This window comes from Bactrocera latifrons, unplaced genomic scaffold (genome assembly GCF_001853355.1).
Source record: "Bactrocera latifrons isolate USDA-ARS-PBARC rearing strain unplaced genomic scaffold, ASM185335v1 scaffold_331, whole genome shotgun sequence".
In the NCBI taxonomy this organism is placed as follows: Eukaryota; Metazoa; Arthropoda; class Insecta; order Diptera; family Tephritidae; genus Bactrocera; species Bactrocera latifrons.
Window position 1 is genome coordinate 199,355 of NW_017536970.1, and position 56,565 is coordinate 255,919.

The window sequence follows — 56,565 nt, forward strand, 5'->3', positions numbered from 1 at the left end:
AAGAAGGAAGTGTTGAGATGTTTTCAACTATGGACACCGATAGCGCTACCAGTTGGAGCTCCTACAGCTAAGGAAAGCCTAGCTCTACTGAGGACGAAGAACCCACTACACCTCTTCCGGTAAATTTTGGGCCAAAATGGTCTCGTGACAGCGCAACAAATAATGATAGCTAAACGCTGGTCAAGCTACCGTGAAACCATCATCCACTTACTAGAATGCACAAAGAGTGCAGAGCTAATGATAGGCACTATGATTTCTTTTCTGGACTTATAACAAAGTAACTCAATGTCTTTGATAAAGAAGTTATGCATTGGGATTGATGGTAAATTTTATTTTGGAAATCAGTGTACCTCAAATGATTGGCTCCTTTTATCAACGTCGGTAAGGGAATTTTGCATAATTGTGATATCTGAAGCTACCCAGAAGTTACTAAGTAATCTCTTAGTCATATGTTTGCTGTTTTTGTGACGATGACGTATGTACATATGTAAAAATCGGCTACAATCCGAAATATGCTCAAAGATTTTTCCTAGCCTTCATAGCTTTAAGGGAGTTTAAAGACGAATTCAACTGAATGGTCAAAATTAAGTATAGAGTTTCCGCTTAATTAAGAGTAGTATCTTTTTTAATGTTGTAAAAAATTATGTAGATATGTCCAATTAGTCTGTCTGTTGCATTTATTACCTAAATTTTGAGATAAGGGAACTCGTTGAATAATTAGGTACACATAGCATTGATCTTTTGACATAAACTACAGATCAATCTAGTACGAGTATTCACGAGAACAAAGGATAGCACTACATGTTTTTTCTACCAAAGCACTAGGGAGTACTATATGTTCAACAAAATTTCAACGAAGCATTTTAAAGGGTTCACGGGTTTACGGGTTYTAATTTTTTATTGCCTTATTAACCTCTGGACTATGACTCTAAATTTTCCAGTTGATTCAAGTAATAGTTTCTGAGATACAACCTTGAGAACTTGTGCGCTCGAGGCTAGCCAGGTTAAGTGCGTCGTCAACGTCAAACACACTGTTCTCGAAACCGTGTTTTTGAAGTCGGTTGGCAAGCTTTCTCGAKACTTTTTTCGATTATAGCTTTTTTGATTTTTAAAATATTTGTAAAAATGTTCAATTTTCAGTTTTTTTTTTATTTCGTCTAAGTATTAAGTTAAGGTTTTATCTAAAAYACGATTTTGTCACTTTAGAYAATCTTCTAAGGAGTTATCCTGCCAACGCGGGCCCTTTTTTTTCGGAGGGGTCACCGGAAATGGCGTCGCAATGGCCGAGTTTAAAATTTTGTTATCCAAAAATTTCAGAATTTCTTTGCTGATAATGTATAGCATGTTTGTAACAATAAAAAATTCTAATCAAATATTTCAAATTTTATAAGAGAACAAAAATTGTTTAAAAAAAAAATATTTTTTAAGCGAGGAATCCCATGTAACCCCGAAACTTACGTTTTTCATAGCTGTCAAACAGATTCTATATATTTTAGTTCACCATATCTATATCTGTTATAAGATATCCGATTGAGTATTAACCACATACTCTTCAATATACCAAATACTCAACGCAAGTGGGGAAATTTAGGCATTTTGTTTTATCTATAACACTTCATGAGCCACCACAGCTACTCAAGAGCACCTAACAATTAGTTACTGTAAATCCTCTAGAAATATACCCTATATATGCAGATAACTCTTGACGCTAAGACAAACCAAATGGAAGCTTTAATCGCATCTTTCCTCTAYCGATCCAATCCGGTAATATGTATGTATGCATATTTCTCTCCATCGACTGAGGTCATCCAAAATCTATATTTAGAACTTCCTTCTAAGCTCTTAACCATATAACTTCATATTTTAATTAGCTCTTGGGCTATATAATTTCGACACTTATAAAGAATTTTTTTACAGATGTCGGTAAGTACAGTGCGTTTGTGTTTGTACATGTAACTTAAAGAGAGAAAATGAGCTAGCACTTGAAGTGTTTTACCAACAACTTGAGGAACGCACGACAAACAATATAAACACTTTAGCGCTGAAATCTCAATTCTTCAAAGCCTCCCGCTGCTAAATCGAGATTTCAACCTGTGTTCGGGCACATCAATAGCTTACCAACCATACATGTATACACAAACATAAGCGTAAAGGCACAGGGTTACACTCGCCGGTGTTGATCATCCCATCAGCTCACGGCTAGAGAGCTACCGTGTTGCTGGATCGCCAAGTACAAAGTAAACATAGTCGACGGTATATATGCATAATATCTTTTATTGGAGTCATATGTTCGCTGCACGTTTCCAATAGTATGCTCTTATATTACTTATGCTGTACTATATGTTTGCCGACGATTTTCGATGCAACGTGTCGTTTGTAGTTGCGCATGATCGCCCGCCAGTCGGTAGCTGTTTGCCACCATTGACTGTGATTGTTGGTCACTAACAACAACAACATTTCGATATGTAAATACATACATACACACAACGGTACCGGTCAAGAGTAGTGTCTGGTGGTACCAATAGYGTTGTTGGTCTAGTTGTGAGGCAGACGTTCGATGGCTTACCGACCGTTGACTGACTTCCTAATTTAACTAATGATCGTTGTAATGTTTGATGTTTGTTTGACTTGCTGAATCGTAAATTTCTGTATATACATATGTATGTGTGTATGGTGCTAGTACTGTCATTGATTTTGGCTTGCTACTTTAGCTCTTCTCTTGGCTCTATCTTCGTTTGTTTACTCTAAAGACTGTTGCGCCGTCTCTTTGGTAGGTATATGTATGTATGTATGTATGTATGTATGTATGGCTACTAATTTGGTGGTCTAAAATTTACGGATTTATTTGACAACATTTTTTTTTGAATGTTTATTTACTTATTAATTTTCATTTAACAAATGTGTTCGATTTTGAGAGCGACTCACCGCCACGGACTTTACCCTGTACTTTKGTTTGTAGTAGTTATGTCTCTAAATGGGTAGAGAATTTTCAGTAAATGTGTACACGTATATAAATAAAATATGTATATTAGMTTTTAGGCTAATAAATTTGTAGTTTTCATGCTGTTTTGCTAATTTGGCACATGTCAAGAAACCGCAAAATAAGTYAACGGCTATTTTATGTATTCTGAAATTATGACTTAATAATTCAAATAAAGAATTTTAAGTTATAAAAAAGATGAAAATAAATAAAGTAAGTACGCCGACTATACTCTCAGCCTTTTATTCATATTTACAGAAATACCTATCATATAACGCCTTTGATACCTGGCTGTCATAGCTTCTACGACGTTTTGTGGCGTGTGCCTCGATGTTATCCGATAAGTAGACGTATACGTATATTTTTTAAGAAGCTTTTTTRGTGGCATATTTAAGTAAGCTCGATGTATACTATTGCCTACCGGAACGTAAGGGCTTTGGAAAAAATATTTGATGACGTTAGTTCCAGAAATTTAGTGATGTACTCTTTTTTCATCCATTCTCATAAATCGACGCGAATACTTGTCTTTAATGCTTGTTATCAGTGAGTGGTTGCCATAAGAATGTTTGCCTTTTTGATCGATGTTCAAAACCACTCAATCACACGTTAAGCCTTTTCATTCGTAAAAACTCGTGTTTGATATGGCCCTTTGAGTACTTGAACATTCTATGTATCGATGCAGATTTGTCGTAACGCTTATTAAGTCATACCTTTGTTTTAACGGATTTTTTTTTTCGTCAGAAAATAACACCTTTCGCGAAATACGAATTTCACATTTTTCCGTTGTAAACAAAAATAGCAGAGATTGCATCACATTGACACCAATAACTTGGGAACTTTGACACCAAATTAACTTGTTATTTAGTACTATAAAAAACGATAGATTTTTTTTATTTTTTTCCGAAAGCCTAACAGCATCCAACAACTCTCAGCATCATATATGTATTTAGAAAATGTCAAACTTTCCATAAAGATGGGATCCTTTTGTATTGTTATTGGAATTCTTCTTCTTCTTGATTGGCGTAGACACCGCTTACGCGATAATAGCCGAGTTAACAACAGCGCGCCAGTCGTTTCTCCTTTTCGCTACGTGGCGCCAATTAGATATTCCAACTGAAGCCAGGTCCTTCTCCACTTGGTCCTTCCAACGGAGTGGAGGTCTTCCTCTTCTTCTGCTTCCCCCGGCGGGTACTGCGTCGAATACTTTCAGAGCTGGAGCGTTTTCGTCCATCCGGACAACATGACCTAGCCAGCGTAGCCGCTGTCTTTTAATTCGCTGAACTATGTCAATGTCGTCGTATATCTCGTATATGCGATATTCGCCGTGGCCAACGCGCAAAGGACCATAAATCTTTCGCAGAACTTTTCTCTCGAAAACTCGCAACGTCGACTCATCAGTTGTTGTCATCGTCCAAGCCTCTGCACCATAAAGCAGGACGGGTATTATGAGTGACTTATAGAGTTTGGTTTTTGTTTGTCGGGAGAGGACTTTGCTTCTCAATTGCCTACTCAGTCCGAAGTAGCACCTGTTGGCAAGAGTTATCCTGCGTTGGATTTCTAGGCTGACATTGTTGGTGGTGTTTACGCTGGTTCCAAGATAGACGAAATTATCTACGACTTCAAAGTTATGACTGTCAACAGTGACGTGAGAGAATTATTTTAGTTATAACGGGTGATCGAAGTAGAGGTACTTCTTTCAATAGCCTCTTTTTGACAGGCTCAACGGGTATGGAAACAAGCAAAATTGCCACATTTGGGACAAAAAGCAAGAGATTAAAGAGCTGCTATTTCATCCAGAAAAAACAAACGGGTATGGTTTGCAGCTGGTGGAATCATTGGTCATATTTCTTCAAAAATGATGCTGGTTCGAATGTAACCGTCAATTTCGACCATTATAACGCCATGATAGCCGACCATTTAATGCCTGAAATTAAACTTGTGAGCTCGGCGATGTTTGATTTCAACAAGAYGGCGCCATTTCCCACACATCATACCAATCAATATATTTATTGAGCGAATATTTCGGGGAGCAGATTATTTCACTTTTTGGGCCGGTGGATTGGCCAAGATTGTGTGATATCACAGCGTTAAGACTTATAATAAATATTCGCCATTAAATGTGAAGTTTCAGTATTTTTTCTCCAAAAAGATAGGGGACTTCGCAATGGATCACCCTATATTAAAGCCCGAGAAATTAAGCGTTGTACTTAAATGTCATGTCAATAAGAAAACACGTTAACCTCGGCTGCTGCGAAGCTATAATATCCGTCCCATGGGTATTTCTTTCAACAACTTTGCCGAATTCCATTAAGATATGTACATACATATATTGCAAATAAAAAAGTTTCACATACAAAAAATTGATTTTCTTCGYTTTACAGACAGCTACTGTATATGCTTACTTTTTGTGTAAACTTTTTCGCCGTTAAGTGGGAAGTGGAAAAATTGTGTAAATATGAACACGGATATAAACAAAACCTTAACAAAAACAATCTAAAACCACTAAAAGCTCCACACCACTATAATTTATAAACTTGTTTCATTTTATATAAATTTAAGTCGTCTGGCGCTGAACATGGCAATATACTAATTGATGAGCTAATGAAAACATATAAAAAGTGTGTCTGTTCAAGAATATGAATAACATTGGTGTAAAACTTCTGTTGTAATCTTTTATAGAAAAATAGAAACATCGACGTAGTCACGCTTTAGTCACGTAGTCACGCTTTAAGCGAACTCAAAATGCCGACGGCTTATTCAAATAATAATTTTCCTTATAATAATAAAGTATTATCAGATAAAAGTTTATCAAATTCAGTATGTTGTTAAACAATGCTTAGCCGGGATTCACTTCTGAGCATATTGTGTCTAATGATGACTTAAACGCTAGCTCTTGCAGTCAAGTGATCGTGGAACCTTTCTTTTCAACCAATGAACCAACATATTATTTACAACTACAAGTATTCACAAAATCTCATATTTTCAATGTTAATAATGTGTTTGATGCTAAAAAAAACTTACTTTTGTGTATATCGTCTTATGCCTCCATATAAATTCAAATATACAATATRCATATGTATGTATGTTTAAAATTTATTTCACTGTATTTTGACATATGTCTATGGTCGTTTTCTGTAAATCTTACCTGGATCCATATGTAAGCCAATTAAKAGTTGTGCGCTTGTCTATGTCACTAAAAACTATGAAATTTTCTTTAAACCGCTTCGGGGAATTCCAAACACAAAATTTGAAGCGTTTAACGGTGTAAATTGTTCTTTCTGTTGTAGTTGCGTTCAATTTCTTAATATAAATGTGTATGCACTTACAAAGGTACATAAACAAATATGAGCTTAAAAAATCACTTTCTGCTTCTTCGTTGCGTTAGTTTCCAAGCCATTGGCTATTAATATATGCTGCTTGGCAGTAATCAATTTTATTAGCACTTTTCCGTAGTTTTTTTTTTTTGTTTAGAAGTTTAGCTTGCACTTCACTTTTTGTTTATTCAAATATTTTGCACTAATTTCGGGTTTTCGTTAGAGACAGAGGTACTAACAAGCTTGATAGCCAAACTCACGCTTATGGATTACTTGACTCTAAGGTCATACTATTGATCAGTTTAGGTTATGTATGACAATAAGCTAAGGAGCGCTTATCAAAGCAGCCAAAATAAAGATCACTTCTCCAAACGGCGTGGAGTCCACGTAAAGTATTTCCTTCAAATATGTATGTCTTATTAGCCGTGTTGTTGCCACCGTTGGCATTTAAGCGCGTTTGTCAAATACTTCACAGGCACACAACGTTCGAGCATAGCTCAAACAAAGCTTCTATGAAGTCAAATTCATAAAGAAGAACAAAAATATCCACACACATAAACAGACACCTAAAATGTTTGAAAATCGTGCGAAAAAGGTGGCGAAATGCTAAAACAACTTTTAACTCAGACTATTTTTTACTTTTTCCGCACTTTAGTGTTTATTTTCTTTTTGCAAGCACTCAATATTTGAAGTTCAACTTTGCATGAGTATATATGTATGTTTGTAAGTATGTTGTTAGTACGTACGACAATGTTGAGCTCTGATCTGTTTCGATTCGWTTCGATGCGTTGCTCTGCGATGCGATGTACCCACGTTACGATCAATATAATTGATGCGATCTGATGCGAAGCGACGCGACACGTTCTGCCACTTTTTGTTACTCGACTACGCATACGACGAATGTGTGCCCCAACGTGTTGTTCGTCAGCCGCCGCGCTCGTTTCAACTAATACCACATTTAGCGCAACGATCAACAGCATCCACCAAGAGTGATCGTTTCGGCCATGTCTGTCATCTCGTGTGTATGAAAGTGAGGCGAAACAAAAATACCATATTGTTATTGTTGGTTTTGCAGTTGTATTTTGTTGTTGCATTTGAATTGCCTGTGTATTTGTGTTGATTCTGTTTGGTTATTCATTTACGCCGATCTGTTCTTGAAGACAGCGACGGTATACACACTCGGATACGTACATATCTTGCGTCTATAGGGCGAGATTTGTGTTGGTGAGCGCTAATGGCGCTGCAATGCATTCGTGTGTGAGCAAATGCATAGAAAAAAGATGAAGTACATCATATAAGAAACACAGGGGCGGATTCAGAGGTGATAGGAGGTAGAAAAAAATATTTTTTTAATAAGTTTTTTGCTATCAATTTGCTTTAACAGAAAAACTAAAAAGTGTTTTAAACGATAGTGTTTTTAATTTCTGAATGTTTGTAAAATCTGTTGCGTCGGCTTATTCTTTCGGACAAAAACCGCCGCTGAATCTAACCCGGAATTTTTTTCATTTTTCATTCCATTGTTTTAACGGGTTTTCCACAGCATGGAAGGTATATTCCTTTTTCTTCTTCATTGACGTAGATACCACTTACGCGGTTATAGCCGAATTAACAACAACGGAATGATGAGTGACTTATAGAGTTAGATTTGGACTTAATTTCTCAATTGCCCACTGAGCCCAAACTAGCATCTGTTGGCAAAACTTATTCTGCGTTGAATTTCGAAGCTGACATTGTTGTTACTGCTTCCAAGTTAGACGAAATTATCTGCGACTTCGAAGTGGCATTGAAGTCAAGGCGTTTAGCTGGGAGTTATGTAAGAYTATCTTTTGTATGAGTGCTGTATTTATGGGGTCGCCTGGCCACCAGTACAGAGCTGTATGGAAGCTCAMYTGGTAGTAGTTTCGGCTACAAGGTAGACCTGGAGCCCTCAGGAAAAATCGTGGTGGTTGTGGTTAAAACCCACATGCGGGAATCACTGACTCCTTGTCAATTGAATGCGGAGTTGTATTGCAGCTGAGTGCCGAACCCAAAATACGGCAGAGGTTTAGGTGGGCCTCTAACCGTACCAAGGTGGTACATCATCTACGAATAGTGACTCCTCAGGTACACACTAGAGTCCAAGGACCCGTCGAAACAGTGGCTGTCTCTTATACACATCTAGATGTGTATAAGAGACAGTGATAACAGAGGATCTCAACACTTTTTATGAAACGATTCAACATATTTTGGTTAATATTTTGTGTGAAGATTATTAAAGCTAGATTCGTACCAAAAGACCTGAATGTGTTGAAAAACGACGTGGCGTATAGGTCGAAAAATAGGTTCCTGACAATGTAGAAAAGGGCTGTATATTCATCAACCCATTATTGGACTCCAAAACTATTCAACAATCTAACATATGATGCTACAAAAAAGAGCCAAAACCGAATAACCAAAAATCACTAAAGGCTTGGAAGAACATCCCATTTGCTATAAGCCTCGCAAGTGTGTGGAAAAATGCATTAATCGTTGGATACTTGCATTTTTTTATTTCGATAATAAATATTTGTCTTAAAATACTTGAAAATATAAGATCTGTTCTGTAAGTACGGGCTATATTTGATTAGATAATATGGGTATAGATTTGAAATGAGCTGATATTTGTAATTTCATCAATAAGTAGTAATATCACATCCACTGTCTCATCTTTTACCGCTTTAGATACAGGCGACCTATATTATCTATACCACGAAATGCTAAAAATTAAATGTTCCTCTAAGTTCAGTTCTTATAACTTTAGTAATTTCTGAAAACTTTGTAGTAAGCTACTTTTAAAAAACTTTATAACACAAAGCTCCTTCTTGTATAATCCGATGATTTCAGTTGTATAACTGAAATTTTGACTTAGTTATAGCATTTTATACAAGATGTGTCCTAAAAAGACCCGAACCTTTTGRATATTATCAAAATAAGTTCCATTAGATACATTTTTATGCTATTTAAAGGAATGTTCTTCAGCATATCGGTTACTGCTACATGATTGGATGGGATAACATCATAAAATGCWCCTTTTATGATTTTTTTTTTGTATATTTTGGAGATAAAAGGCGATGACATAGTGAGAGCTCAGCTGAATATRAATGATGGTTGATGAGATAAATCAATTTTTTCATGGAAAACACGCTCACTCTTTTGGCCTTCATATAATTCATAATTTTTTCGAATAATATTTTTTCATAATATAYTTTTATAAAAGCGCCTATTTGCGGAAACGGCCGTGAATATTTAAAAATAAACCARTTCAATATTTTTCTCAACACACCAGCATAAAAATACAACAATTCTGTATACAAGCAAAATTATTTTCACTCTGCCTTTAAGCATCGATCGCCTCGCCTCGCATTCAGATATGTATCCATGTTGTATATGTATATGCGTTAGTGACTTGGCGATCACATTGGATATCCGTGTGTGTGTGGGCATATATGTGCGTTTGCTTGTGTGCGTTAAAAAGAGCATTGTGTTTGTGTAACTGGTCGTCGCGGCTGTTTGACTGCTTTGAATGGCTAACAATACGCAACCGGGCGGAGTTAATGCTTGAATGGCCAATCTGAAGCAAGTAAGCGTATCCGCAGCGTTACGCCGAGTGCGCGATGTCATGACTTTTTAGCGTCATTGCGCTCGCGTCGCGTCGAATGACATTGTAGGCGGAGCAGATCCAACTCATTCAGGTATGTATGAAAATATAGTACATACATACATGCATAAATAATACTATGTATGGACTTAGAAGTAGGCATGTATGTATGCTGATATCATTGGACTTTAGAATTCACATAGGCATGTATGTACATTTGCATGTAATATTATAATTCCATATTTATGTATGTATATCCTGATGTGTTAAATTTTGAAAATGAATTTTTTCGTGAAGTACTACTTGTATGTAAATGGATTTAATAGGAATTGAATTATATTAGTCAATACCCTTAAAGTTCAAATACTAATTTAAGTATTTACAAGTATTCATTAAAACCCATATGTAAGCATAGTTGTATATATAATACATGAATATATATAAATAGCCCTATTCCTAKTTAGACTCACTACGCTGCAGTTTTCCTCAGTTACATGCTCTGCTTTGCTGCATTTCCAATTGCGTTGAGCCGTTGCGTCTTGGTTGGTTAGTATTAATTACGAATGCAAAAATGAACTAAGTACATACATACATATGCATATACACACATTCCTACGTACTTAAGATCCTGTCACTTTGCGTGCTGATCCGATCAAAGTTTAATGATTTGATTGTAWAAAAGCTATAAATAAATATGTACGCAATGTATATTTGTGTAGAATTTATTTTAGAGTAAAAATTACATTTTTCCACACACAGTAAACACGATCCCAATGATGCCGCTAGCAATTTCCATTTAAGGGGGAACATGCATTTCACGACTTTAAAAATCTTTTTTTTTATTRTCTTATTTAATTCTATAATATCTCTAGAATATTTAGTACGAAATACTCAAGTTAACTCGGGTAATAGGTCTGAATGTAGTGCCTTGAAAAATTGCGTGTTTGAGTTTATTTATATAGTCACTAAAAACTTTTTTCTCGAAACGTCGACAAATTCAATTTCAACAAAATTTGCAACTTTTTTTAAACATGTCTGCCAAAAGTATAWTTTTCATTTCTAATTCATCCAATACCTTGTTCATAGTGTTAAATAAAATGCGTACTTTTTTCTTTTTACTTCCGATGATCCTGTAAAAAGATCTGCTGCCAACACTAAGGCACTTTTTTCCAAGGGACTGTCGGAAATAACGACGTAGTGGCCGAGTTATAAATATTTTCCTTCGTAAATTCCACCAAAACTTTGCAAAATATTTATTTTGGAATAATACAAGGTGCGTTCCAAAGTAAACTTTTTGCATCTAACGCCCCCTGGTGGCGCCATCTACATATATATGTCGACTARTGAGTTAGAATCTGCTATCTTTATCGATTTTCCAGTGAGAATTTTAAGACATTTCATCGATTAGAAGTGAAGTTATTGCGYTTTAAATGTCAGTATGTTTGAAATGAAATAAATGACGATCAACATGTGGACCAATCAAAATCCGTGATCACCGGAAATTCCATCGAAACTGTGCGAGAATTCATCAAAAATTAGCCGAAATCATCATTAAAATGTATGGAAATGGAATCGAACTTCTCCAAAACATCGATTTATTGCAATTTGACTGAACATTTGGGCTTACGAAAGGTGTGTGCACYGTTTGTTCCGCACAAATTGACTGACGACTAAAAATTGCTCAGAATCCAACATTCGAAGGACGCTTGTGACCGATTATTTGACCAAAAATCACATTTTAATCATTACATAACTACTCCCCGTATTCACCTGATATGRCACTCAAAGGGCTTGCACCGGCACATTGGCGRCCATACCGGCCAACGAGCTAAAACAATCGTTCGACATACTTTTGGACCGTGCAAAAAGCTGTATTGAAGAGGAAAAAAACCCGTTTTTTAAACCTTTATGGTTGCCATCTTCTAAAAGTGGATACCTAGATTCCCATAGATCAGCGAAGCGTTTTCATCTCACTTCATTTATTAATGGAGTTAAAACTAACTCCAGTCACTTCGCTAGGTTCACCGAAGGGCTATCTACTGAAATATTTCAATCACAGCCTAGCAAATGAAGGGCAACAGATGGGAGGAAAGTTCCAAAATGGTACCACCTCACYTTCATCCGTACAACTTTGGCAAAGAGCGAAATATTTAGTAACATATATATTTTAGTAGCAGATATATATTGGACATTGCCCAAATTTCACTATTATCTTTAGCCGTTTTATGTATCTCAATTCATTATGAAGGGTTGTCCCATTTAAAAARTCTTCAGGAGTGAATTTACTATTTCACTTCCAACGTATTTCTGTTTGTCAATTATAATGATACAAGATTTAGATTCTATTAGAATAACAGTCTAGTAAACTAAATCCCTATACATACGATTTATGAAAAGGAACTGTCTCTATGCCTATATGTRTGAATTTGGTACCGCACCAAAGCTTATAAGCAGATGTATAAGCTGTATAAGCTGATGTTAAGCAACACCAAAAGCTCCGTCAAGGTTGGAAAGAACCAATTTACCAATAGACAATTGTGAAGTAATGTCCTCTCTCAACGAACAAGGACCAAACTCTATGACATCTGATGAATCGGCGTTACGAGTTTTCGAGAGAAAGGTTCTACGGAGATTACAATGATCTGGACGAGATATGGGACGATTTCAGCGATTTAAGAGACAGCGGCTACTCTGTCTAGGTCATGTCGTCCGTATGGATGAAAACTCTATCTCTGAGAGTATTCGGCGCAGTACCCGCTAAGGGAARCAGAGGTAGAGAAAGACCTCCACTCTGTTGAAAATACCAGGTGGTGAAGGATCCAACTACACTTGGAATCTCCAACTGGCGCAAAACAGTGAAAAGGAAGAACGGTAATAAATGAAGATTACCCTAATACTTTYGATATTTGTCAATCGTCGAAATGAGCGATTTCGACTAACTATATCAGATAGCAGAGTACTTATCTGTTTTATTTATCTATTACATATCAAGCGGAGACAAGAAAGAGTAAAATTTCGAAACTTCACGAAGCAATAAATTATTGTAAAAGGTTCTTCGAAATTGGCGGCAATTTTGAACGTAGTTTTAGGATTTTTATAGGATAAAAATTATCGAAATACTATATGCACAGGTAAATGGAATTTATATTCTACTATTCATTCTGAATTAGTTACTTAGAAGTTAAGCAGCAACCAAAGTGAAACGACACAAAAATGACTGTTGTATCGCCAGCCAATTTATTAATTTTCACAGCCTCGTCTTGCATTCTCGTCATTAACTTCGCTGGCCAAAATTTTGCTGAGAAGTGTCTAGGTRCCCATAGCAATATCAAGTACCCATGGCTTGCCATCGTTAAAAWTAAATGAGGGCATAGTTGCACACAAATACGTAAATTCTGCCTCGAAATTGGTCTGATGTCTTAAAAAATATCGAGAAATATTAAAAAAATATAATTGTTTGATATATAAGTACAATACCGGTTATATAATTACTTTTAGGACGCAACAAAACTTTTAAAGAAAAAAAGTAAATAGTTTCAAAGTTGCACGTGATCTCCGACGGCGTGACCGAATACGAAGCCAAAAACGCAATGAATAGCATCGATCAATCACCGCATTCACCAGATTTGGCTCCGTGTRATTTTTTGTCGTTCCCCAAATTGAATTGCCGCTCCTGGAACCCATTTTCAGTCCATAAAACAAAATTCGCTGAAGGATCTGAAGGCCATCAAAAAAGTATTTCGATGACTGAAAAAACGTTGGTATAAGTGCGATTTATTTACAATTTCTGGGTACCTTTTTGTTGCAATTTAGTTCACAAATTGTGAATCCTAGAAAACCGTGGTCCGACAAAGCAGTATTCGTCTCCAGCAGAGCTGGTTCGTCGGTGAAATCGATTAAATATTTAGAAGAAACGTCATCRTCTCTTGTTGATGGTCACTCACGACTTAGGAAGTCCTGACTGGGCAAATGGGTCGCCCATCGCACCCTAAGCTTTTTGTTGCCCAATATTCCGTATGTTGATATTTTCTTCTTCTATATATTTTCTGGTATAAGCTCATCAGAGGGAGTTTCATTACAAAATAATTGGCTGAAAAGGAAAATATATTAATTTTTCAAAATTTTGAGTAGTGAAAACAAATTGGTTAACAATGCTCAAGCTTTGAAGTCACCGATGAAATGCACATGAGTGACAAAAGACAAGCATGGCAAATTAATATAATTTTTATTGTGCTGAGACAGAACATAAATAAACAGAAATCATGCAAATTCAGACAATTACAGCGGATGCTATTTGTACATGTGTCGCCATATAAATGTAAGTGTATGTATGTATTTAAGGCCGTATATTTTAAGCGCAAAAGGGTCCATCAATACGATATATATATGTATATAGTATATGTATGAATTTTATGTATCGTATACTCCAAAGAAAAGATGTGCGGTAAAGACGCGAGTCAAATATCAAAAGAACTGAGGCAAGAAAATCGACACATAGTACCAGTGTCAAGCGGACAGCCTCCAAAAACGTACTCACGTACACTTATATACATACATAGTTGCGCAACGACACATGTAATATAATATTTGCTGGTATCTATATGTATATAAAATTTTAATATTTGTCTTTTTTGACCTTATCTGCATACGAATATGTTCTACATACATACATGCAGTAATAGTTATATAAATTTTTCCTATTTTTATCTGAATGAATATATGCACATACATATGCTGTTTGTAGTCTCACATCATTCAAGTGCCAACAACATACAGAATGTAAGTCACGGCTGATCGCTGCGGGGTGCTGCCTGTCACTGCCTACTTGTACGGAAGCGTCAAATTGTCTACGCTCGCAGGMAAACGTCCTACTTACTAACAGTTGTATAACGACACTAGAATATGAAGCTGTAAATGTGTCATATGCAAGAACATCTAAGTACGGGCGAGTTAGTAATAAAGTTGTAGATCATTGTATGATTAGTTTGTCAGGCGTGGAGTGTCCACTTGAGCGGCCAAGTTGTCAATGGAAGTTAGACAATGAGTTATAGTTGTAAACTAACACTTGTAAGTGGCGCGCCTTTGTATGCAGTGTCTCTGCTGCCGCACCTGAACCATATTACACAACAGTGTCACATAAACCCATGGTATATACATACATACATACAGATMKCATGGCTTGYCCCCTTTGGGAGCAATGCAGATAATTGTATGCACGGCAATGTGTCAAACCCGCAATTGAACATTACCAAAAACAACAAATGCCGCTAAGAATTTATGTCAACGCCATGTGCGTTTCAATTCCACGCACAAAACCGAGAAAAGGAAAAGAAAACTACAAAAACAACAACAGTTTTGATAATGAAAACATTTCGGTGTTTTTGAAAGTAAATCTGCTCCGGTTGTGATTTTATCGTTSCCACTGACTTTGGTGACCAACGCTTCGTTATTTGCTGGTTATGTTATTTTAAGGAGCAAGCCTCGCTACCCAACAGAAGGAAGTGTCTCGATTGCATTTCATAAATTTTATTTCATCTGCGACGGCGGTGTAGGGAGAGGAAATTGGGGCGATATGGTTCATAAATTTTAATCTCTGTAAAGTTTCTGGCGACTTTTATGTGCCGCCTGAGATTATGCTCTGACTCTTCTTTATTTATTTTGAAAATAATAAAATTTGTTGACGCTACAAAATCAAAACGTGTACGAAGTAGCTGCCGTGGAAATGATTCGTATCCTTCAATGTCAAGAGTTTTTTATACATACATAAGTACATATATATGTATGTATGTAGTATTATATGTACTGTATATAGCGTAATGAATATAAATATTTGTATAATTAGCATTAGATGACTTGTTTAAGTCTGCTGCATTTATGAGTGTCCGAATTATATTTTTACTTCGATTTATAATCGTATTATTTATGCTTTACAAACTGAATTGAATCTATAATTGAAAAATGAAGTTATATAAAAAAATATAATGTTGATTATTATCATTACATAATATAATGATATATTATATTATTCTTCTTTATTATCGTAGAAACCGCTTACCCTTTTATAGACGAATTTACAACCAGTCGTTTTTGCTTTTCGTTGTTTGGCACCAATTGAAGAGTACAAGTGTAGCTAGGTCCTTTTCTACCTTGTCCTTCTTCCCCTTCCTCTGCTTCCTCCTGGCGGGTACTGCATCCAATACTTTCAGAGCTGGAGTGTCTTCATCCMTTCGGAGGACATGACCTAGCCAGCGTATCCTAATCTAGCACCTGTTGGCAAGAGTTACTCTGCGTTGGATTTTGACGCTGACGTAGTTGTTGGTGCTATTACTGATTTTAAGATAGACGAAATTATCTACAACTTCGAAGTTATGACTGTCAACAGTGACGTGAGTGCCAAGTCGCGAGTGCGACGATGTTTGTTTGATGACATGAGATATTTCATTATGTTAACGCTCACCACCAGACACATTTGCTTCGCTTCCTTATCCTGTYTGGAGAAAGCATAACTAACGGCGCGGTTATTAAGGCCAATGATATCTTCATTCTTATAGAAGGTGGTATCTTCTATATTTAGCTCTGCAGCTCGAATTATTTTCTCGAGAAGTAGATTGAAGTAGTTACACGATAAGGGAGTCCTCTTGTCTTAAACTTCGTTTGGTATCGAACGGCTCGGAGAGGTCTTGACGGAGCTTTTGCATTGGTTAAGGTCACTTTACACAGTCCTATTAGTTTTTCGGGATACCACATTCAGAACACACTTAAATTCCAGTTGTCATGCATGCTTTCGTCCTACCCTATTAGCTAGCTCCTTCAATTTTGTGCAATGGAGCGTCCGCTTCATCGTCACCGATTAATGTAAATTGGTGTAAAAAATGTGATTGCAATATTACAAAGCAGGCAATCGCGTGAGATCAAGTTTTTTCAATAGGTTGATAACTTCATAAACGTACTTAGCTTCATTAATACATGTATCTTTATTAGTWTTCAAAATATCCACTCCAAGAATAGCGGAATAAAAAAATGTAGCAATGTTTGTGCGATCTGTAGTAATACCAACGGCATTCATCGATACACAAGGTCTCTTCAAACTAAGTGACTACAACTCAGTCTTACAGATCGAAGTAAGTCCATTGACTTTCTAGTGGAAAGCCAAGGATATGGATTTAGAGGGTATGGTTATGGTAGAGGTTATGTAAGGAAGCATTAACTTGACTTTCAGTGGTCGGTAAAAATCATCTGAAGGAAATGTAAAGGCAGACCGATTGGTCTGCTCAAGGTAATTCCATAAGGCTGCTCCAGACCATTCAGCTCCTTCAAGGCTTCAATGAATTCATGTCCTCTAGAACAATCTTAGGTCTTGGAAGCATGGATTGATTTCATAAACTTATCTGAAAAGTTATKTGCTAAGTTTAACATTCATATTAAATTCAAATTCCACCAATCGAGGTAAGAATTCGAGGTTTCCTACTTTTTTAATTTAACGAAGAATGTGTATTATCAATCGAAAGACAWTGGCATTTATTTTTGGAAGGTTRCCTCTTATCTTTATCTGGTAACGTCTCAGATTGTTCATCCGTTGAGTTCAATTTTCGATGATTCATTCGAGCATTTTAATTGGTAATTGGCGACTGGAGGAATGATCCGCACAGACATATTCATACAGGAAAAGGTTGCCAATCGACATGCCTAAAATGTAAAATTATCTGCTCACCGAAGTATTCTTTCAATAAATCTATTGATTGATGCGATTTGTGATATCACGAACTTCAATTTCAAGCATCAAATAATTGGTTATAATTACGCGATAACGGTTGCTATATTTTCTTCACTTAGTCTATTCTATTAATAGTAATAATAAAATTAATATTATCCAATAATGAATGTTGGGACTTAAGATGGCTGATGGTTTTGCGAATAGTACGCTCAGGAGCCCGTGCGAAACACATTCTTTGCAGAACGTGAATTTTCGTTACAAAGTTTAACGATTTGTATTTGTTGTTTAGTCGTAAGTCTTTCCATGATGAAATGTCAAACAATACTGAAAAAAATAACACGACTCACGCGTGATCTGACAAAAAAAGAAAAAACGTTAACTTCTGKTGCACCGAAGCTAAAAGCTAAATACCCTTCACAGGTGCATMTCTGTTAGTAATTATGTGTTCAGTTTGTATGGAAGSTATATGCTATAGTAATCCGATCTGAAATATTATTACCTTAAGCAGTAATCCATRTCAAATTTCGAAAAGCTACCACGTCAAATGTGAAAGTACATACATGAAGTTGATTCCGATTGTTCAGTTTGTATGGCAGCTATATGCTATAGTWAWCCGATCTRAACAAYTTCYTCRGAGATTACATTGTTGSCTCARRAAATWATCTATACCAAATTTCGTGAATATATCTTGTCAATTGTGAAAGTTTTCCATGGCAGGTTTGTATGGCAGCTATATGCTATAGTTAACCGATTTGAACAATTTCTTCGGACATTATATTTTTGCTTTAGAAAATAATCTGTGCCAACTTTTATGGAAACACATAGTGAAATGTGCAAATTTTCCATACAAAAACTTGATTCCGATCGTTCAGTTTGTATGGCAGCTATATGCTATATGGTCCGATATCGGCAGTTCCGACAAATGAGAAGCTTCTCGAAGAGAAAATGACGTTTGCAAAATTTCAAAACGATATCTTAAAAATTGAGAGACTAGCTCGTATATATACAGACAGACGGACAGACAGACATGGCTAAATCGACTCAACTCGACATTCTGATCATTTATATATGTATATATTTTATATGGTCTATGACCCTTCCTTCTGGCTGTTACAAACTTCGTGACAAACTTAATATACCCTGCTCAGGGTATAAAAAGGCTATTGACGAAACCCATGGTAGTCAAAGCCTTATCAACCGCCGAWTAAATCATATTATTTGTAGCAAAAAGTATAGAAATTAAAATTACTTTTACGTAATTATAATAAAAAGAAAATATTTTAATGCAAAAGATAAAAAAAAAATACGCTTCTAAAAATATGAGATAAGTAAAATGATTTAGGCACGATTTAAAGTAAAGAGCTTGTTTAAGTTAACACCTTTTGACCAACATAAAAGGATTGACGCGGATCGAAATATTTCACACATTTTCGGCATTATACTGATTATTGCTAAATATCTTACACATTAACCGATGAATACGCTATAAAGCTAATTGTAAGTTTCAAAGTCTATTTTTTGCATCTAGAAATATTATTACCGGATAAAGGGGCTCTCTGGAGAATTATATTTAAGATGACTCACATATTGGAAATTGTAAAGTGAACGCGTAGTTTGAAAATCTTTATATTAGGTACAGGGTTTGTCCGGAAAGTAATTGGACTGATTTTCTTCCGCCGCGACGGTACTTGGGAACGTGCGCGCACCGACTGTATTCGGTAGAGGGCATTCCTAGCTAACGAACGAGTGGCTGGTCAGTTGYMTCCGAGCAGTCCTGGAGMGTCAGCTATGCTTCGATATCCATTTTTGGGYGTGAATTGACATACCTTAAWGCCACTATTTATGTAACAGTTCAATAACTTCTTATCCTTGATTTACATAGATATGCTGTAAAGTGAAAGAATAAAATGAAATTTAAAATTTTTGTGGCTGTAAATACGGAAAGTAGGCGTATTTGTTGTCCGATTTTGTTCATTTTCGCAATATAATATAAGAATGCCGAAATAGAATTTGGTTAAATGGGTCTCGTAGTTCCTCGAGCGTAAATATTAACTTCCCTAACGCATGTATTTATTAAGTTATCGCATTTTTAGTAGCAACACAACAGTGTATAAAGGAAGCCAAACAGACTTCTTCTCAGCAAACCTCATAAAACCTATTAAAGGTCGAACCCCTCCCACTCTTTTAAAAGTTTCAAACCGTAAATGAAATTCTCTACACTGATTCCCCGTACCAAGTTACAGTTTTGCATCTTTAWTTGGAACTTAGTTGTCCGGTTCCGAACATTCGCAATACCAACATTCGAATGCTGCTAAGTAACATGTGTACTAAGCTTCATGAAGATATAAATTTTTACTCAAGTTAAATATTACGCGGGCATACAGTTACGGGATTGTAAACTTTCGTCATTCTCATTATTTATGTAATATGTATATAATTCTATATTTATTTACCTCGTCTGGTTTAATGGTCTTTTATATTCGCTGTTGCAACATGTTGTTGCAAACATTAATAAATTAAATATAAATTTGTACGAGTAGTAATAATKGCATTTTCTTAAGATGAAATCTTGGAGTTAATAAATATTTAGTAATACTTTTAAATGGTAATAAATAAATTTAAATTTTAATACATATTTTTTATACTAATGTGTAGCACACACACAGTCTCTATTCAGGTTTACTTACCATCACAATTCGTTAAAATAGCTGCTAAAAATTTTAGCAACCTAAGTGTTTCGCTAAATTACTACTATAAATCCAAAAATATTTTTGTAATTCGGTTAAATTAACTTAGCAGTGTTAATTTTCCTAACTTGAAACAGAGAAGACCGCCATCATAAACTGAAATGCTAACAAAAAAAAAAAAACAACCCAAGCACCACAATACACATGTAAGTAAATACAACAACATGTAACCTTCAACCAAACACATTTAGGCGTAAATGCATTGCCGAAACATTTCTAGCCAATGTTTTTCCTACCGTTGCCCGCGCTTTAGCCATTGCCACYGACCCAGCAACCGCAGCTACTGTATGGTGTGCGTGTATACATGCTTGGCGGTGACACCTGCTGAACTGTCGATTGTAATAATTAAAAACAAATAAGTAAACACATTTTGTTGTTCAACTAATTGAAGTTCAAATAACTCATATTTTTACTAATGGCACCGGCCGGACCACCCAGAAAGCAAATACTTGCAWCGCAACTTGAATTCAATTCAACAACAGCAACCAATATAAGATTTGTACATGTCTATGTACCGTTGTATATGGTTTAGAGGGAATTATTAAACCGGTTTTTCGTTGCAACAAAGCGAATGAAGGCCTTTTGGGGGTTTTCCAAGCACAACATCTTCAAAAATTTTTTATTATATACAAATATGTAAATTTTATTAAATAAATAAAATAGACATTGATCGGCGATTGGCTGTCGAATTTGCGGTGGTTGAAGTGGAGCTCAGCTCCACCATGCGCGAGACACTCTCATTAACAAATATTTTGAAAGAGTGGGCGGGAGTTAGAAATACATGAAATACATGTAAATCCATAACTCGTTTTCAAAAGGATGTTTTCAGAATGATATTTTTTCTTCATGTTTTAAAATTACACATCTATGTAGTTATATGGTATGTTTATATAAATCGAATTCTTAAAAAAAAAATACGGTTAGGGATATCAATGAAAATATTTATTGCTGTAAAAGTACATTCGATGCCATTATGTCTAGAATTCGATTCCTTTTGCCATCAGGGACACGCTTGAACCCATTTTTCGACGGTTTTCAAGCATAAATCGGCGGATACTGCTGCAATTCCGCGTTCGATATTCATACGAAGATCATCAATCGTCGCTGATTTGTTGGCATACACCATAGATTTGACGTAGCGAAATTCTAACGACGTCAAATCATATGCCCTCGGCGGCAAATAGACTGGGCCATTTCGGGTGATAACACATACACCAAATTCGATTCTGACACTCGCTGTGTGGCGACATTCTGTTGGAATCATATATTGTCCAAGTCTATATCATCCAATTCCAGTCAAAAATGTTCGGTTATCATTAAGCGGTAGCGACTCCCATTCACATTAACGTGCTGGTTTTGATCATCATGGAAGAAGTACGGCCCWATGACGTTGCCGACCTATAAACCGCGCCAAATCGTAATTTTTTTGGATTGCAATGGTGACCCATTGAGTATGTGTGGATAGTTGCCTGACCAATAACGCATATTTTGCTTATTGACGAAGCCATTCAGCCAGAAACGAACCTTACGCTGAAGATGGYTTTTTGATGAAAATCCGGTTCAATTGTTGTTGCTCAACCCAATTCACGAACATACGACAATTCTTGTGGTCAAGCGACGTCACAGAGATGCCCAACGGTTGAGCACGACATGTGAGAGACCGATTTGGGTCTTCCTCAATTGATACGCTGGCGGCAGTAATATTCTCGACACTACGGGCACTTCTTTGTCACACAGAGACGGGAACTATGCCTGTGAAATAAATTTTTTCTACCAGGCGCTCAATTGTTAATTAAAGAAGTTTTSGTTTTTCTTTGTAGGAAAAGTACTCCTCGGAATGCCTAAGTAATACTGATCAAATTGAAAAGTGAGTTTTTAATTTATACTTCGCATGTTTTTCGAATCGGTAAACTTGCAGTAAGTCGATAGTAGCTTGATGTCACTAACAGACRTTTATGCTAAATTTCACGTCAAAATATTCATTAGTATTTGAGATACGCGTCGTTTTGTGAGGCTCTAACMATGAATTCTTCGATTTTTACTATGTCTGAATTTATTGAACAAAGAAGATTGAATTTCGCCTGCAGAAACGTTGAGGATCTTGCATAAAGCCTTTGGAGATCAACCTCTGTCTTCTAAAAGCGTTTACAAGTGGCATAACGAGTTCTAAGCCGGTAGACAGTGTTGAGAAAAATGTGGTGTCAAATCGGYCAATTCGAATGATGAACACCACGTCAAACAAATCAAAGAAATGGAGCTTGAAAATCGTCAATTAACTATTAGAGATATTGCTTATAGTTTTGGCATATCATATGGATCCGTACAGGCGATTTTTAAAGACGAATTGCGTTTGAGAAGAGTCAAATCTCGAATGGTTGCAAAAACCTTGAATTTTTTCGACAAAGACCGTCGAGTTAACATCTGTATCAAATCRTAAAGAAACGCATCATAACTGGAGATGAGACTTAAATCTACGCTTACGATCCGGAAACAACCGATCAATCAACCGAATATCGTGCTAAAGCCGGCCGAAACCGAAAAAACCACGTCAAAGTCGCTCAAAAATCAAGGTCATGTTGACAGTTTTTTTTTTCGATTATCGTTGTGGGGTGCATTATGAATTCCTTCCGCCGGGCCAAACTGTCAACAAGGAATATTATTTGAGCGTTATGTGCCGTTTACGTGAACCGCTTCAAGAGCCCAGAATTGTGAAAACTCTTGGTTTTTGCACCACGATAATGCACCATCACATACTGCATTGGTTATTCGTGATCATTTCGCCACTTTTTGCACTAATATCGTACCACAACCACCACATTCGGCTGATTTGGCCCCGTGTGACTTCTGGCTGTTCAGCAAACTCAAAAGAACACTTCGAGGACACCGTTTTGACTTAATTGAGGATATACGGATAAAAGCTGAAYCGAAGTGCTATGAYGACTAGAAAATTCATTGGCATAAGTGTATTGCAGCGGGAGGAGATTACTTTGAAGGAGATGAAATGGATTTGCAATAATGCATAGAGATTTTAAAAAGATAACAAAATTCACCTTCAATTTGATCAAAAATATTTCCTTATAATGGTATCATTTATTTGGTAATTAAAGACTGTTGTGATCCGATCTGAATAATATGTGCGAATATTATACAGGTGTAGGGGAAAGTAACTTATGCCAAGTTTCGCAAAAGAGACTCCATTTTGATCGATCATTTTGTATGGTACCTATATCCTACTTGTATAATGGTCGATTTCGCGCAGCTTCTTGAGAASAAAAGGACATGTGCAGAATTTGCGATCGATATCTTTTAAACCGAGGGAGTACTTCGCGTATTTCCAAACAGCCAAGCGKACTGACHCGGCACGTTGATCATTTATATACGTAKACATATACTTTATAGGGTCTCYGACCTTCCCTTTTGGGGGTTATAAACTTCGTGACAAACTTGATATACYCAGTTCAGGGTATAAATATCCGGTATTGATTAGATGMCTAGTGTGTTTGGCAACTACTGACCAATTAAATTTGTAGAAGTACTATATATTTGTATTGTGTTTTCCAATACTATATGTTATTTACCGCAAAAATAGTGATTGTACTTATATATATATATGTAGTGCACACAAATATTTTATTGAAATGCATTTATTCTTGTGCAGATTGCGTAGAATGTAGAAAAYCAGCGAATTGTAGTTGTGCAGACATTTTAATTACTTTTTGCACATAAAATATTTCACAAAAATAATTCCTAATGAAAACAATTGCAAATCTCATGTGCAATTAAAGAATTTCCACCGAAAGGGCATGAAACTGCTGAAACCGTYCTAAACGGCGGCAGCAATGGCTATAGTGCGAAGCAACGCCAGCCGCACAGATCGAGAGTGAGCGCATATTGCAGCCACCACAATCGACTGCAGGCGGCAAGCTTAGCGGCCACCAACAATATCACCTTCAATAACATCCGCCTTGGGGAAAATGTGTTTGCTTGTGCAGGCACGCGGCGTTGCGTCAATGTGGCATGCAGTTGTGACGTGGCAGCGCTCTGTCCGTTACAACGGTAATACAACAGCAACAGCAGCAGCAGCAGCAGCAGCTAGAGGATGGCGGCCAAAAGCCACTCAGTACGGGGCTTCACGCTCGATACACTTGAATGAATGAACGCTTCGACGGAATTCTGATTTGTGGCTGCATATGTTGGGCCCGATAGTGTGGCGCGATGAAGATCGACAAAAGCCCGCCAAACGAAAACATGAACCACAAAAGCGGGATACGGCGGCATTGCCTGTTGCTCGGCAATATTTCACATTACCCATTGCGGTGTTTTCTTTGGCAGCAAATACATAGTTATATATATATGTGTGTGTGTGTGTTTGAAAAGGTGAAATCAAATAAAATTATARGCGAATCTAGCAGGAAGAAATAGCAGCTTAAGTGCATCATAACCGTTAGATACGGARACTCTATGGTGAAAGCACAAGCTGCTCCGATCARACGTCGGACACATACGATTATAAATACAGATAAGTTTTCCACATATACATATGTGATTTTCAAAGTTACTATGGATGCGAAGATTCGACACGCCACCATACATMGGAGCCGTACCATTTGCCTGGCAGTCAGCCCGTTGAACTCGCCGAAAATTGGCTGCGGTTGTTGGATGCGAGCGTTCAACGCTTTTTCCGCATCGTGATATTTGATGATAGACGCGTTTTAGATGCATAAAATTGCTTACTATAAATACAATTTAATGAAACACAATTCTTTCTGCCACCAACTAACCATTCTAACACACCCAACCACCGCCCTTTACCTTGTGACGCAATTTGTCCCCTACATACATAGGTCTCTGCTTTGTACGGCAGCATGGCGGCGATTACATATACTATTTACTTATATACTATGTGGTGAAGTTAATTTTTAAAATTAATTTCGAATGTTTATTAAATTTATTTTTAGTTAGCATGTTGTCAGTCTTCTTGCGACACGTGCTTTGTTATTCCCTTCTTCTATGGTTTATGGATTATAATGCACGATTTGACGGTGCTAAGTCATGTGGAACTATTGGATATAAGAATATTTGCAGTAAGTCTTTTATGATTTCGTTGCGGCAGATAACAAATTATTGTTGCCACACTWTTTCAAATTATGACAATATGAGGAATTTGTCGATTTGAAGGAATATTCTAGTATTTGGTACATAATTTGCTGATCCCATGGAAAAACGTTTCATTAAAAGAGGTTGCAAGCAAAGAAGAAGTGGTTAACTTTCGAGAACTAAATAAAGTAAAAATTAAAAATTACTGTTTAAAAAGAATTGTATAAAACTGACTCCTGTAGAGCAATCACGATACTTGACCTGCTGCAAACAAAAATATTTTATGGTGAGTTTATAACCGGAAAAAGTTGTTATAAGCCTCTGCTTGAATGGCTTTCAGTGCCTTCAGCGAGTTTTGGTTTTTTCGATTTCGGCTAATTTTTGAGCGCCAGATCGGTGACATCACGACCTTCACTAAATGCTTTGAGCTTTGAAGTTTTAAAGTATGAGGTAGCTACTACTGTAATTCCTAGACTTGTTACAATCGAAACATAAAATTTCAAATAAACTCTTGTCGTAAACGACCAGCTGCCAAATACACACTATGTGACATCGAACATGAAACTTCATACGTATATAAAAATCGATCGTACCAATTAAAAAAAAAAAAATTTTACCTCGCGGATTTTAAATTTCATCAGATGGCATACGCACATATGTACCCATTTCGTGGTTCAATATTTTTTTTTAAGAAAAAACATTGAATTTTTTTGGAATTTTCCAAGAGGCCAAAGAGCGAAGCTATGTCACTTGGGATGGTCCAGAGCTCCAGTTGTTCAGTTCTTGTAAAAGCTGTATTTTATCCTTTTTCAATTTAAGACCACACCCTAAAATGCGYCAAGTCGTTCCATACGTCAGTCCAATTGCCGAATCGACTCACYACGATTYACATACAATYTCAGKRATGGCTGCTAAATTTTATTCACTGCGTGCTGAACGTGGTCTTATTCGATTGAATAYACTCCAATAATGAATGGTGGGACTCAAGATGGATGACGGTGTTGCGAATAGTTCGCTCAGTAGGCTGATTATGTTAACCATAAGTTTAGCGAAGCGCGTGAAACACATTCTTTGCAGAACTTAAATTTTCGTAATAAAATTGAAAGATTTGTAAACGTTGTTCAGGCGTGAGTCTTTCCATGATGAAATGCCAAAAAATACTGAACAAGAATAACATGGCACTTTGCCACTACTCCCGGATGATCTGTTAAAAAAAAGTGTGTACTTCTAGTTATAAGATATGTTTTTATACGGTAGCAACATGGCGCTTCCCATAAGTCGATCGTTGAATATGTACAGCACAAGCCATTGCTCGTAATTAAATTGATCGGTGATATGATAATAAAGTCCGTAATTTTGTCTCTGTCGAATTGCCAACCATAAGAGTTTAAGTTAATTATGATTTACGAAGAGGATTTTTCACCTTGCGGTGAAGTAAATACATTCAGAATTCGTGAGAGGACTAATATTAGGCAAAAGCACAAAGAAATTAAACATTTTTTTATTATTGTCAAGGTTGCAATTTATTCCTATCTACATACATATATAAAATCGTGTAAAAACGTTTAGAAAAATGCACGTCAAATGCATACACATACATATATGTATATAAATATGTAAGTATWTGTATCTCTATATAAGTATCTGTCCTTTCGTGTTTTCATATTTGCAGACATATTCTTTTAAAGTCATTTTCGCTCTTACACCGTTACGCAACATTTAAATACGAAATGTGCGCGCTAAGCAATAAAATACACTACAACTTCACCATTAACACTTCGGTGTTGTACATATTTACATGCACACGCAGTAAAAGTGAGGCACCTAGAAAATCAAAGCCAAAGGGTATATTCAGTAAAGGGGAAATACCCTCTCAAATACTGATGCCAAACGTTTAGCATAGTTTTYATAAGAAAACATAAAAGACCATCAAATGTTGTTGCTTAATTCTGCTGCGGTTTCGCTAATAAAATTTACGTACATATATACTATGTACCTAGAAAAAACTGTATATGTTGTATGATACATATATGTATATATGTATGCATATGTATGTATATTGTGTATATATACCAACGATTAGACGAGTTTAACCGTTTTTACCTCTTAAAAATTGCAAGTACGCCCTCCCTATCCACTAATCGACTCCAAAACCCGGGTTAATTATTTTTCTGTTAAATTTGTTATTTTATCTTTCTTTTCAATGGGTTTCATACGACCAATAAGATACTTACATAAATAAGATGAAGATTCCTAAAACTTTTAATTTTTATTTTTGTTTCCATAACTACTTTATAAGTATGTATATTTTTAGGTTAGTTTTGATTATATTACTATTTATGTCAAAACATSTAACACATACATATCTGTATGTGTGCGTACAAGTGCACACACTAATGTAGTAAATAATGTAAATATGTATAACTGGAATTTTCGTCAAAACTGAAAATGTATATGTACATACATATTTCCTTTYCTTATAAAAAGGTTCATAAGTTTTCGTTCTGTGCCTTATTCTTCCGTTTCCGATTCAGGAAGTTACTTTCATCTTTACCCACCGAAGTTATTTCGCATACTTGGAGAGCGGCAACTCTACGCCCACTGTTAAACAGCTGTTTCATAGCAGCAACAACAAAATGATGCACAACATACAACACACCGCCAACTACGTGGAATTGACAAAAACTAAATTTAGAATAATAAAGGCCGTATATTGGAAAAATGGCAATAAACACCACATCGGCGTGATTCTTAATCGCCAGCGTATTAGTGTAAATGTCAGGGAAGCAATAGATTAAYAAATCGAAGGAGAAACATAAAGTAAAGTGTTAAAAAAGTTTCCTGGAGTCAAAGTTGTGCACAGGTGCCGCTTTACACGGTGGAGCGTATCGGCAAAGATATGCTATTGTAAATTTTCTATGTAGATAACATTGTGGAAAATTCGGGAATCAAATTGTGGATAATATGCCATTATGTAATTCAGTTAATTGATCATCAATACGTGCATCGTTAACAACGCTTCTTGCGGATTGCTATTTAAACAAATTATTTTGGCTTTAACCCTTTAGTTCATATCTCTTTAATTGGAAATATTACCGACTAGCATGGATTCGTTGGTATTCCTGACGGCTGCGGCTCATCTGTTCTACACACCATTCACCAAAGTGGAGGAGAGTTTTAATTTACAAGCTATGCATGACATTCTTTATTTGAGACAAAACTTTACGCAGGTTTGTTGTGCTGTTTCAAATAAGTAATAGTAATTTGCAATACACTTCAACTTCTCACAGTATGATCATCATGWTTTCCCCGGTGTAGTACCGCGCACCTTTCTCGGACCGCTGGTAATCTCCATATTGTCCTCACCGTTTGTGATTCTTTTTGAAACACTCAGCATGAATAAATTTTGGGCGCAGTATGTTGGTAAATATGTATGAAATAAGTATACATATATTAAAAGTTGTCTAATTTAAATTTTTATTTGCTGTAGTTCGTTTGGTGTTAGCAGCTGTGGTAACTGCTTCGTGGCACAATTTCCGTCGTGTGATAAGCAAACAGTTCGGCACTGACGTCCGCCTCTGGTTTACTATAATCACATTGACACAGTTTCATTTCATATTCTATATGAGTCGACCATTGCCTAATGTTATAGCATTGCCTGTGGGTAAGGTGTCACTACGTTCGATTACACATTATTTTATTTTTGGAAATAAATAAAACAATTTTTTGATCTCTTTTTTTTTAGTGTTATATGCTCTTTCCTTTTGGTTACAAGGACAAACGAAACCCTTCATAATATGTTCCGGCATCGCAATATTGATATTTCGTTCAGAGCTTTTAATATTCTTAGGCCTACTGCTAGCATATGATRTGATTTTTCGTAAGGTTACTATAACCAGGTAAGCTCAAAAGCACACTCTACAAATCGTTATGTACAATCCAATCCAAACTTTTATGTTTAAAAAATGTGTGTTAATACATTTACAGCGTACTAAAAATAGCATTACCCGCAGGTTTAGCTATTTTGGTCACAACAATTGTTTTGGACTCATTTTTCTGGCGCCGTCTCTTGTGGCCGGAGGGTGAAGTACTGTGGTACAACACTATCATGAATAAAAGCTCCGATTGGGGTGTATCCTTTAAAAGTTAATTTTATTTGACAGTTCGTTTTGCACGCATACAAAATCTTCCAAAATATGCCGTTATTGTTTGGGGTTTTCTTAACTTACTTCTTTGACTTGCAGACTTCTCCGTTCTTATGGTATTTCTATTCAGCATTTCCACGCGCACTCGGCGCTTCAGTCTTTCTGGTGCCTATAGGTGTTTGTTTGGAACGRCGTATACGTCCACTAGTGCTTGCGGCCTTGGCATTTGTGCTTATCTACTCCATACTGCCGCACAAAGAGTTGCGCTTTATTGTTTACGTGTTCCCTGTGCTGAATTTGGCGGCTGCTTGTGCCTGTTGCCGATTGTACGTAAACATTTTACTCTCAATTTTGTTGTTCTAACATTTTGTAGGCACTTTTATTTAATTTTTATAGCTGGCTCAATAGCGGGAAATCTGTGTGGCACCAAATACTGGCTCTTGGTGCTGGTGCCCATTTATTAATTAATATACTTATAACGGTATTCCTTTTGGTTGTATCGAGTACCAACTATCCAGGTGGTGTGGCATTAACTCGTCTGCATCGTCTGGAAGCACAAACGCCCAATGCATCTGTACATATAGCAAATTTAGCGGCACAAAGTGGAGTCTCAAGATTTTTACAAATCCGGGATGATTGGCAGTAAGTGGAAAATTAATCCTTAATACCAAATTATATTTAATTTTTGTAATTATTTTACATTTCCAGCTATTGTAAAAACGAATCGATAACTTACGATGCTGAGCAGACTCGTTATTACACACATCTCTTGGTGGAAGCAAAAAATAAAAACAATGTGCAGCTTTGGTCCACACTGCAGAAAGAATTTGAAATTGTAGAGTTTGTCGATTGCTTCAATAATATTGGCATACAGTATAGCTCATTAGTGCCAATTCGTATTAAAACCAAACCATGCATAGCTATATTAAAAAGAATAAAACCTCCTGTTGATGTTGAAACTAAAATAAAGACRAAAGGCGAGAAAAAAACAAAAAAGAAGAGTAAAAAGTCAAACGCAATCGAAGACGTGGAAATCGTTCTTAACGAAGTTGTAGAAGATATAAAAGACACTGAAACGCCAAAAGACGTAGAAGAATTGAAAACCGCACTTAACGATAAAGTTGATGTAAAGGCTTCGCTGGAGGACGGTTATGTAGAGGACTGGACATTAGAAGTTGTAGACGATGAAGCGCTCGAAGAACCAATTGAAATTCATAAGTCAGAAATGCAACCTCCTAGCGCTGAAAAACCAATTACAGTGCACGAAGCTGTTGAACCATCAGCCCAAAAGTCAGACACTGACATACAATCAGAGGAAACTTCAGAGCAGCAAACAAAAGATATAAACTTCCATGAGCTGCATAATCTGGCGTTAGGTAGAGTGAATCGTAAAACTTTGGCAACAAAACAAAAGATACGCCAATTAATCGAACAGCATTATCGKGCGAAGGGACGCCAGGTTGAAAGCTCCGCCGAAAAGGTTGATAAACGTCCGGCCACTGCAGCGCGCCAAACAGTTAAGTCCATTATAAAGCAAGAACGCATTAAGGAGATGATCGAACAGATCGCAACAATGGATCTGACGCGCATTTGCGATCTGGAACATATTTCTACCAAAGACTGTCTAAAGCAGGTTATCGACAAACTGGACACTGATGATAAGTTAGCACACAGTAATTGAAAAAAAGTGTAATATTTTTGTTTTAAATTAAGGAGAGTTGTTTGCTAGCATAATGAGTGTTCGCTTTTTCATTTTTGTATTTATGTAAAATAAGTTAATGTTTACCAAAAAAAAAAAAAAAATTACAAATGTCAATAAATTATATACATTGCGAACATATGAATTTGCAACAGCAATCCAAGTAACGCCAGTCCCCATGTGGCACGATATAGCATTAGGTCTCGGCTGCCACCCTTCAGATGTATCGGTTTACCATCATCCTTTTGGAAAAGTTTTTGCATTTGCTTAATTTTTTCTAAACCAGGATTCGGCTTCTTGGATGGACCCGGACTTGGGCCACAAGCGGAGCCACTGGTCACTTTGCCTGGACCACTGACAAATCTCGCCGCCAAGTGTAATATGTTGCGGCTGTTGCARCGGTACAATGAAGGCTGTAATAACATATACAATCGATTCAAATGCGTCGAATATGGAAATATACATATACTTATGWAAGTTATATGCATATATCTGCTTACATAAATCAATCTGAGCATCTTTTTCCAGGGATTTATTCTTTATATAATGAAGTATGGCGACAAAAAAACAATAATTTATTTGAAATGTTTAGAAATAATGTGACCTTAATTTCAATGCCTATCCTACAATATTATACCTAACAGYTGACAAAAGAATACCGTGCAATCCAAAGTGGTTTTCCAATAGTAATTAAGTATCTGAAACTAATTTTGTCAGGTGAAGGTGAAAGCGATACCATTCTTTATATCGAACTTGGCAAGACCATTTGAAAAATGAACGATCCTCCAATTACCATAACCGACCATAATCGAACTCGGGTGGTATAAAAAATATGTATGCTTATACAGGCAGACAAATATGACTAAATCGACTTAGCTCGCCACGAGGRTATATTACAGGGAATCGGACGTGCGATCAAATTTCGTAGAAAACTTAACATACGCTGTTTGGGGCATCAAAACAAAAAAAAAAAAAAGTTGTAATAACACCATACCTACCCTCGATTTATTTAAATTAAAACTGTTTGTATCATTTGTATTACATATATTTCCATGTTTTAAATGCATTGACGTGAATGTTTAGCTTTTAACATAAAACATTTATGGGTAGTTAAGACAATAGGAATTGCACTACTCCACCGTTCTGCAACTGTAAAACACATATTATATAAAAAGTTATGTTGCATAGTAATAAATTACACTTACCACAAAACAGGAAACATACACAAATACATCCAAGTTAGTCATATATTTTTATACTTTGAAAGCTTAATTTAAAACATTAATTACAGATGCGTAGATAGCCATTGTTGTTAAGCATTTAATCTTGGCTTTTTGGAACGCTCAAATCGTAGAACAACTTCGCCATACCACCAATACCGGCCAAACTGAGAGCGACGGTTAAACGGTACAAAAGTTGATCGACAAATGATCCCTTAAGGAACACTGGTTTGCCATCGGGCTTTTGGAAGTGCTCCTGCACCTTCTTCAATTCGAAGTAGCCTTTTTCTACTTCATTCTTTGCAGCGGCACGGCGTGGAGCAGATGTGGTAAGTGTACGAACCACAGTCTAAAATCAAAAAAAAAAAAATGTTATGGTTATATATATCATAAATTAATGTGATAACATTACGTAATGTCGACAAAATGCACATGCAAAAATCATTTTAAACAAATTAATTTTAACTGTAACAAATAAATAACAGAATTTGGACTTACTCTGGACAAGTTTAGCATTCTGAAAGAACTCATATTTTGTGATAATTAATTAAAAAAGCCTCAAAGACTAAAGACTTTTCGATACTTTAAGCAGATAATTTTCACAATTATGACAGATTTTTGACATTAGTGAAATGACTGGAAACTGGACATACAAAGGGAATACTGGACACAGCGTTGCTCTGCACTGTGCAAACACAGGGTGTTCCTTAAATGTTAAAATAAAAATCTGGAAAGCAGATTGTTTTATTACAAAAGTCAAGAAATTCTCATTTATGGGTAAATAATATATACATATATGTATATAAACAAAGAAGTGAATCGTTACATATTACACAACATAACCATGTTACTAAACACAGGTATATAACTTAGTATTAGTACTTAATACAAACTTGGAGAAATCGATTCGTAAATGTTTCTATTCGAAACTCGGCTAACGAATATTTTATTCGAAAATTGGCTTGAAAATCCGAAAATTGAGTTACAGAATATAAAAAAATCCGAATTCGAGTAATTTTTTTCGAATCGAGTTACAGAATAGGCCCCCAGACAATAAAAAAAAAAAATCGAACACATTGCTTTCGTACAATAGACAGCAGTATTATGTATATAAAAAACAGATATAATATTAAATTTTAATGAACTTGGTGTGAACAGGTAAGAAGGTTACACAAATGCAATACAAAATGCAATCCTGTCATTAAACATAGCATCCATTGAATACAACTTGACTATTTTGACAGCTAGCAAACATTTGTTTTCTTCGGTGGATTCTTTCGCAATATTTCTGTRTAGTTTTGTAAATGAAACATAAGTTAAAGTATCGAGGAAGAGTTTACGGTTTCTATGAAATAAAAGCAAATAAAGATGCCGAAATATTATTGYGATTATTGTGACACATATTTAACACACGATTCTCCATCTGTGCGAAAAACACATTGCACCGGACGAAAGCATAGAGACAACGTTAAATTCTACTATCAGAAATGGATGGAGGAGCAGGCGCAACATTTGATCGATGCTACTACAGCTGCTTTTAAAGCTGGTAAAATTACACAAAATCCGGGCGTTGCGTTACCGCCTCCAAACATGGCACCACCTCCGCGTCCAGGCCTAATGCCGGGTGCACCAGGCATGCCGCCCATGATGATGGGCCCACATGGAGCTATGCCACCGCCAATGATGGGTATGCGACCGCCACCAATTATGGGACCGATGGGGCCAATGATGGGACCACCACCGCCTTTGGGAGCTTTAGGTGTTCGACCACCCATGATGAATGGCCCTCCGCCGAATAAATAACAAACTACTTTAAGCAAAAGAAGATAAGAGATTAATATAAAAGAAACTATAAACATTTGTCTAAACATTATACTTTTCAAAATAAAGAATGTTATTTAATTTCAACTGTAATTATTAAAATATTTTTATATAATTTCACTTGCTTTATTTCAACAAAATTATGTCTTGACAATTAAATCAAAGTGAAAGGTGTTATTAAGCTGAATAGTAATTTTCGGATATCAGAGTAAGTTGTTGTTGGAACCGCAGAAACATCAATTATATAATTTTAAGGTATGYTCCTGAGAGAACCTTGACCGTTTCGGATGCGAAGACTTGACTATTATGAGAACGTCCCCACRACACCTAATTAGAAAAGACCCAGATTTTTACTGTCAACACTACATTCTACAAGTTTCTATATATTATGACCTCTATTACTTTCGTTGAGACAAACAAAGATTTTTGCAATAGTTATTAATATTAGTCAAATATATATTTTATCTTAAAATGCATATCATTCTTACATGTCTATAATAGTATTAATACATTTACGATAAAAAAAAAAATGAAATTTTAAAACATATAAATAAAATGTATCTAGTGATGCTGAGAAATTTCGCTAAAATGCTTGGTAATTGAATTAACCCAAAAAATCTGAGCGTTTACTGGGTGATGCCGTCACTGCTGGCCTTTGTTGTTGTATTGAAGCTGTGATAACATTTTCGGATCGTTTGTACTCTCGATCGATTTCAGAGAGATCTAAATCGGCCTCAATTTCTAGTACCTGATAAGAAATGCAATACAAACAAAAAATTTTCTAATAAATTTATTAAAAGAATGTTTATATTTACTTTAATATTACATCCGAATTTTTTTCGAATCAACCAGTCTTCGTGAAATTCGTGCAACTGCTTGATATATTCAAGTGGCACGCATGCCTCTTCGGAACGAGCCCGTTTTCGTATACGTTCATAAACTATCTCAGGCGTTGTTCGCAAATAAACTGTAAAAATACAAACGCCAGAGTTAACGGGATTTTTTTTAGAAATATTATATACAGTCATACCTATTAAATCGGCTTGTATGTGTGTAATGTCTTCGACATAATTATACCATTGTTTCAAWATTTCATACATGCCATCATGTATAAGGCCACCTTTGTGTAAATTTTCAACGAAGCAGTACCTTTAAAATAAATCAATTGTTTCAGCGCAAATCAAATATATTTATGTACATATATGCCAACTTACTTTGCACTGTATAAAGAGCGTTCSAGGATCTTAATTGGTTTGTCTGTAGGTTCTGTATGTCGCTCCAACATTGTCAGCATCACATATGATTGAAACGGCATTGCCCAACGGTCCGGATCAATATACATCAGTTCCTAAAATAACGTTTATATAGATACTGCATTGCCCCCACAAGTCAATTAGGGATTTACTTACCAATAAATTGTATCCCTTAAAATTACGCCACTTCTCCACCGGCTCCGCCATTGCACATATTTTGTCTTCAAATTTTTGAAAATGTTTGATGAATGTTGTCTTTCCACTACCAATATTGCCTTCGATAAGGACGGTGAAGGGCTGTGTGCCAACTCCGTATTTAGGAACTGCAGCATTAATTGGCTTGAGTGAGGTCATAGTGCCTAGCAAACGTTCTACAACAATAGTAATATATTTTGATATATGCTAAATATTTCTTCAATGCTGTATTACTTCACAAATACAAATATTATTTAATTATAAAATTCTATTACAATGTCACGGTGGAATTTTCAAAACTAATACACTCCGATCTAATCCAGCACACTTCATAAAAAATACTTGTAAAAACGCGCCAAATGTATCTATCAAATACGCATTTGGGCGCACTTTCCACTGACGTGAGAACTCTCTGAATACTTATTTGCACATACACAAACAAAAGAGCATAAAGTTAACAACTTTTYTGGCCATTCTACAATAACATGTCCGAACATGTTTACCAAACAGCTGTTGACTTTTGTATATACATATACATTTGTGATTTCAACGATCCATTAATAATTTGAATTTATCGCGAAATTKTTACTAGTCTGCCTTACCTTCAACATTACTTCAACTTTGCGATATTCCTAGACACTGCTCAATAGCTACTTACTTATTATTAAACGCTGCATTTTTTACATTCTTATTTWCGCAAATTAACAAACTTTTATTTCCCTTAAAAAAAATTTATTTGAACAAATCCATATTTCGCAAAATGTATAGGTTATTATTGCAATAATAACAAACCAATTGAAGTGCACCGAACAGCTGTTTAGAATGTGGAAGAAATGTGTAGCTTGTAAGCACTTATAAATGGTGTACTCTGAGAACGTAAATGATATACGTTCTCTGGTATACTATAGAAAAGGTTTTAAATATATATAGTATATTCTTTTACTTGAATTTTTATATAAATACCTTGTCTTGACTTCTTGAATGTAAGACTTTAAGAATTAGCTGAATTAATTTAAAAAACTAAAACAATCGGTTCAATGCACGCCTTTACGTTTATCAATATTTTATAGACAGTTTTGAATTTTTGTTAAACATTGCTTGTATGAATCACTTTTCGTTAGGTTGTYAATAAATACGTAGATTTTACAATTAGATCTGACAAATTCTCTTAGGTACAAACAGTTTGTTTATAGAAAGTAGTTTATTTATGATCAAATGTAGTCCTCTGAAATGACATACCAAATAACGTATATCATAAATTGCGTAGTCTGTTCATACCACAGTCATTATAATGCACATGAGACATCGCATTTTTTTGTTTGTCAACACTTTTTTTCCACGTGCTTATCTCAAACAAATTTGACATTTCGTTTAATTGTGCAATTTCGCGATTTTCTGTGCACACACACATGGGCAGGGATTGCACCTCAGTTTAGCACAGGAGATTCTACGGAAAATCGTGTAAATACATTCATATATGTCTCCCTTGCGCATTTATGTTTGTGTGCAGTGTGAAGATAAGTGAAGCAACTGTCAAAAACGCCTTGTTTGAAAGATCCAAAAACAAGTGAATTAACCACCGTTGCTGTCGCGCGGCCACGTGAAGAATTTGCTCGTTTAATAGCCGTGTGTTTCATCCAGATTGTAGCAAATTGATAAAAGCATTGAAAATAAATATATTGCTGCAAATAAGTGAATTGAAAACCTAAAATAGTGAATTCAATAAAAGAAATTTTAATATCTCGCCGGTATGTGAAAGCATTGTGAGGTTAAAATCGTAAAAGCGGGCGCGGAAGCTAAGCACTAAAGCAAAAGCACTGACGAGCACGTTGTTGAATTAATATCAATCGCATGGGATATTTTAAATATAAGAAAGTTTGTAAACCAAACTGATAGTTCTAAAAAAGTAATTATTAAGAATAAAGTACAATATAACGGAGTTTTAAAAAGAGGTACGTTTAAAAGAAGAGCAAAAGCACGTTTGGAATGATACCAATGTTAAAGATGGGGGAGGCTKCAAGAGTAACGGCATTAAAGGGATTCCTATTTCTATATTTCTAGAAAAAATTAACAAAAAAAAAAAAAAAAAATACAGAATATACTGCTAATAAACAATTATTTTAAAAACCAAATATTCAATACTATTAAAATATAACTTTTATTAAAAAATTATTTATTTTTTTGATTTAAGCAAATAATTTCATTGAAATAATAAACAATATACATTTACTGAGCAATATGTTTTCTTAAAACAAAAATTGTTTTTCAAATATATGTCTTTACAAACCTACACTTTACAACAAATTTTGAAACTCCATCACATAGAAAATCATGCAACGTGTCAACGCTATAATAATAAAAACCTTTAAAATCTCGCYATAGAGCTATAGTTAAAACGTATTTTTGTGTTTATCTTTTAAAGATAATATTATTTGTTTAATTAAATATATAAAATTAACTATTAGCAGGGATATATCCACTTGCTTAGGTCAATAAAAACACGCAAAATATGTGCTAAGTTTTTAATACAAACAACTTCAAGCGAACGAACAGCTGCTTTATTGCCTCCGCCAAAAGCACATGGTTGGTTCGAACATTCACCGGTACCACGCTAACAAAGCAGTCCAACTCAAACTTAGTGATGAACGATTATAAAGATACAAATGTGCATATGTTTCTATCTACCTATATAACACCCATGATTATATTACCTTTAGTAGGTATTGCCACGCTTGCATTCACAAACTTATGTGCTCGCATTCCATTTAATACTATTGAACTATGCATATGTATGTTTGTGGCCTATATTTGTTTTCTTTTTCTGGCTTAACTCATAGTGTCATTGACTATTTGATTTCAAGAAGTCGGAAGAAAAGTAGGGTGTAGGGTAACAGAATTTAACACCTTCGTAATTGTATTATAAATTATGAATATAAAAAAAAAAAAAAAAAAAACACAAGAATTTTAGACCCTAAAGTAATTTTTTCCACATGAAATTAAAGGTATTTGTTTTTATTTAGACTGCAACAAACATTTCTGACATGTGTTGTTTAAGGTTTAATTTGGTCTATCTTGATAACGATTAACAAACACGTGTTTTCCGTTATTATTCACATTTTTATTCATGACTAATATATTTATGCGGAAATAGAAATATGTTGGTTGTGCTATATTTAAAAATAATATATTTAATTGATTAWATAAATTTAGATATACAAATCTTACAGCGATAAAAGAGGTTTGTTTGAGGGAAAAAACCCATTTTGTTTTTTGTAAAAATTTTTTTGATTTGTATTGTAAAATAAAAAATATTAACAAATTTAAAAATAATAAGCGTTGCCGTTTAAATGGTGTATGTATGTATGGAAAGTAGTTATGAGAGGCACAGGTTTCTAAAATGTTATTTGTACGTAAAACGTTTTAAAGTTTTAGGAAATTAAAATTAAATTCTTAAAAAGCATAATTATTATGCCACCGCTGTTTGTTTCTATTATTTTCTTCAACTCTGTATGTATACATATGATAAGATTTATTTTATTGCTCGTGATCTTTCGAAATAAAATAATCTCTAGTCAAAATAAAATTTTTTTAATAAAATAAATATCGACATGTTTGTGATCCTACGTTGAAATGTATAAAATTAAGTCATAACAATTGATATCTCAAAAATTATTGAATGTTTAAATATTAATTATATATTGTTTGTTGCTGTTTCAGTTCATTTACAATTTGCTACAAGATGGATTCACGGCTTTTGAATGTGTTTCACGACGATCCGTTCGACGGCAGTTACACACAACTTAATACAGATTTTTGGTCGAGTGAAAGCGAGTAAGTATAAAAAAATATAAATTCTAAATATATAAACTAATTATACATGATTTTATTCAGCACAATGGGACAACTTACGGAGACATTGAATGGAATTTTGCCCATACCTGCAGATGCTGAGCATGATGCCGACATTTACAATAACGCTATGCTTGCAACAGAAGACAATTTTCGGATAGCAAATAAAATAGATGTCACCACGAATTTTCAAAATAAAGAATTGGTAGGTGCACAGACAACAAAATCAAAACAGGGCCTAAGTTATTTTGTAAAAATTTGTTGTGTGCGAACTTTCAGCTGATTTATGATGATTTTGCGCAGCAATTGCCCGCAGATGGCGGCATCGAAATCATTACTGTGGATCCAAATTCATTAGACTCGGATTCAGAGGATACAAACGACAATAATGATTTGTCAAGCAGAGAAGACAAAAATATAATTTTGAATTATGCAGATTTCGAAGATAATCAAAGTCAATACAGTGAGGCCACCTTTCGTACGCGCACTGACAGTTCATCGATTGGTGATTATGAATCGCATACAAGCGACTATGATGATAGTTCAGATGAGGAAGGCGTTGCAAGAGACATGATACATAATCAGCTTGTTGATATAAATGAGGACAAAAAACCTGACGCCCTACTATTAGGCGTAGATGAAATTCCAGACTTAAGTGTAGGTCTATTAGCCGCCGATGGCATAGATTTAGACACAGGGTTTCAGTTGCCCTTAGAAGATATTGCAGCGGGCAATAAAAATCGTACCATGAGCACGAACACTATCGGCTCCGATGTAGATGTGAATAATTTCGATTTAGCGGAATTTATAACCAATGATGATTTAGCATTGACTGTACCAAAAGTGAATACACAAATTATTAATAATGTAACACAGACTGTTACGGCCGTGCCAACAAAACGCTTAGCAGCAATACCTGTAAAAACTAATATCGACTCAGATTCCGATGCGGAATCGGATGTCATTGTCGATATTGAGACTGTAGATGTGGATATGGATAAATCCTTGTGGAAAATGGCAACCGGAAGTGCTGTTGCAACAGAAGAGAATGTTGTAAACGATATCACATATGAGGATAATGTAAAAAAGGATCCGTCTTGGAGTCCAAACCCCACAAAAAAACAGGAAAATATGCCAAAAGAGGTAAATCATTCAATCATATTTTTTTWATTTGCTAATCAAAATTGCAATCTTTTAGACAAAAGCTCGACCAACTACCACAGCAATTGCTACAAGTCAAGCTCCAAATAATGCGCAAAATACACGAAACTTCACAATTGTGCCAAACAAGCGCCAATGTGACATTCTTAAAGGTAAATCTGGCGCAATTAGAAATAAGTCAACATCAAAACAGAGCGTAGGCAAGTCCGCGGCTAAGAAAGGGTCAGAGGCCWCAACAGGCAATACGTCCAAGGCTGGTTCACTCACCTGCCGTGTGGGTGTGGGCCAAGGTGGTAAAAACTTGGATTTGCTTTCACACACTTTCTCAGCAAATGATAGCAAACCAACAGAAAATAAAACTACAGAAACAATTGTGGAAAAAGCAAAAGTGATACAGCCTACTGTACAAGAAAAACAAGTCACACCCAAAGTATGTGAAAAAGTTGAAGCTGTAGAACGCACAAAGTTGTCAGTCAAACGTAAATTGAATTTAGAAGAATATAAGCGACGACGTGGAGACAAAAATATATCTCGCCAGACAGAAAGCAATACGATGTCAATAGAAACTGACGTTGCTAATGCCGCCAGTGCATCGAGCATACAAGTGAAACATAGTCAGGAAGTAACCACCGTCGTGAAAACGCTTAGAAATCAGAATAATCAGAAACCACTTATCGATCCTATAACAGAGGCTAAAAATAAGGTATTACGTATGCAAGAGTTGAAACGAGCACAGCAATTGAAAATTATAGATTCCACAATATCGGCAAAAGTACCGCGTGTCACAAAATTACCACCACTCAAGGACATTGTTAAGGACACCTACTGTGGCGGCAAAGACCGGCATAAACAAACTTCTACTGGCTCAAAATTACACCCCGACTATGAGGAAGTGATTATTGTATCTGTGGGCAATAACACTGATATCAGTATACCACCGCTGAACATGCTACCAATTAATACATGCGAGCGCTCACTTTTGAAATCATCTGCATTGCTGTATAGTATGTCTAATGGGCTGCCTTCGAGTAGCTCTTTGATTGCCAGCATACAGGATGTTGTTGTACAAAAGGTTGTGGGACCGGAAAAGTCCAATTTGAGGAATGGTGTCACAACACCGGTTTCCCAGAAAACACAGAAAGGAGCCGAACAGCATGGCGAAGATAAGGTTATTATGCATTTGCGCAAGGATAGAATACGACCACGCATGGTCACTATGGGCATACAGACAGATCCGCAACCAGGTTTTACGTGTCTGCCGCCAATAYCGCGGAAGCCGCGTGCTGAACGAAGTTATCGGAAGCATAGCGGTGGCAAAGCCATCGGAGATGATACCGATAGTGATGCTTCGTGCGATCGCACTTATAATCGCCATCGTAATCGCAGTCGTAGTCCAATTAATCGTTCGCGCAGTCGTTCGATGGAAAGTTTAGCGTCGTCAACGGAACGGAGTGTTAATACACGTCAGTCTGACATGGCCGGTGGTTATTCGTCACGAAGTAGTCGTCGGCATCGTAGTTCCATAAGTTCTTCCTATTCAGAGTCGGGACGTATGTCGCGCAATACACAACGCCAACCGCGTACCAGCTACAAGAAACGTACAAAAAAGTATGCACGCAACTCATCGGCATCGTCATCACAATCTTCGTCGGATAGGTCTGATCGCAGTAGAAATCGCAACCGCAACCGCAGTCGCAGCCCATTTTACCGGCGTTCATATTCCAGATCACGTTCACGTTCGCGTTCAATTTCAGTTGCCAGMAATCGCTTTAGAAAGCCGGGTGGAAACAAGAATTTCCCCGGTAATAATGTTTCACAACCAGGTAATTATTATTTTTTTACCCTCAACAGGGTATACTAAGTTTGCTACGAAGTTTGTAACACCCAGAAGAAAACTTTGGTAATCCTTGAAACCCTTGTCATATATATGTATGCATAATCAGCGGGACGAGCTGAATTGATTAAYGTATTTCGAGCTCTTGGTCTGCAATGGGTGGTGCAAGTTAAACTCCCACTTATCCGACTTATCTGTTATTATATATGTCCACAGTTCAATGAGTCCGTGCATGACACTGGCCACCTCTTTGCATGCCCTGCTAACYCTACTCATCTGACATCCTTCTCCCTTTGGTACGACCCTGTCGAAACAGTACATTTTCTTTTCCTACCGTTGAATGACGTMGTCCCTCAGTTTTCGAGATATCGTTCTCAAAATTGTCATACATTCTTTTCTCACTAAGAAACTGCTCGTTTTTTTTAAACCGGAATCGGACAACTATGGCATATAGCTGCCATAGAAACTGTAAATTAAGTTCTTTTATGGAACATTTKTTATTTTATAAGACATCTTCGCGTTAGGCATGGACTATTCCCCAAAACACTGCTACAGTATTATTTTTGTTTTAACGTATGCCGATCTAAACGGGATTAGATCTTCGTAACAAMAGCCYTTGGYCGGATAAAATTCGGGTCAATTCCGGTGCCTCGAACCKGCTGTTGTGCGAATTGAGTGCTGACAATACTGAACCAGGTCCAGTAGTYGACTATACTGGTTACATGCAACCACTATAGCACATGGTTGCCATACAAACTGAACAATCATACCGTTTATGCTATAGCAAATGGCCCGGGAAGGGTATTGTAGCTCCGGTGCTGCCGATTCTCGATTTTATTTAATTTTAACTTTTTCTTCTATATTAGTTTCTTAATTAACTAATTATTAATTCTCTTACATTCTCATTKCTGCAGCTGTTGAAGAGCGCCGCATAGTTTATGTGGGACGTATCGAAGAAGAAACCACCAAGGAGATGTTGCGTCGAAAATTCTTACCTTATGGCACTATCAAACAAATTTCGATACACTACAAAGACACGGGGTAAGTAATTCTAGTTGCTAAATAGTCAACTCGAACTTCAATATAAATTATTTTCATTAACCACATAATATTTTGTAGCATGAAATACGGTTTTGTAACATACGAGCGTTCACAAGACGCGTTCACCGTTATAGACAGCAGTGCACGTGATTCCACAATCAACATGTATGACATTAGTTTCGGCGGCAGGCGCGCCTTTTGCCGCKCTTCATATGCTGATTTAGGTAAATTGTTGTTGTGATATTTGTTTTTAAGAATTTTGCYTTAACACTTCTTGTAATTAACAGATAATGCCGGCATTAATACATATCATTCGATTGTATTTCCGAAAGTGGAAGCGCCACCCAAAGAGGAAGATTCCTTTGAAGCGCTATTGCAAAAAGTCAAAGCGAAAATGAGCGCTAATAAAGGCAGTGGTGGTGGGGCGAATGCCARCAAAGCATGACGTCGGCAATGGCAAGCAAACGCAATTAATTGTGGTCAACTGTTATGTATAAAGTGCTGACTTCCACAATTGAGTGGTGTATGTAGTGGTTTTCGTATTTACGTTTATATATAATTTGTTGTATGCTATAACAATTCCAAATTTAAATACCGTTATACATATGTAAGTATGCAACACAGGATCCTATCTTTTTTATTTTTCTATTAAATATATAAATTTTTTAATTAAGTTTAGTTTTTATAACGTATATTTTTTTATGAATTGCTAAATGTATAATAATATATATGAAAATATCCGTGCTTGATTAATATAAAATTCAGCATAGTACTGATTATTACCTATTAGCCGCAAAGACATGATGTGAGGAAAAGTTGTGTAAACAAGCACTGGACACATTATTATTGAACTGAATGTATAAAGATTTGAATATTGCTAAACTTAAGAACAAARTATGCTTGCGCGCACAAACAGCAAACGTTTGTGGCATAAAGGCCATTTCTCAGCGTGCATTGTTGGCTAATAAGCAATGTGATAATAGAAGCCACAGTCATTTATTGCAAATAAGTTGAACTACTTGAAATATACGAAATGAAAGAAAAAAACGTTATAAACAATAAGTTACATAGCCATTGTATATGATGAATAGACAACATAATGAATTTAACGCATATTCAGAAGACCATAGTTAAAGCTGACATACATATATRTACTATATACATATATAAAAGTGGGAGTTTTTACCGTTACAAGTGCAAAATATTTATATGTAAATTTTGTACATTGTAAACAACAACAACAAAACAACAAACAAATAAAACCAACTATAACCTACAAAATAGTAAACACTCAAACTATTTACACAAACATACAAAATGTAYGTCATGAAACGAAGAGAAATTAAACTGTTGATATATAACCCTGATATTAGTTGTAAAAAAAAAAATAATGCACTTTTTAAATTTCTTTAAAACAATTTCTATCTACCTGTTTGTATTCTATTTAACTGTAAGTAAATACATTTTAATTTCATTAGACAAATACTTAGTGAGCGCGGTCAAGTGTCAACGTTGCTGACTTGCCGCCAAAATAACAACAAACAGCTAAGAAAGAAATATTAAAWGAATTGCGCAAAAGCAAGCTGTGTTTGCCTCCAATAGATTTACTGTAACTATGTATATTTAAAATAATGTTATTGCTTAAAGAAATGTATACTTTTTTGTAATTGATCTAGGGAAAGTATATATTTGCAGAAGCTATAGAAAATAAGTATTTTGTTATACTGCTGCAACTTGGATGTGTTAACTACATACATACATACATATATTCTTAGTATGCCAAAAGTGTTTGTACACAGTGTTATACACACACACATACATACATACATAAATATTTCACATTTCTTTAATTTAAGCAGCGCCTATTTCATGAAACTAATTTGTTGCCTTAAATTGAATATCAACAACCACTCATATATTTATAACTGATTGGTTATGTTTGTTTTTTTTTAATATAAATTTCTTATTCTTAAGTTAATCCGTTTGCTTTGTATTTTTTTGCTAAATAAATTACAAGGAATTACTTATGWCAAAAAAATAAATAAATAAATAATTGTGTTTTTTATTCACTATAAATATTAGGGTGTTCGCTATTTCCTTCGTTGACTGTTTTTGCAGACGATTTCTGGAGTTTCAGTTTTTGACTAAAAAACATTGTCCAACTTAAACGAGTTAAACCACGCCTTTTCCAATGTAAATAACGGCTTTTCGAATGGGGACCAAAACGACGCCATATGGTTCCGAGGACAAGCCGTTTTTACAATTGTATCAGTAAATGGATAAAGCTTAGAAATTATCATTTATTAACATATATTTCGACAGTATAAATATAAATTTTAAGCAAAAAATATTGTGTAGAACATGAGATACAGCTTTCTGAATACGCCCTCCTCGAAAAAATAGGCTCGCACTTCCTGCACGATCCTAACTTTTCTTAAAAGAAAAAAATTTGCTGCGTTTTAATGTGTAAGCCCAAATGCACGGAATGCACTATTATCAAATGAAGATACAACGTGCGTTCCAAAGTAAACTTTTTGAATCTGGTGGCGCCAGCTATATGTCGACTAATGCGTTAGAATCTGCTATCTTTATCGATTGTCCAGTGAGAATTTCATGACATTTCATAGATTGGAAGTGATTAGTTATTGGTGCGAACATGAGCTTCGAACAAAGTGCCAAAATTACATTTTGTTTTAAAATTGGTAAAATTTTTACCGAAACGTCACATTTTAATCATTAACCACTCCTCGTATTCACCTGATATGGCACCGTGCGACTTCTTCCTTTTCGGAAAWATGCATTTGCCCATGAAAGAAAATCGTTATGCAGACGTAGAGTCCATTAAAAGGCTTTCACCGGCATACTGGCGGCCATACCGRCCAACGAGCTGAAACACTCGTTCGACATGCTGCAAAAAGCTGTATTGAAGCAGAAGGAGACTATTTTTAATAAAACAAATTGATTTTGCCGAAAAAACCATTTGTTCTGTTTCTTTTAAGTCCTGTTTGCTTTGGAACACACCTTGTATCTAAAATTGAATTTTTTGTATGCTTTTGAAAAAAATTGCTATTTTGCGTGTAATTTTTTTCGTTTTTTGCCACAACAAATCAAAATTTCGGGATTTTTTTATTCATAGTAATTCATCCTATGCCGTCTCTACAAATTTCAAATCATTTGGACAAACCGTTTATTGTAACCCCAATAAAGTTTAACGTTTCAAGGTCGCTTAAACAACAGCCGAATAGCTTCTTCTTCTAACTGATGTATTTTCAAAACGACTTCGTATTTTAAAAAATCACTTAGCTATTTCGAGAAAACAATTTTTGATAAATATATAAAAAATTGATTTTTTGAGCCCATTACGTGGCTTGACCTCCTTAAGCAAGTAAACCTACAACTTTAAAAAATATCGTAAAATACAAAATTTTTTAATATACAAAACAGGTCTATTTAATTTATCATTAAAAAATATATGTAAAAGTTATAACGTCACCTAAAATGCAAAAAAGCGTAAGATCACTTCTCATACATTTACAGGCGAAGGAAAAACGATATAATAGAAACCACTCATATAAACAAAATTTGAGTTTTGGTTATAAAATGTTTATATATTGGCTATATATGACAGCGGAAGCTGAAAATTGTTATTGCTATGTGTCATTTGGTTTGTTTATGGCATCATTAAGAACAAGTCAACCTTTTAAAATTATTGAACAAAGAGTTTGTGTGAAATTTTGTGTTTCAAATGAAATTTCTTATGCCAAACATTGGAAATGTTGAAAAAATCACTTGGTCAACCATGTCGAAAACTCAAGTTCGCGATTGGTATAAATCGTTCAAAGAGGGGAGAGAAGAAGTCAACGTTTTGCAATGTTCAATGGTGCTCGAAAATCATTATAGTTTGCGAGAGATAGCCCAAATAATGGGCTTGTGTCATGAGACCGCTCGTCATATTTTGGTTGATGTTTTGGGTATGCGGAAAGTTGCAGCGACGCATAAGATCAGATTGGTGGCGGAACAACCGTTGGATTTTGCACCACGATAATGCACCAGCGCACAGAGCGATCATTGTGTACGAGTTTTTGAACAAAAATTCAACAAATATCATCGAACAACCACCGTACTCTCCAGATATGGCCCCCTGTGACTTYTTSCTGTTTCCAAAACTCAAACTACCACTTCGTTTAACCCGTTTTGAGAGCATTGAAGACATTAAAACTACGAGAACTGAAGGTCATCCCGGAATACAGTTTTAAAGAATGTTTCGATGATTAGATTTTTCGTTGGAAGAAGTGTATTGCCTAAGAAGGGGCCTATTTTGAATGGAATATAATAAAGATAGATGATTGATAAATTGTTTGTGTTTTATTTCAAATTTCCTGGTACTTATTTGATAGAATGTAGGTAACATGATGTAGCGAATCGTAAGCTAWAAAAAACACAATTTCGATTTTTTTGATGATACATTGTTTTGCATTTTAGGTGACGATATGTAACATACCGAAAGCTATACATCAAGTATGCTGATCATTCATGCAAATGCCTTATATAATATAATATTATAAATTCTTTGTTGCTCATACGTCATGGTGTACTGTATGTCAGTACATCTGATATCAGTTTTAAAGATCAAAATATCCCATGTTGAATATATTCAAAAAGAAAATGGCATGTTTTAAATTAAGAAAAAAAAACAACTATTTGGAAAATAACGGACACCCTAATGTATATACCTATACTCGTGCGTGGTTTCCAAGTGCGAACATTCTTCCGTTTAGTCAATGAATTCTGTTTGGCGTGACTTTTCCTTTTTTCCATCAAAACTGCTGTGTAGTAAAGAGAGCAATGGTGTTTGCGAGAAAGTGTACGGCGAGAGTGTGGTTGCATGCGCATTAGCAACTTGTCAGAATGTTTCTATAGTATACTATAACAGCTGATCGAATAATTTTTATCGTTGGTGTGTTTTTTATACACAGGCAAAATGCTGCATAAGCTTTTGCGCAGCTAGCGGTTGCTCGTAGTGCTGTGAAATAATCGAGGAACATTGATATGTCTTTATTTGTAATAATAATCGAGTCAAAGAGGTAAATGACTGTCAAAGATAGGATATTGATAATTAGCAGAGTCGGGCCATTGCCAAATTTGATCATTTTTATACTTAACATGTATATTTATATACTTTATGATGATAAAAAATTTCGTGAAAAACTTAACAATATTCAGGGTATAAAAATCATAGAGTGGGATGTACAAGAGGACTTAAAGTGTTTGTGAAATGGCTTAGCCTTCATCTTCAGCTGCTTGAAATGGACTGATAGCTTGACTAGTGACAAAAAAGCGCATAATCCGTTAACAGAGAGCCTATTTTAACGGTTATCTCACTCGTTTAGTGAAAGGTACTCAGTGTAGTTGTAATTATCGATGTAATTTAACAAGAGGCTTAGACAACGACTTTGTCGGACCATAGGCTGATGAGTGTTAGAGCACCTATAAATGTGATTAGTATCATAAGAAGACTTTTTACATACGGGACACATTATTGATGCGCTTATGRGGCTTTACAGGAACTGAATTTATAGGTGTCTAAGAGCTGGCAACTCAGTTAGATTTACTAAAATTACTTGGTCAARTGTTTTGCTGAAAGGATGTAGCAGACGTAATTATAAATTTGAGAAACTACTAGGCTAAGTTGAGCCAAAGGATAGACCACCTTCCTCATTCATCATTCCTAGCTCAATTTATAAAAATATTATGATAYTGTGAAAAAGATTGTTCTACGATAGAAAASTAAGACATTMAAAGAGAGGATCGGTAYTGCCACAATTTACATTGAAACATTTCCCAGTCCTTTACTTCGTATGGCTTTTGACAGTATTTRATATTCTGTCCCGCCCAAACACAAAATATCCTTAGTTGCTTTTCTGCGATATTTAAAAATATCTTTACTATCATGTTTGTTGTTTATATGTTTGCATGTCTGTGTATWAAGTATTGAAATCCGAAACTTCAAATAGAAAAGTACAACCAATTCAAAAAGGGACTTTCAAAGATTGAAAATTTCCAAGCCCGAATAATATAGTACAATACAATACAAATTCAAATACAACTAAAAAAAACTTCTTGTGGAACGGTGAAAAGGGTAAATATGGCCACAATTTACCAATTGAGAGAGCAGAGTAAACTTCATAATCTCTTTTGAAGAAATCCGTGGCGAGTGGTGTCACAGATAATAAYGTTACGTTGCTCCTGTGGCATTGAAGTCATTCCGTTGTAAACATTCGACGARTGCGGTGTGCGAACGGCGCGCGGTTTCAACATTCAACGTATGGTATATACTTACATACGGTAACGCTGCCTATGTAATACGCGTTTGTACGTATGTGTGCGTTTATTTACATTGCGTAGTGAAAACAGCCGGTATAACTTGTGGAGTGCAGTGAATGGTGATTGGTCGTTAAATATACCGTAAAAATGGCAATAAAAGTGTTGTAAATACATACATMTACAYAYATATTACATATAYAAATCGATATAAAACGTGTGAAAAGTGTAAAGTATAGAAAGGTATAAAAGTTCGTAAAGAAAACGAGAAAATATTAAAGTGTTGAAAGCAGTGAAATCATAATACGAGTATTATATACATATATGTATATATGTATGTAATATATAAAGAATTATATATGTGTTAATTGTATACTCGCATAAGTGTTGTGCTCTATTAAAATAGATATGTACATATAAAATAATGTATTMTATAAGTATATGTATAGGTAAAGTATTGCTATAAAGTCTGTTTGGGAATAACGTGCATGTCAAAGAAAAAATAAACGTTTTAAGTATCTCTCTGTGCATAAATATATACATAAAAACATATTTGTGTATATAGCAAAGTGCTATAATAAAGGAATTAAAGTGTAGTGTTTGTGTTTTTATGTGTAGTGAAACATAATTGTTGTTGTTTTGCGTGAAATCGGATGCGCTTCTATTAAGGCACGTATATGTATGTGAATAGATACGCAGTTACATGCTTCTAGAATCTAGTCATTTGGAGCTACACATGTATACATGGACATATAAAATACCCATGTTGTAGTTCATAAAGAAATTACTACACTGTTCATGGCAGAAAGCGTGGACTTTGCGTGACTGCATCCTGGCGCCTGACGGCAATAACAATAAAAAAGAAACAACTAAAAATGTAAATATACTTGCAACATAAAAGCAATAACAATTATAAGTACGACATTTTTATATTTAAACTATGTATAGATATTATATAGAAAGATATTTATATATACATATGCACCTATATTAAAGTCTACGTTATTTTACAAGATAATTTTTTTGCAAACGCGCTCTGAAGTGTTGCCTTTTGTCTTCAAAATAAGGTTGGAGCGTAAAAATCTCTTTATTCTCAATTTAAGATTTCGAAAAATCATTTTTCTTTTTCCATGTATTTTTTACATATCGTCATTTAAAAGGCAAAACAACGTAACATAAAAAAATAATTGAAAATCGTTGTCAGATATAATAACCAATATATAACCATTTTATAACAAAAACTTTAATTTTATTTAAATATGAGTTGTTTCTATTGTACTGTTTTTCCTTTCCCTGTAAGCTTATAAAAAGTGTTGTTACGTTAAAGAGTTTTGGGTGATACAGTCACGCCAAGTCCAATATAAATTACAAGGAATTTTTTGACGTTTTGTATTACATTTTTTTGTCTTCAAAGAAAATAAGCCCGATACTTTAACAAGAGGATATTTTAATACAAAGCTTTGTACAAAATACATTTTAATCAAAACATTAATTTAAAGTTGTACTTCAAATGTTTTGAACATTCATACAAGTGCCTTTGAAATTATTCGTTGCTCATACGGCATGGTGTACTGTRCTAGTACACGGGGTGCATAATTTTAACTGAGTATGACTTTTAAACGAATATTTTTTATGGAAAAAAGCAATTTTATTTTTTATGGAGCGGAAAATTTTGTACTAGAATAACATTTTTTCAAGTTTGGCGGTTTACTTATTTAATGAAAAAAATCCCACTTTAATACAGGAGAAAAGTAAAATGATTTGGACTCGCTTGGAAATTATGGTTTCAATATCATATATTTACCATATATCCATGTTATTAATACTCATCTTTTATACATAATAGATCAAGTTACCTCTTGTTTTGAAATCATTTGCCGACAGTATCAGTACTATTTTCCAAAGTCTACCTGAGTTTAGTTTGAACGGCATAATTGAGTGGGTTATAKAATGGATATAAATTTATTAGCCTATTTGCACTTTTTCTTGTAGGCATCAGGATGACTTTTTTGGTATTATTTATAATTTCATTCAGTTTAAAGAGTTATTTACATTGAGTCGGTTCTTATATGGATAGGGTCATTCAGATTTTTATATAGTCAAGGATAATCATTAAAGAAGATATATCATTATAATAACTATCCCGGAAATCCCTCATTGTTCGGGTAAATTTTCTCTCATTGAAATAATGGTTATGTACTTCTCTACGACGAAATGTAATTAATGAGTGTGTGTAAAAAATTTTATAATTTTCAAAAAATAGTTGTTCTGATCTTGATACGTTATTGTGTAGCTTAAAGAGTTTCCAGTCAAACTTAAGTACTCTTTTTACCAAACATACGACCTTATAAATAAAATCTATTTTGAATGAGTTTCAATAGATTTGTCTTGCACTCTAAAAAATATTCCTATAAAAATCTCCAGCTCAACTCAATTTTGTTTCAATATGAGTGTTGTCTATTCTATCGTTTTTCCTTCGCCTTTAAACTTAAGAAAAGTGATGTTACGTTATTCTTYATTTAAGGTGACGTTATGTAATGTAAATAAATATGCATCCGCTTATACGTACTTATGTACATATGTATGCATGCAGATAATCGCGTTCAATCGTTTCATAAGAGCCAATCAATAAAATTAGGGCACAACTTGTCGATAAGCATGTTGGGTGTCGCATTCGTGGTGTCAAGTAGAATTTTCACCAGCAAATACATATATACACTTGCTATAGTAAATAAGTAGATAAGATTTCGTTCTTCTTGAATAAGTAAAAAAAACTCTCAAGAATAAGCATACATACTTTTTATTCCATTCCAGCGACAAAACTTTAGCTTTTCTCATACAGCTACTGATTATGTATTATGACTAGGGGACTACAATTTTCTATTCAAGGACGAAAAATGTAGAGATATGCTAATGTTCATTCATTTAATATATTAGGCTGTCAAAAAAGTCTTGCGGTATTTTCGCTAGTTGGCGCTGAGAGAGCGCAGTTCTAGGTTTATTCGTCGCATCGGGTCATGCTATACCTTTTTCATTCAAGCGCTAACACGTGTTTGATTGATTGTGGTTTTTTTAAGTCGTTCGTGAGTTAGAGCGGCGCAAACATGGAGCAAAATAAAGAGAAAATACGGCATATTTTGCAGTACTATTAAGATAAAGGCAAAAATGCATCTCAAGCCGCCAATAAAATTTGTGCAGTTTATGGACCCGATACAGTTTCCATTTCCACCGCACAACGATGGTTTCAACGTNCGAAAGAGACCGGCATAGTAGCAGCCGTAGCATCAGTCAAGAGCTGGGCATGAGTCATCAAAAAAATTTTTATGAACAATTGAAAATTCAATAAAAATACCGCAAGAAATACCGAAAGACTTTTTTGACAACCCAATATAAACTATGGAATCTAATACAGTTCTTTTTATCTTTTAAACTAATCATACAAAGTGAATTTTTAAAACAAATCCTTAATCTAAATAAATTTTTATATGAAAATATAMTTTCTTAACACACGAGGATTATTTAATGTATTATATACATTCCAACACGATTGCATAAGCATTTTAATTTCTCAAGTTTATGCTAATTAGAAATACTAAGTAAAGCGAACACCTTTCACCTGTGCGCTTTGGAAGAGTATGTAGGTAAGGAAGTATGCGAACAAACTAAAGATAAGCTGTTCAGCTCACTTTCATAATACTTTAATTTATATTATATGTATAGTACACTTTTAATCCTACCACAATTTACTAACAAATTGCATAGTTGCAATGTATAATATATACACAGACATGTTTATTACGCCACTAATTAGTGGTCAGTAATTACTCATACGCACTGTGCAACCACACTGTTCGCTTATACTATTTGTGCCTTAGCAAATAAAGCTTGATAAATCTCAATTTCAACGGCATTAAAGCAAATCTGAAAGAGTAATTGCTTCGTTGTACATCTAATTTGTCTACTACACAGGCGTTAATTAAGTGACTTACGGCTAACCTTTGATTGCGTTGAACCGCGAAACACTTTAATCAGTTGGCCTTTGCACTGTTTGTTTTACGCCATTATTTTTGCCTGCTTGCCATTCCTGTGTGATCTATTTGCTTTTAGAAAGGGAAGCGAATGACCGAAAATATTGTGAAATTAAGACAACTCAAATTAGACTTTTAAATGCACACTTTAAGTTGAGGTTTTAAAGCTTTTAATGAGTTTTTTAAATTGAATAAATATATATTTAATTTAGTTATTTCTTATAAAAGTATGCTCTTTAAGCAAAAGAGACAAATATTATTTTGACTAACAATATTTGACTACTTATTTAAAAAGTTCCAAACAATAAATTTAAAAGTGAGGTGATGGAAAGTATTAAGCGCTAAGTGGCGGATTCTTAAGAACTGGAGTGACTGGCAATTGTGCACAACATCCAGGAAATGCTTCGTGGTATATTAAGAAAGTACACAATAAAAGAGAAAACAGCAAAAACCAGCTACACACTCACAAACTGTATGCGCAAGTTTGCAGTGGCCAATTGAGTGAATAACATGGATTTCTGCCCGCAGTGACAGATGCTGAACAAAAAACCATTCAAAGCGGGATCAGCATGAACTCAGTAGGGCGTTAAAATTGTTTTTGGCTGAATATTTGATTGAAATAAATTGTCTGAATGGAATAAATAAATTCAATTCACTTAAGCAGCATACAGAAATACATAAAGACACTGATATGCGGGCGTTTAATTTACATATTTTATTATATTACCTCTAAATGTTGATCGCGCGAAGGAAAAACGTTACTTGGTCCTAAAAAAATGAAAGCAAATCTCTAATTTTTTGCGAAAAAACAGTGTCTCGCTAACGCCTGTGAAACAATGCTTTCCGACTACCAGGACGCCATGAAATATATTATATATATATTATTATTTGCGCGAAGCTTTTCGTAACTAGTAAGGATTKTAGAAAATCCTCATAATAGTTATAAGGGGTAGGTCAAGTTTTCCCCCAATTGATTTTGGCATAAAGAGATACTGTTATGAGTAAAACACTTTCTGTTATTTTCATTGGCATAACTTACATAAATGATAGCCCATGAAAAATGAGAAATATACAAAGAACAAGATATGGTATTATGATTAATAAAACAAAAAATTTCTCAAGCTATTTTTTGTTATTGGGTAGTCGAAATTCTAAACAAATTTCAACTTATTTTTTATATTTATACTAATAAATGAAGAAATGAAAAAAAAATGAACCATTTTGGTCAAACAATTCTTATCATTTTTCCGCTAGAAACATTATTCCATCAGTATAAAACTTTCATCAGTGTAAATCGAAATTTCGAAATTTCCAGAACGGAAACAAACGAACCATTGTTGTGCTACACGAACTGATGCAGCTCGTAAACTTCACAAATTTCATTGGGTACTTGCGTGGCATCCTCCCGTTTTTATACAAATCATTTTTGAATAGCTGTCAGTTTTATCAACACCTCGAATTTAATTGCGTTTTTTTTTTGTTAAATGAAGTTTAAAATCTCACCTTTCCAACACTATATGGTATGACAATATGACTACTACTGGACATATACGACTGCAACGACATCTATTGACAATTTAAAACTTGTTTTTATAACCGAAATAAAATGCCAAATTTCTTTAAATCACTAACTACTTGATATCTATGTATGCAAAGTAGACAGAAAAGTCTAAATTCTGAATAAAAATTGCGAAACTCATTAACATGCATAATTGATCGTGTGGCATGTTGAGAATGAAATAAACAACCGTTACTAAATGTCATTAAACGCCTGTCTCTGTACACTAATTCCTCATTTGAATATTTCATTTGAATGTCGACAGCGAAAGAGTCAGAAAATGGTATGTCATGGTGATGATAATCGCTTGCCACGGTGATTAGCATGCATGAATGGAGCTTAAATTGTGTTTGTTGCTTATATGCATATACACATAACTGCTGCTAACCATGATTATTCGGTTGGCGAGAAGATAATTTCGCGGCAGACTAAGAATAATAGCATAAACACCGTTTTTGTTACACGAACTTTGTGATAGTTTTTGTCAATTTTGGTGTAACTTTCTTAACAAGATCTTTCTTGACAATATATAGATAGATATATAGTAATTTTGTTTCATTCATGTACAGTTGTCCGTGATAGCTACATATTCATTTAAGTCTTCTTATACGCATTTTTATAATAGTTTATACGACTTACTACTCTTCCACTTCTTCATAAAATATACGTTTGTTAAATCAAAAACATGCCACGAAAGTGTTAAAAGGACCGCGATACTTCTGTTAGTGCTGTTTTGAATTCCCTGTGCAGAATCAAGGGTTCCAAATAAATGTTGTGTAATCTGCGAGAGTGGTCTTGTGTGGTCTTCGGTCAACAGACACATTGGACCTAAAGAACGGTGTGATAAATAAAATAAGAGAAACAAGAAAAAACGTTAACTTCGGCTGCACCAATGCTAATATACCCTTCATAGGTGCATGTCTTTTAGTAACTATGTGTTCACTTTATATGGAAGCTATATGCTATAGTAAT

At 35.1% G+C, this 56,565-nt stretch overlaps 6 protein-coding genes across 9 annotated transcripts; 3 read left to right on the top strand and 3 right to left on the bottom strand.

Annotated features, from left to right (window-relative positions):
* The first annotated feature begins 28,104 nt into the window (after window positions 1–28,104).
* Window positions 28,105–31,328, top strand: LOC108971245 (probable Dol-P-Man:Man(7)GlcNAc(2)-PP-Dol alpha-1,6-mannosyltransferase). Of its 2 annotated transcripts, XM_018937193.1 has the most exons (9): window positions 28,105–28,442; window positions 28,537–28,698; window positions 28,759–28,891; window positions 28,959–29,132; window positions 29,214–29,367; window positions 29,456–29,600; window positions 29,713–29,939; window positions 30,010–30,255; window positions 30,322–31,328. In XM_018937193.1, exons 2-9 carry the CDS (start codon window positions 28,573–28,575, stop codon window positions 31,292–31,294), a joined length of 2,178 nt encoding a protein of 725 aa, XP_018792738.1. In that variant the 5' UTR covers window positions 28,105–28,442; window positions 28,537–28,572; the 3' UTR covers window positions 31,295–31,328. The 2 variants fall into 2 exon arrangements, with proteins under 2 accessions (XP_018792738.1, XP_018792737.1); XM_018937192.1 differs by having other exon boundaries at window positions 28,105–28,698.
* A 20-nt stretch (window positions 31,329–31,348) lies between these two features.
* On the bottom strand, window positions 31,349–32,219 carry LOC108971246 (cytochrome c oxidase subunit 7A-related protein, mitochondrial-like). The gene is made up of 2 exons (XM_018937194.1): window positions 31,813–32,219; window positions 31,349–31,725 (listed from the first exon to the last, which is right to left on the bottom strand). Exons 1-2 carry the CDS (start codon window positions 31,828–31,830, stop codon window positions 31,426–31,428), a joined length of 318 nt encoding a protein of 105 aa, XP_018792739.1. The 5' UTR covers window positions 31,831–32,219; the 3' UTR covers window positions 31,349–31,425.
* A 120-nt stretch (window positions 32,220–32,339) lies between these two features.
* LOC108971250 (cytochrome c oxidase subunit 7A, mitochondrial-like) lies at window positions 32,340–33,167 on the bottom strand. Its single transcript, XM_018937201.1, has 3 exons — window positions 33,031–33,167; window positions 32,518–32,881; window positions 32,340–32,461 (listed from the first exon to the last, which is right to left on the bottom strand). Exons 1-2 carry the CDS (start codon window positions 33,061–33,063, stop codon window positions 32,633–32,635), a joined length of 282 nt encoding a protein of 93 aa, XP_018792746.1. The 5' UTR covers window positions 33,064–33,167; the 3' UTR covers window positions 32,340–32,461; window positions 32,518–32,632.
* Window positions 33,168–33,760: 593 nt separating this feature from the next.
* Window positions 33,761–34,446, top strand: LOC108971251 (U1 small nuclear ribonucleoprotein C). Its single transcript, XM_018937202.1, has one exon. It carries the CDS (start codon window positions 33,901–33,903, stop codon window positions 34,333–34,335), a length of 435 nt encoding a protein of 144 aa, XP_018792747.1. The 5' UTR covers window positions 33,761–33,900; the 3' UTR covers window positions 34,336–34,446.
* A 362-nt stretch (window positions 34,447–34,808) lies between these two features.
* On the bottom strand, window positions 34,809–36,624 carry LOC108971249 (deoxynucleoside kinase). 3 transcript variants are annotated; one of them, XM_018937197.1, is made up of 6 exons: window positions 36,460–36,624; window positions 35,763–35,977; window positions 35,568–35,701; window positions 35,384–35,502; window positions 35,169–35,320; window positions 34,809–35,101 (listed from the first exon to the last, which is right to left on the bottom strand). In XM_018937197.1, the coding sequence occupies exons 1-6, from the start codon at window positions 36,476–36,478 to the stop codon at window positions 34,958–34,960; spliced, it is 783 nt and encodes a 260-aa protein (XP_018792742.1). In that variant the 5' UTR covers window positions 36,479–36,624; the 3' UTR covers window positions 34,809–34,957. The 3 variants fall into 3 exon arrangements, with proteins under 3 accessions (XP_018792742.1, XP_018792745.1, XP_018792743.1); XM_018937200.1 differs by having other exon boundaries at window positions 36,404–36,492; XM_018937198.1 differs by lacking the exon at window positions 36,460–36,624 and adding an exon at window positions 36,077–36,246.
* A 592-nt stretch (window positions 36,625–37,216) lies between these two features.
* Window positions 37,217–44,356, top strand: LOC108971256. The gene is made up of 8 exons (XM_018937210.1): window positions 37,217–37,753; window positions 39,519–39,632; window positions 39,693–39,855; window positions 39,930–40,793; window positions 40,849–42,634; window positions 43,560–43,686; window positions 43,765–43,910; window positions 43,974–44,356. The coding sequence occupies exons 2-8, from the start codon at window positions 39,541–39,543 to the stop codon at window positions 44,129–44,131; spliced, it is 3,336 nt and encodes a 1,111-aa protein (XP_018792755.1). The 5' UTR covers window positions 37,217–37,753; window positions 39,519–39,540; the 3' UTR covers window positions 44,132–44,356.
* Window positions 44,357–56,565: the final 12,209 nt, after the last annotated feature.

What these genes read in the sequence shown, in the direction of transcription:
- LOC108971250 (XM_018937201.1), bottom strand. Translation starts at nt 33,063, where the DNA reads ATGAGTTCTTTCAGAATGCTAAACTTGTCCAGA. An exon ending in GAATGCTAAACTTGTCCAGA is followed by an intron (nt 32,882 to 33,030) that starts GTAAGTCCAAAT and finishes TTTTGATTTTAG; the next exon opens with ACTGTGGTTCGTACACTTAC.